The sequence below is a fragment of the Vicia villosa genome, unplaced genomic scaffold, assembly GCF_029867415.1.
Source record: "Vicia villosa cultivar HV-30 ecotype Madison, WI unplaced genomic scaffold, Vvil1.0 ctg.002220F_1_1, whole genome shotgun sequence".
Lineage (NCBI taxonomy): Eukaryota > Viridiplantae > Streptophyta > Magnoliopsida > Fabales > Fabaceae > Vicia > Vicia villosa.
Window position 1 is genome coordinate 178,143 of NW_026705867.1, and position 72,089 is coordinate 250,231.

At 35.6% G+C, this 72,089-nt stretch overlaps 4 protein-coding genes, 1 long non-coding RNA gene and 2 other non-coding genes across 9 annotated transcripts; 3 read left to right on the top strand and 4 right to left on the bottom strand.

The window, feature by feature from the left end:
- Positions 1 to 17,060: 17,060 nt before the first annotated feature.
- Positions 17,061 to 19,239, bottom strand: LOC131638211 (uncharacterized). The gene is made up of 6 exons (XM_058908760.1): positions 18,868 to 19,239; positions 18,297 to 18,476; positions 18,134 to 18,215; positions 17,864 to 17,971; positions 17,597 to 17,755; positions 17,061 to 17,404 (listed from the first exon to the last, which is right to left on the bottom strand). The coding sequence occupies exons 1-6, from the start codon at positions 19,117 to 19,119 to the stop codon at positions 17,208 to 17,210; spliced, it is 978 nt and encodes a 325-aa protein (XP_058764743.1). The 5' UTR covers positions 19,120 to 19,239; the 3' UTR covers positions 17,061 to 17,207.
- Positions 19,240 to 23,928: 4,689 nt separating this feature from the next.
- Positions 23,929 to 24,012, bottom strand: LOC131638214 (small nucleolar RNA R38). The gene has a single exon (XR_009294613.1). It is a non-coding gene; the product is annotated as a small nucleolar RNA R38 (small nucleolar RNA).
- Positions 24,013 to 24,326: 314 nt separating this feature from the next.
- Positions 24,327 to 24,409, bottom strand: LOC131638215 (small nucleolar RNA R38). The gene has a single exon (XR_009294614.1). It is a non-coding gene; the product is annotated as a small nucleolar RNA R38 (small nucleolar RNA).
- Positions 24,410 to 25,121: 712 nt separating this feature from the next.
- On the bottom strand, positions 25,122 to 25,773 carry LOC131638207 (large ribosomal subunit protein uL24y-like). Its single transcript, XM_058908758.1, has one exon. The coding sequence runs from the start codon at positions 25,707 to 25,709 to the stop codon at positions 25,269 to 25,271; it is 441 nt and encodes a 146-aa protein (XP_058764741.1). The 5' UTR covers positions 25,710 to 25,773; the 3' UTR covers positions 25,122 to 25,268.
- A 1,790-nt stretch (positions 25,774 to 27,563) lies between these two features.
- Positions 27,564 to 29,467, top strand: LOC131638198 (endonuclease 1-like). The gene is made up of 9 exons (XM_058908743.1): positions 27,564 to 27,720; positions 27,807 to 27,987; positions 28,083 to 28,175; positions 28,261 to 28,316; positions 28,397 to 28,480; positions 28,608 to 28,703; positions 28,794 to 28,858; positions 28,954 to 29,027; positions 29,167 to 29,467. Exons 1-9 carry the CDS (start codon positions 27,610 to 27,612, stop codon positions 29,289 to 29,291), a joined length of 885 nt encoding a protein of 294 aa, XP_058764726.1. The 5' UTR covers positions 27,564 to 27,609; the 3' UTR covers positions 29,292 to 29,467.
- Positions 29,468 to 33,426: 3,959 nt separating this feature from the next.
- LOC131638202 (lysine histidine transporter-like 8) lies at positions 33,427 to 36,931 on the top strand. The gene is made up of 5 exons (XM_058908754.1): positions 33,427 to 34,219; positions 35,077 to 35,210; positions 35,326 to 35,768; positions 35,857 to 35,988; positions 36,089 to 36,931. The coding sequence occupies exons 1-5, from the start codon at positions 33,837 to 33,839 to the stop codon at positions 36,578 to 36,580; spliced, it is 1,584 nt and encodes a 527-aa protein (XP_058764737.1). The 5' UTR covers positions 33,427 to 33,836; the 3' UTR covers positions 36,581 to 36,931.
- A 27,361-nt stretch (positions 36,932 to 64,292) lies between these two features.
- Positions 64,293 to 68,057, top strand: LOC131638200 (uncharacterized). Of its 3 annotated transcripts, XR_009294605.1 has the most exons (9): positions 64,293 to 64,544; positions 64,670 to 64,723; positions 64,895 to 65,234; positions 65,586 to 65,690; positions 65,791 to 65,848; positions 65,922 to 66,002; positions 66,661 to 67,104; positions 67,182 to 67,557; positions 67,828 to 68,057. It is a non-coding gene; the product is annotated as an uncharacterized LOC131638200 (long non-coding RNA). The 3 variants fall into 3 exon arrangements; XR_009294604.1 differs by lacking the exon at positions 64,670 to 64,723 and having other exon boundaries at positions 64,295 to 64,544; XR_009294606.1 differs by lacking the exons at positions 64,670 to 64,723; positions 65,791 to 65,848 and having other exon boundaries at positions 64,295 to 64,544.
- The last annotated feature ends 4,032 nt before the right edge of the window (positions 68,058 to 72,089 follow it).

A 72,089-nucleotide genomic window follows, 5' to 3' on the forward strand; every position in this document is an offset into this window, starting at 1 on the left:
CAGAGCCTCTTATCAGCAGTGTGAGGCTGAATCTTCCTTACATAAGACCTCAAGTGTAGTTTAGGACAAGAGACTCCATCATACTTAGCAAAGGCGGGAGTTTTGAATTTTGGAGGAATAACGACCCCAGGCACAAGTCCAAGTTCCTCAAAATCCAGCCCAGGTACCTTCTGAATTTCCACACTTCTCAGACGCTCTTCTAACATCTTGTATTTGTCAACGGGATGTTCGCCCTCATGGTAATAATCCCCTTCTTCTTCAGAGAGTTCGGCAGAATCGTGGTTACTTTTTGCATCGGTTTTGATACTAGCATCATCATCTTGCTCATCCTCATCACTGTCTTCAGAGGTTTCGGCATCCCTGAGTTGCAAGATTGGTCTAAGCTTTTTCACTCGAGTCTTCTTACCCTCTTTGGGAGCTTCAGCTTCTTCAACCTTTTTGAGAGGGCCTTTGAACCTTCTTCCCAGATTGAGAACACCTTTAGGTTTCTTGGTCTTCTTTTCCTTCTTAGTCAGAAGGGATTTCAGCTCATCTTGCCCCTTGGACAAATTCAGAATCAAGGCTTGGAACTCAGTGTTTTGAGCTTGGAGATCCTTAACTGATTGTTCGAGATTCATGATGCTGAAATAAACAGCGAGGAAGGATGAGAGACCTATTGTAAGAAACCTGTTATGCGATGTTATGAATGTAAATGCAATGCTTTCGAGGATCTATAGGAAATTTAGTTTGCAACGTTTAGACATTGAATCAAACACAGCTATGTCTAGAGAATTCTGGCTTTCGTCTTTGGACGTCCTTCTTTGAGAATCAAGCTCACCATATCGAGTGGGTCATCGCCTCTGATTCGGGATACTTATGAATTTAAAGGTACATGGCTAGAGGAAAATAAATCCTCTTGCCCCTTGATAGGTATCGAGTCTCTGAATTGGAAGCCACATGGCCAGAGGAAAATAAATCCTCTTGCCCCTAGATAGGAATTCAGTCCTTGATAAGAGCACCTGAAATTGTGCGCCCTAAATTCCTAAGATCCTTGAAAGGGTTAGTTGATCATGTTATGCTTATGATGTCATGATGTCATGATGTTATGCGAATGCAGTTCATTAGTCATAGTGTGAGATAGTAAGGACAAACAAGTCCTTTCAACAAAACCTGCGAGAAAATGAAGGTTAGTAGCAAACACAAACAAGTCACACAAGTCAGGCAAGTCACACAAGTCACACAATTTTGCCTCATGGTTAGGCTTGCACGTGGTTCACAGGTACGTACCCTCCCCCTGAAGTTTAGTTGGTTCAACCTGTCCTATATAAAGATCGGGTTCTAGGGAGCTCATATCATTGACCTTTCTCGAAGGCGCTTATCTCAGTTCGGCAATCGAATCACCAACCGAGAAGGTCCTGAAAGTCCAGTCCATATGAGTGTAGCTTCGAGTATCAACCAACTTCAGTCGGAACCAAAGCCAGCCATCTCGCTACTTTCTAATAGGCCAAGGTCAAGTTCGACTAAGGTTCTAAGGGCGAATTAGTGCTTAATGACACCACGCGGCAGCCAAGCATTTCCTCAGGTCGGATCCCAAGGAACACCAGGACAAACCAATGTGTCACACTAACGATGGCCATCAAGTCAACCACATCAGTATACGCTGTGCAGTCTCATTGATCTCATGCCATTTACCTAAGGTACTCAGATCCGGGTTAGGATCTTTCACACAACAGAATACCCAAAACAGCCCTGCAAAAGTAAAGCAAACAAAGCAAACAATAGAAAACATTTAAGTGATTCCTAAACTTTTAAGGTAACCCCTCTTTTATCGAAATTTTTTTCCCCAGCAGAGTCGCCAGTTCTGTAATACGGTGAACTGACTTTTTTATTCGAAATGTCGCGGTTAAGCAAGAGTCGCCACCGACTTTTATTTTATCCAAACAAATTCGGAAAGGCAAAAAGAAACAGAAAAAAACCTTCTTAAAGAAATCTAAGTTCGGGGGTAATTTATGCAAAGGGAAGGTGTAAGGCACCCTTTGCATCCATGGTTTGCCATGGGCTCTTAATTGCTTTGCTTGCTCGTTTTCAGAAAATGTAGATGAAAGAGGAAAAATGGACTTTAGCTCGTAGATGAGCGTAGCCAGTTTTTTTTGAAGAATTTTGAGAAAGAATATAGAAAATTGAGCATTGCAAGGCAATTAGGGGCAATTACCTTAAACTCAGATGAAAGGTCTCTTTTTAGCCTTTCAGAATGAAAGGGTCTATCCTTGCCATAAGAGGGCAGGAAGCCTTTCGATTGGAGGTTGAAGGGTCGTCGAAGCATCCTTTGCCATGAGACTGTCCCATGCCATAGAAGGGCAGGTAGTCTAAGGCAAGAATCAGAATAAGCCATTTTCGTTAGGCAACCAGAAGATACCTCAGCCTTTTTCCGTAGGCAACTTCCGAGGGTCGAAGTCATTTGTGTATCGAAGGCAGCATCATTTAGGGTCGTGACCTTTTTATCGAGGCAACATGGCTGAGGTATCCTCGTATTCGAGGGACTTGGCTTATTCTGCAAAAAACACAAGGCAACAGGCAACAAGGCAACAAACAACAAGGCAACAGAGAGGTTACCCAAAAGCGTGCGTGTGTGCACCAATCACGTGATTATATTCAATTATATTATCTTGTAAATTAGCGATTCTAAATTCAATTCATGGTTGCCACTCCCTATTTTACTAACCACGCAGGTAATATAAGGCAAGAAACAGTAATATGGGGGAGGGAAATTGTAACCAGCGGATCCCTTAATAGGGTTTGACACAAGTAATAATTAAACAGAAAAATAAAAGGTTAGGGTTTAGGGTTACCAAACTCGTGGCTTTGGCAATTTGACAAACCCTGGAAAAGGCAAACAAAATAGGGTGAGTGCATTTATCGGTTCGAAAGCGAACACAGTCAACCCTAAAAATAAGGATATAATGTATTTAAAATAAAATAAACAAAAGTACTTAGCTTGATTTGATCTGATATGGTTAGCGGGAAGCCTCGGAGGTAACCCTAAAAAATGGCAAAGGCAGACAATAGGTGAATGTATGCATAGTTCAAGAAATATAAGGGCAAACCTTAAAATCAAAAGGAGACCAAATAGGCTTTTAAAATAAAATAAATTAAATACTTAGCTTTGATTGGAAGGTTGATAATCGAGGGTTGTCTGAAGCATTGACTCTGACCCTCTGAGGATTGATAGAAAAATAACAGGAAGTAGTGAGTGTATGGCTAATTCAATGGCAATTAAATTTAACCCTAATTTGACAAAAAAACAAAATTAAAATAGAATGATTATTTAAAATAAATATGAAATATGACTTAGCTTTTAATTTGATTTGATATGATTCGTAGTCGGAGGTAGCCTTGAGGTTAACCCTGAAAAGGCACAAAGAAAGAAAGAAAAATTCTCAGTGTGGGAAGGATCCTTGTAAATCCTGATTAGGGCGTAAATTAAATAAGATAACAAATTGATTTAATTAATTATTGGTTTTCAGCCTAATTAATTAAATCGGCAAGAATAAAAAAAATTAATTATCAAACCCATTTATCTAAACCAATTTTAAATCAAATTTAACAATAATAATAATAATAAAAAAACTAATTACCAAATTTTATATGAAAAACATAGAACACTAATTTACAAACCTAAATTACATTTAGTTATAATAAAAACAATTTAAAAGTAATTATGTAAAAAAACAAATAAGAGTAATAAAAATTAAAAAATAAAATCAAGAACTCAGCTTTGCTTATGTGTGGTTGAATGCTGATGGAACATGATGGACTTGCGCCCTCCTGGTCGTCAGATCTGAAGTAGGTGTTGATCCAACGGTGGATATGTGAGGAGTACCGTGTGCGCTGATCAATGAGGAGCGTTGGATCTTCGAGTCATGCCCTTGATAGAAAAATAATACCAGGGAACGTGAAGACTGGGGATCGAACCCGTTCCCTTAAGGTTGCTAGCGCTTCCCACTTGCCATCAAGCCAGATGCGTTTCGTTGCTTAACATGTACTTCGCAAATATTATAATGAAACAATCAAATTAAAACAACAATAAAAAAAATGAACTCGCGCGCAGTAGCCAAGGAGTCATCTTCTTCATGGCCTTTTTTCTGCAAAACGTGGATGCTTATACCCACGGTTTTCATGACTAACTAAAAACCTGCAATCATCAAACTCGCCATATATTCCAGATAAATTCCAATTGAACACATAAATCGAGTAGAAACTACCTCCTGAACATGATGAGGCTATTAATTTTTGCTAATTTTGTCCCTATTTACGGTTCCCAAATCAAAGGTCATGAACCCTAATAATGGCGAATCACTCTAATCGCAACAAGAATCAAATTAAACACAAAGACACGATCTAAACATTAACCTGAACATAAACACATAACCAGAATTCGTTTATGATGCATAAAAGACCGTAATCGAAAAATTATAAAAATTGCAAACCGTGAGGGTTGAATGAGTCAATCCGGAAAGCTCTGACCGTTGATATTGATCCGGTTGGCTTCAGAAAACGCCCAAGAATCTTGTTTGATGCTTGGAACGATTTGACTCGGCTTGGAATTCAGTATGCAAATTGCTTTTTCTTCACGTTTTTTTTCTTGTTTTTCACAGAGTTCTGCCACCAAAATCCTCTGTAAATTCGTCCTCTGTTACGGTTATATATTGGAGTCCATTAGGTTAACTATTCTTGGTCCAAATCCTTGCAATTATGGAGATTGAAAATATGATTGAAAGAGATTTTAACATTTTATCAAAATTTTCTGATTTTGTATCCAATTATCCCAATCAGCTCCAATCATCTTCTTTGGCCTTTTAAAATAAATATTTGATTAAATAAATATTTGATTAAATAAATCAAATCATGCGCCTCTCTCCCTCTTTAATGGATATTTATTTGATTTATTTATTTTTTATTTAATTTGTATTTAAACAAATAAAATCCAAAACAAATAAAATAAATAATGTAGCTATTGCAAGGTGGGTTTAGAGGTCATGGGCCTGGATCAATTTAGGTTTAATGGACTTCATTTCTATTTGCACGCTTAAAAAAATCTGGAGGGCAATTTTTGGGGTATGACAGGAACCATTGTATTTCTTTATTTCTTTGTTTTTCTTTTGAATGCTAACAGGCATTCTTCGTGCAGAGAGGCACTGTGCAGAGAGGCACTAATAATCTTGGTAGGTTTGATTCCCGCTTTTGTGTACGAATGGAACCTACGGGTAGAGACTTGTGATGGTGTACGGGCCATGTGAAGTGACGATTCATGGGGAAAGGCTCATGAATCCGAATCCATTTCGTATGTCAAGATTTTCCAAAGGATCCATGACTCGTGCCACCTCCTAGACGTAGAAGGGGACGGGAATATAGGGATGCCTTGGTATTGGTTTCCGATTAGTAATCTTGTGTTGAGTTGTTGAACTCTAAGTATGATTCCATATAATGTTAGTGTGAGAACTCAAGGTCTAGTTTCTTTTATGACTTGAGACTTATAGGTTAGAACCTTGTAAAGCCGAGAGGATCCATAGGATAGGGAACTCACTGAGATTTTGTATCTCACCCCATTATATATTGATTTCAGGTACTACAGGTTCCGCGAAGGGTAAGGAGAAAGCAGTTTGATTTCCTTATTCCTTATGCTTATTTTGGACATGGCGAAGCTTCCGTTGTGGATTTTCTTTTGTGATCATTGTTGATCTAGTTCTTAGTATTTTGTTTTGAACATCTTGTATGTATTATGCCGTTGTTAGAACTTTGTATTTAGGGCATTAATATGTATAATGTGTTGACTAGGAACTTATAAGTATTTTCAGTACCAAATACTTGGATTCATGTATATGTATATGCTTTGATGTATGTATTTATATATGGGTGTTACAATAAAACCCTTAAAAATCATAAGATATATTCACTTTTAGCTCAAAAGGTAGTTAATGTAACACATGAAAATACCATTAATTCACTCCTAACAAACTCTCCCCAACTTAGAGTTTTGTTTGTCCCTAAACAAAATTACTTACCTCAACAAAACAACAAAAACATACCAACAATCATGCCACAAATTTTTCAAAAAGGTTATTTCAAATGGCTCAAATCAGCAGCCAAATCAGATATTCCTCATCTCTCTGCAAACTCAGAACACATACATGAAACAGATTTTGAAAGAAAATTACCTCCAGAAGTTCAAAACACATCACAATTGCAATTGATTCAGCACTAATCACTCTCATCAAAAAGTATGATTAATAATAGAGGGGTTAAACACTCATCCAAACAATTAAATCAACAAAAATCCATATCATACGTTCACCATATTGTTAGCATCAAGTCCTGTGGAATCTGAGAATCAGAAGGTCTTTCCAGGGTTGTAGTGTGGTTTAAAATTCAAAGAAAAGAAGACAAACGAGGGTTGTTCCTATTCTAGGGAAGCATCCGAATCATAACTCCTTTCCTTTTTCTTTATTCCTTCAACTTTTTCACCCCTTCTTCTTTTTCGTTCGTAGCTTGACATTTCTCTTTTTTATTTTCAACAATTGTTTTCTTTCAAACATTGTTTTTTTTTTCAAGCTACGAATCTCTTTCGTTCTTTGCAAATTACCACCTACAGACTTACTCTTCTTTTGATTATGACTCTCCCCAACTTGGAGATCAACCTGTATTTAGATTATATGAATGCTCCCCTACTTTCTATGAAGATCAAAGAGAAAACACATCACCAAATTTTTTGGTTGATGGTCCACAACAAAAAAATTTATTGAGATCAAAACTCACCAGGTTTTTCCTTGGTGCATATGATGAAATTTACCTTGACCTCAGGCTCAAATAATGGTTAACAAAGGATCACACTCTCACAAAAGAAAATAAGTTTTAAGATGGAATCGGCTCAAAGAAACTCTCGGATTCAAACAAATTCCTAAATCACTTCCACAGACTTCCACAAACGATGCGACAATTGGTTAAGCATGATACAAACAAGTTGAAATAATCGATGGTCTCCTGCATATATAGTAAACAATGGAAAGTTTTCCTCACAATGGTTAAGGCTAAGCCGATCCAACAAAAATAGTGTACCATAAAGAACTTCTGCCAAGTATTTATTAACAACCTATGTTTCATGCACACACTAGGAGTTTGAGTTTGAAAATTCATACCTGACTTGTCACTTATTGAAAAAGAAAGTGAAAACTTAAATTTTTTTTTTTCAAAAAATTTCACTCACTACCACTTTCACGCATGTTGCTCCATTGTTGGTACTTTGCTGAGATTTTCATTATGCTGTAGAGACTACTCATTCTAAATTGAGTATAAAACAAACAAATAATAAACAGAAAATTGAAAAATGCAAAAGAGTAAATCCACCCCCAAACTTGAACTAAACATTGACCTCAATGTTTCAGAACAAGCCCGAGAGGGTTGACTCACAAAGGGTATTGCCATATCAATTGCTTCTTCCTAGCTTTCACCGGAAAGCTCCCCTTATTATTTCCTGAAATAAAAATAAGCAAAACAAAATAAAACATTAGCAGTGTGGGTTACCTCCCACGAAGTGCCTCGTTTAACGTCGCATGGCTTGACGGATCATGGTTCAATCATCAACCATTGTCTCTTTTTCTTGGTACTTTTCTTACCAATGTGAAACCCCAAAAGTATTTAAAGTTTGCTTGTTTGGTTTCTTCATCCTTAATTCTTACCACTTCAATTCGCGATCTTTCTTCCTTCATTTGTTTTTTCCTCTCCTCAAGAGAGATAACCTCCTTATCCGTTAATTTCTTCGTCGGTGAGAACTTATCCTTGATGAATTTGACAAATTTTGGCTTTAACTTTAAACCTTCTAAAGATGGGATGGTGATTTGCAAACGGCTAAACATTTCCATTGGCCGAAAGTAGTGACTCTCATTCCCTTCTTTATTAGGAACTTGTAGAGGGAGTAATTCCAATGAGAGTTTATGCTCCTTTGCATTACTACTCTTCTTCAACTCTAAGTCCATCATATTCTCTTTTGAAAAAGTTTCAACTTTTGAAGTTTCTAACTCATTCATGACTTCTTTGATTATATCCTCCTTTTTTGTTCCTTCGACTAACACATCATCTACTTTTTTAGGAGGTCTTGGATAAGGTAGCTTCATTGAAGGCTCATACTCGCTTTCTATATTTTTCTTGATGTTTATATGCTCTATATTATCCTTTTCAGCAACATCTTCCTTGTCATCATCATTGTTTTCAACTTCCTCATCAATCACTTTTACACTCCTTATAGAAGTAGCATTGCAGGTTTCTACACAAGTCATAGGGTTTTGAAAAGTTGAGACTTGACTTACGTTTTGCTCGGTGAAGAATTTGGTAAGTTGAACATCTTGCGTTTCCCGGTTTTGTTGAATGGCTAAAGAGAATTGTGTAACACCCTTCTAAACCCCGCGGCAATTAAACAATCAAATCAGAGTTACATGCACAAGGGCGTCACAATTAATAATAAAATAAAACAACATTTGTCATAGTCATGCATTCACTGAAGGAAAACGTCTTAACATAACTCATAAATCAAATAACTCATGTTTACACAGCGGAATAATCATCGACTAGCATCACATCATTAATGCTTCCAATCCTCAAAATAAATTAAACAAAACAGAGTTAATGTCATAAACTTAAAAACAACGTTCCCCAGTGTTACACCTATCAGAGCATGACCCGACGCTAACCGACACATTGACTCATGAGCTAATCCTCACCGAGTCGAAGCCGCTATCCTCAATCTGAAAAATATAGTGTAAGGGTGAGTCTCATTCGCAATTAACAAATATTATTGCATTATAAATAACAGTACATTAACAGTTATATTATTCACCCAACTCATCTATATCCAGATCGTCCATCAGCATACACACACATACCATCAAAACCATACAAGAGTATACATATAGTCATGTTATCAAATCCATGCGAATGAATGCAACTGACTCTATGCATGTGGTACCAATCATCCTCAATGGGAATCACCCACCGACCGATCTATCATCATCCAGATACGGCCCTGCCAGCACAAATTCCACACATGGGAATTCTGCCATTCACTGAATCCTCTCATCATCTAGGATTCAGCCCTCTTCAATGCTTATGAATGCATGCAAACATATATATAACATACTTTCATCATCTCCACTCTATGAGTAGCATCATCTATACTCATTTCATCATCATCATCATTACTAAGCATGTTCATATATACATTAACATCATTCAATACAATCAATCATCAGTAAACCACAGAATCACATCACAAGGTTTACACAGCCTCAAACAGCACACAAAACAGGTCTACAGATCGAAAGTTACACATCATTGAACTTTCCAGAAAAATCACAAAACAGAATTTTACACATGCAGCGACCATACGCGTATCATAAGGCCCATACGCATCCATACGCGTATCACCTTTCCCCGTACGCGTATCATACGCATTTCATCAGAATCCAAAATGGCCTAAAAACCAACCCATACGCGTATCAGCCTTGCCATACGCGTATCACCAGGACCAGTTTTCCCCTTTCAAAATTTCCATACGCGTATGAGCATCCTCATACGCTCCTTATACGCAAATCATCAGCACAGGGTATTTGGGACAGGGCACATGCGTATCATACGCGTATAGTCCCTTGGGAGTGTCCCTCATACGCGTATGACTTCATCCCATACGCGTATGACACTGTTCCATACGCGAAACACCAGAAAAATGTCCAGGACCTGCAATTTCGTAACAGTCCAAAACCCACTCGTTTCTACTCATACCAGTCCACGATTTTGAGTCTAAAACAGTCCAATTTCACGTTTTCATTCACAGGATTCATTCATACAAACTAATATATCATCATATATCAATCAACACATCCAAATCCCGAAATCTAACCCAATTCTTAGAACCCCAAAACCTAACTCTGACATACAAACAGAATTGACTCAACAACACAACTATTCATACACTATTCATCTATAATCACGATAAGAGATGATAATTGGAAGAGTCCCCCCTTACCTTAGCCAAATTCTTGCTCTTTGGTCTCTTCCTCTTTGTTCCTCTTCTACGTTCTTCGTGTTCCAACTTCTCTCTTTTCACGTTCTGTTCTTTCTTTCCCAATTCTAATTATTTTATGAAAAATAATATTAAATTAGTAAGGGCTTTACTACACCACCCCCCTCTTCTTACTAATCTCACACATGGCCCAAATGCCATCAACCATCATTTTTCCATTATTTTCATAAAATCCATAATAATAATTATTATTAATCTAATATTCAAATTAAATTAAGATTAAAATTATACGGGTGTTACAAATTGCATGAATTGATTCATGGTTTCCTCTAACTCAGTGGGTCCTCTTTGATAGGGGTGCTCGCGGTGCGGTTTGGGCGGTTTTGACGAAAAAAATCATCCGAACCGCAAGAGAAAAAATAGTGCGGTTTGGTTTGGTTCGGTTGGCTTTTAAAAAAAATCCGAACCAAACCAAACCAAACTAATGCGGTTTGGTTCGGTTCGGTTGGTTCGGTTTTTTACAAATATTTTATTGAGCCATACATACACATATAGATGATAACATAATTTTGTATTTATACATTCATACACTATCAAATAACAACAAAACTCGTCATATTTTGACAACAATTTTCCTTTTAATATGTAAAAATTAAATTAGACAAAAGTGGAATATTAAACATAAAATAATAGCATAAAACAATATAAAAATTATTATAATGAAACAAAAAAATAGAAGAGACGAAAGATTAGTGAAAGTGAAAAAGAAAAAAAGTGTTGAGAGATTAGAGAAGAAGATATGCGATAAAAATGAAACAGAAATACGGAACATTTACATAAAAATGAGAAGGTGAAAAAGAAATAATATAAGAGAGTAGAGATTATAGAAGAAGAGAGAAGATGTATGTGGCAAAGAAGGTGCGATAATGTTATTAGAGATTTTAGAAGATCGGGACTGAAATTATATGTGTAAGGATGAGAAAATTGTTCGTAATCATAATGCTAATGTATAATAAGTTTAAGTTTGGGTTGGATGTGAGTTAGTAAAATTTAGGTTGTAACATAGTGCGGCTTAATTCGGTTTGGTTCGGTTTACAAAATACAAACCGCAAACCGAACCGTGCGGTTTTGTAAAAACTGACCCAAACTAATCCGAACCAAATGCGGTTTTTTGCGGTTTCGGTTTGGTTTGGTTTGGTTTGCGGTTTTCTATTGGGTTGGTTTGGTTTTGATCACCCCTACTCTTTGATAACCTTGATTATAGTGTGAAAGCCCTTGTTGTTGGTATTCATGGTTACCCATATGATACCCCATCGCATCTTCCGGTGTGCACCATCCAATATCATGAAACTCATTAACTTGAGGTGTGAACTGTGACACACTTTGAAGGAGATACTCCATTTGTTGAAATAGGATCTTGTTTTGAGCATGAATCGCAGCATTTATATTTGGATCGAACATGCCAACAAACAAAATTCTACAAAACTAGCAAACAAGTGAAATAACAGGATAAAAAAATAATAATAATAAAAAAAATAACAATTAAAAGACTATTGCACCAATCCCCGGCAACGGCGCCAATTTGTTGAAAGTATTTTTGGGTAAATATTTTCGGTATATATCGTATCCACAGAGATTGGTTTAATATTACTGCCGTTCTATAGTTGTTTATTTTGAATGAGAAAAATAGTTGAGTTTGTTTGTTTATTTTTAAATTGCATCTAACAGAATAATAATTGACTGATAAAAAGCTTAAAGATGATTAACAATGGTAAACGAATATGTTGAGTTCTAGGGTTCATCAACCTATTCCTATACAATTTATTAATTAATCCTTATTCGAACAATCATTTGACTTATTATCTTCACTTATCCTCAAATATGATTCCATGTCTGCAAATCAAATTAGATAAACTTTTACCGGTATGAGATTCGATCTCTCCAAATATCAATATCGATAATAGTAATAAAGAACGATAATTATGAAAACCCAATCACAATTCCATCTCTGCAAATTGAGATTGAATCAATATAGTAACCTAGGGCAAAAGTTAGAATCCTTTCTTTCGATCAAAGACTCCACGATGATTTAAGATAAAAACAAGGTTTCTTATTGATAATAAATTCAAACAATTGTTCATAAGAATTAATCAATGGTATTGTATATTCATAAGTTAACTACTACCTTAAACTCAACAAGAAGAATTTAGTTCTCCATAGACATGAAGAACAAATAAGGTTTCATGGATGGATTCATCTTCATCAAGGGAATGTCTTCAATTGATGTTGAATTCTCCGTCGGATGTTGTTTGGTGTTCTGGATTAGGATTGCTCTCTGAATTTCGCTCACAAAAAGTCTCTCTTCCAAAAGTTTTTGGTTTATGAGGATTAGGGCTTGTATTTATAGCCTTTTCCTTTATAACGCAGTCACCGCGGCGCGACACGGGCTGGCGCGGCGCGACCCCAAGACAGAAGGTTTCGCGCGTCTCGCCTTTGATTGGCGCGGCTTGCCACTTGCTTTAGCTCAAATCTTTGTGATTCCTCTTCTTCAGAGCTTCTCCGCTTGCGTGTTCCTTCGTCTTTGCTTCTTAACTTCAATATCTGCACAAATAACACCCAAAGTGACGCAAGTCGTTCTACACTTAACATCAAACCTCGAAAATTCAATTCTAACTATAAAACCCTTAAAAATCATGAGATATATTCACTTTTAGCTCAAAAGGTAGTTAATGTAACACATGAAAATACCATTAATTCACTCCTAACAGTTGCCTCTGGTATTGCAAGGCACAGAACTACTGCAGGTACTCCACAGCAAAATGGTTTGGCTGAAAGGTTTAATCAAACTATTTTGGAGAGAGTCAGATGCATGTTGACTAGTGCGGAGTTAAAGAAGGTGTTCTGGGCTGAGGCTGTTTCGACAGCAACATATCTGATAAACAGATGTCCTTCGACAGCATTAGATATGAAAACACTTGAAGAAGTTTGGTTGGGACATCCACCAGATCTCGACAAATTGAGAGTATTTGGCTGCGTAGCCTATGCTCACATTAGGCAAGACAAGGTCGAAACCTAGAGCTCTGAAATGCATGTTCATGGGATACCCTGAAGGAGTCAAAGCTTATATGCTATGGTGCCTAGAGCCATGTCACAGGAGGTGTATCACCAGTCGAAATGTTGTTTTCAATGAAGCTGAGATAGCTTTTAAGAAAACTGATGATGATGATGATGATGGTCGAAGTGTAGAAGAGCTGGAACAGGTAGAGATTCCTGTTGAGGTGGAGCAAGTTGATGCTGAATTGCATATTCCAAATGAAGTCGAAGAAGAAGCAGAAGATGCTGGGGAAGTTGAGGAAACTGTCGATGACTACCTATTGTCGAGAGATAGGTCGAGAAGAGTCATCAAGCCACCTCAGAGACTTGGGTATGCAGATCTTATAGCTTATACATTAATCTCTGCCAGTGAGGTTCTTGATGATGAACCTAGAGACTATAAGGAAGTTATGAGGAGTCGAAATAAGACTGAATGGCTGAAGGCCATGGATGATGAGATGAATTCTCTTCATGATAATCACACCTGGGAATTGATCAAGAAACCTGTTGGGGCAAGGTTAGTCAACTGTAAATGGATTTTCAAAGTTAAGGAAGGAATTGAAGGAGTGACGTCGAAAAGATACAAGGCAAGGTTGGTCGCAAGGGGTTTCACTCAGAAAGACGGTTTCAACTTCAATGATGTGCTTTCTCCTGTTGTGAAGCATAGGTCCATTCGAATGTTGCTTGCCATGGTGGCACAGTTCGACCTTGAACTGGAACAGATGGATGTGAAGACTGCATTCTTTTATGGTGATTTAGATGAAACAATCCTGATGAGGAAACCTGAAGGGTATGTCGAAAAGGGGAAGGAAGATTATGTGTGCAAGCTAAATAGATCTTTGTATGGACTGAAACAATCTCCTCGACAGTGGAATAGGAGATTCGACAAGTTCATGGCACGCATAAGTTTCATTAGAAGTCAGTTCGACCACTGTGTTTACTTCAGATTTCGACCTGGTAATTCATTTGTTATTTTGTTGCTTTATGTGGATGATATTCTCATAGAAAGTAACAAAGTCGAAGACGTGATGAGGGTAAAGGCTGAACTCAATAAGGAGTTTGATATGAAGGATTTGGGAGCTGCTTCCAGGATTCTTGGAATTGACATTCGAAGAGATAGAAAGAAGTCGAAGTTATGCTTGTCTCAAGAGGCATATCTACGAAAGATTCTCGAAAAGTTTGGTATGTAGAATTCGAAGTCAGTTGTGACTCCAACAAACCCTCCATTCAAGCTGAGTATTGATCAGTGTCCCAGTACTGATGATGAAAGAGCCTATATGAATAGCATCCCATATGCTAATATAGTTGGTTCTTTGATGTATGCTATGGTCTGTACTAGACCCGATATAGCATATGCAGTAAGTCTTGTAAGCAGGTACATGGCGAATCCTAAAAAGGCTCACTGAAAAGCATTGAAGTGGAATTTAAGGTACATAAATGGGTCTCTAAACAGGGTCCTAATTTATGGTGGAGCCTTGGGTGAAGATAGTAAAGCAGTAATCGAAGGATATGTCGACTCTGATTATGCAGGTTGTATGGATTCTAGAAAGTCTATTTCTGGATATGTTTTCATCATGTTTGGCACGACAATTAGTTGGAAAGTAACACTTCAGAAGGTTGTTGCTCTATCAACAACTGAAGCGGAGTATATTGCCCTAACTGAAGTTGTGAAAGAAGCATTGTGGCTTTAAGGTTTTGCTAAGGAGCTGAAACTTCAAGGTAAAGATATCACTGTTAAATGTGATAGTAAAAGTACAATACATCTGCCGAAGAACTCATCCTATCATGAGCGAACTAAGCACATTGATTTGAGGCTGCATTTCGTTAGAGAAGTAATCGAGCATGGAGAAGTCCAAGTGCTGAAGGTTTCGACTGAGGACAATGCTGCTGATATGATCACCAAGTCATTGTCGAGTTGCAAGTTTTTCCACTGTATACAGTTGATAAAGCTGCATGAAGAAAGCTAGTTTGTTCTCTTGACGTTATAGAGTTTGGTCCAAGGTGGAGATTTGTCAGATATTGGATCGAACTCTAGTATGGTCGAAGGGTAGCTTCTTGGTTCGACAGGATTAAGCATGAAGTCGAAGGTTGTTCACATGCTTGTGTCGAAGATGTTAGGGTTGTTAGCATGTTAAATTAAGTTTAGTGTTTAAACCCTAATTTGTTAAGTTAGCTTGTTTATTAAGTTGGCTTGTGTAATTGGCCTTGTGGAAAAAGCCCATTAGTTAGTATGTTAGGTTTTATTATAAATAGCATCCTAGTCTCTCATCATTGAAAGCTGCAAATCCTAATTTAGGGTGAGAGAGGTTATTTGTTATTCTTGTAATCTTGTTTTAAGAGAAAGTAAAAGAATAGCAGTTATAACCAATTCCTTGTGTTCTTCTTATCTTCCCTAATTCCCTATTATATTTTGTTATTGACATCGTTTTTCACAACAAAACCAATTGTTCATGACTTCTTTTCTCAATCACACTAGAAAGAGACTTCCTTGCCTAAACCAATTGTTCAGGACTTCCTTGATCGATCACACTAGAAATAGACTTTTTTGCCTAAATCATCTGTTCAGGACTTCCTTACTCAAACACTCAGTATGAGAGTCTTACAAATTCTAAACAAAGTGTTTAGGATTACAAAAAGATGTGTGTAATACACAATCAGAGGTAAAAATAATACAACACACACAAAGACCTTGGTTCTTGAGATTTCTAAGATATACAAGTGTAAGAAACCCCCAAGACTATGTGAAGCCACAACAACTATGTACATAAGTTAAGAGAGCGAAATATTTCTTATTCTTGTTGTGTTTACTTGTTGTATATTCTTGTTTCTTCTTTTGAATCTTCAACTCCTTGTATAGAGTGAACAAAAGAGACGTTGGAAGCTTGCTTGCACAAGTGTCTTTGTTGAAGAAGCAAATTTCAAGAGAGAGATGTTGGAGTTAGTACGATGAGGATCTTCATCTTCTAAATAATCTATTTATTCAATGTGTATTTCTCAAGTAAGGCACTCATAAGCATGTTGCAATAGAATGAAGAAGCCATGTCAACCTGCCATGAGCCTTGTGCTAAAATCTCTAGTTGGCTTTGTCCATGATTCTAGCAGTTTGATAAGATGGAGTTGCTTTTGACAAAGTACGAACAAGTGAATGTTTGTACTGTCTTTCCAGCAAGGCACTTGAAGCTCCATTTGAATATCAGAGGCTGAGCCAACATTACACTGAAGTTTTATTAGAACATTAGAGGCTGGGATAACTTTGGCGTTGAGGTTCTATTCAAAAGTCATAGTTTGCTTAAAGAAAATATAAATTGTTTCTTCTTTATAATCAATTTAATTTGGTCAGAACCTAATTAAATTTCAGCTTTATGATCCTACACACTTAAGCAAATGTTAGTGAATTCTATTGTTCTTTAAATACTTTATCATCATTTAAATCCAAAGAGTGTGAACAGATTTTGTTCCAACACAATATACTTTCATTAAGTCATAATGGAGAGAAGAAGAAACTCTATAATACCAATTCAAATAAGTCGAAGAGGAAGAGGAAGAGTATTAGACGTTGAAGGAGTAACAAATGAAGTGATCAAAGTTTTGGAGGGAAGATTCCAATAACCATTCAAAGTTAGGCAAGCTTTGGAGGGGTTAGATATTAGGAAAATAGGTCAAGACCGTAAGAAGAGTTCACAAGTGAGGAAATAAGAAAACCAGTTTGGGAAACTAAAGATGAAAAAAGCCCCAAACCAGATGGACTGAACTTCAAATTCTTTCGAGAATGTTGAAGCTTCTTGGAAGAGGACTTAGTAAAATTTGTGAATCAGTTTTATGAGGTCATGAAGAGCTTGCTGTAATTGTTCCAATTTTGCTATCAAAGCATTCAAGTAAGCAGTGAAAGATAGATAAAAAAAACTAATAGAAACCAAAATAGAAGAAGTTAAAATATTATCCTCTTAGTTCACAAATTAACTTACACATTTCAATGTAATTGTAAACCACAACTTTATTTAACACAATGGTCTAAACTCAAATGATCCAAAAGTATTTTGTGTCGCGTGCATCTGACGAGTGTTTTTCATGGCAGGAGCAATATCTTTCCAATATGCTGACTGCTTTCCATAAGCCGGTGCGCCTCAGCAGCTTCAGAAAGAGGGAAAGTTTTGTAGATCACAGGCTTAACCTTTCCTTCTGCAATTGCTGGCCAAACATTCTTCTCCACCTCACTAATGATCACAGCTTTATTTTCAGGACTTCTACTCCGCAAACCAGCCCCTGCACATAATCCACCATACGATATTCATGAATTATCGATATGCATATACCATTACCACTTAAATGATTTATGTTACATATGACTTGAATTGAATGTAAAGTGATTTATGTTCAAATATATTTACGCAAAAGTGAATTGAGCAATGAGAGGAGTATCTATTAGTATAGGGCATATATCAGAATCTGTAATACCTTGTACAGTGAGACGCTTGCCAAGTATAGCACGTAGATCGGCCTGTGTAGTAACACCCCCTTGAAAGCCGATAATAAAAAGCCTTCCATCGAAATTTAAGCTATCAAGATTTCTTTGAAAGTAGGATGCTCCCATACAATCAAGAATAACATCGACACCTGCCACCACACCACATCAAAGATAATATTAGGATGCAAGTGGTACAATATCACATAATGTTGAGGAATGCTTGGAATTTAACGTCACGCTTCCTAGACGTAAAATACCTTGACCGCCAGTTTCTTCCTTCACCCTTGCAACAAAGTCCTCGGTTTTGTAATTGATACCGACATCAGCTCCAATACTCTTGCAAAAAGCTAGCTTCTCTTCACTACCTGCTAAGCAATTTCTAGAATAAAATTTCTGCAAACATCGCTTGGAATTTCAATATGACAATATACGCGAAGGGGTTTTCAAATGAGGTAGACAAGTAATCTCAATGCCTAAACCTACGAAAAGTAACTAAAAGTTTAAAAACATGAAAAAATTTACTGAACCTGCAGTAACAAATACTTTCGCTCCTATGTACTTAGCTATCTGAATTGCGAATGTACCGATTCCACTTGAACCTCCATGAATCTGAGAACGAACAAAGTTAACAGTTTAACTATTAGGCAACACTAATTAGCATATAATCAAATAGCCATTACAAGAACTTACCAACAAGGTTTCCCCTTTAGATAACCGGCTCATCATAAAAATAGTCGACCACACAGTACACGCAACCTCGGGAAAACTAGTTGCATCCTTGAGAGAAATCCCAGACGGAATCGGAAGAACTTGTCCTTCAGGAACAGCTACTTTCTCAGCATATCCACCACCAGATAAAAGAGCACATACCTGTAAAGTGAAACCAGCCACACCTCATAATATCCATCCATAATCACATGAAAACATACTCACATAGAACTGTTTGGATTGACTTATTTAAGCTAATTTACCAACTTAAGCACTTATGAGACAAAAATGAGCTTATAAAAGCTATGATATTTCTATGACTATAAGCTATTTTTAGCTTATGAAAATAAGCTCTCCAGGATATCTAGCTTATTTTAAAACAGATTGATTCAAGTTGTATCCAATAATCCAAACAAGACCTAATAATTCTGATAATAAAGATTGTAACTTTCCTAACCTATAACAATCAAGCTTAAAACTTTTTACAGACCCAGAATTTAATTTTGAATATAAAGAAAAACCCATCTCAGAAATTATCAAAAAAGCTATATACCTGATCGCCAATTTTCCAGTTGGAAACGTTTTTACCAACGGATTCAACAATTCCCGAACATTCAAGACCTGGGTAAGGACTAGCACCTTGAGGGGGAGGGTAGCCACCTTTCCTCTGAAGGGTATCAGCTCTGTTAAGGGCAGTAGCATGGACTTTGATGAGGACTTCATCGTCTTTGATTTGAGGGTCTTGAACCTCTTGGAGTTGAAGAACTTCAGGTCCACCTGGTGAGGTTATTACAATGGCCTTCATTGCAGTGTTGATGATTGATTGTTCCACGCAAATTTTCTTCTATTCTGTAATCTCTCTCTGAAGAAGAAAACAAGAATGTGAAGGGAGAGAAGTTATTTCAAGCTGTATTTTTTTTTGACGAATTTAATTGATTTGGTATTCAAGAAAAAAAATCTAATTAAGAAAATTTGATTTGAGTTGATATTTTAAAAAGCTTCTTGTTCATTAACCAATAAATTTTAATTCTGATTTTTGTTTTTAATAAATATGGAATTTGTTTAATTCAAAATAATATGACATCAAAGAAGTATAATTTGAAAAGATTAATAGTTATGCAATTTGTCAGTTTAAAATATTTTACACGGTTAATGAATGACAATCATTCATAAATAATATTTTATCGTCTACCACAACTTAACGGGTATGATTCATTGACGATGTAAAATATTATTTATGTATTTCAATTAAATCCTAATTTAAATATGTTGATATACTAGCATTCACAACTATGTGGAACGCCAAGTGAGTTTTTTTAATTCCACTTAGACCAACTAATATCATGTTATGTTTATGTTATTGTAATTTTTTTTTTTGCACCAAGTATAATTAATAATGATAAATTAAATTTTTATGTTAGTCCTCCCAATTTTCCTTGAGAAAAAAATTTTATGACACCTCCATGGACGACATAACCATCGAAGAAGAATGCGGATTGCAAAAGCGCTGTAGGAAGTCTGAACCATTGATCGAATAGTTTCATTCATACAAGAAATTTGATCGAAGGTATATTGTATTTCTTGCATTTTCACATTTTTAGTTTGGTGTAGTAGGTAACACAAGTGTTGCATGTTTATTTAAAATAGAGAATGAGTTTGTTCAATATTGTATTTCATCACAAAGGAGAGTTTGCTACACACAAGGACATGTTTTATAAAGGTAGTATTCAAACTATTGTTTACAATCAAGATTCTCAAAGTTAAGGTGTCTCTGAAATTAATAATTTGGTGATGGGTTAAGGATAGTGAGAAACACCTTTAAGGTTAGCTCAAATTAGAAGGGATGGATGAATCATTGGTTCAAATTAATATGGATGATTGTGTTGCAGATGTTGCAAGAAAATCGTGATGAAAATATATCACAATTTTCTTTAATTTAATTCTTACAAAGGATTGTGATTAGATATCAAATAGTTACATCTTATGGCAATTAAAAATTGATACAAAGTTGGAAACAATCACGAGCGTTGAATGAACAACGACACCTCTACTTAGTATAAACGAACCAAGTATATTTAATCACGGTGCTAGATGTTATGGATGAGAGAGAGAGAGAGAGAGAGAGAGAGAGAGAGAGAGAGAGAGAGAGAGAGAGAGAGAGAGAGAGAGAGAGAGAGAGAGAGAGAGAGAGAGAGAGAGAGAGAGAGAGAGAGAGAGAGAGAGAGAGAGAGAGGAGAGAGAGAGAGAGAGAGAGAGAGAGAGAGAGAGGAGAGGAGAGAGAGAGAGAGAGAGAGAGAGAGAGAGAGAGAGAGAGAGAGAGAGAGAGAGGTATGGCTAGGATTTTACAAACTCAATTTGATCAAACATCAAATACTTCAACACAAAGCCTCTATTTATTGAACTACTTGTGTGGGCTGAAAGCAAAATAAGTCCATTAAATACATCGTATGTATTATATTTAACTTAAGTACATTGTATCTTACTATGTTATGAATTTTACTTAAGTATATTTTACTTATGGTGTTTCTTATTTGACTAAAGTACACCGTACTTTACACTATTTCATATTACACTTAAGTACATTGTATCTTACAATATTCCATATTGCACATAAGTACATCGTATCTTACGGTGTACTGTGTTTCTCTAATTAGCATTAATGCATTGCAAGTTCACACAATCAAATTGGCTTCGCTTATGTATTTTTTCCATCAATATATTCTTGTGCGAGTGACCCTATAGGCTCTCGTGATGTTGACAATTATATCAAATCACACATTTAATATGATAAATTGTGGGCGGTATGTAGCCACCCTTATTTAGTTCAATATTTAATCTTATACATTTAACCTAGTATCCTAGATGGAAAAATCTATTATGAAATATACATCAATAATCTTTTTGGTCATCTATTATGGATAATGTTTGATCGACAATAAAGTGTTCAACTCTAAATTTAGGATTCCTATTTGTTTCAGGTCGAAAGATGGCATACACCACTATCACCTTGAAAATAACAAATAAAACTTGCATAATATTATATGTAGAATTCTAATAATGGATCAATCATGTATAAATATTACCCCTAATATTTATACACATCTAAAGACTTTACAACTCTTTATTCATGATCTGCGAGATGTGATTATGAGTTTTTTCACATAATAGTCTCAATATTTTAATATTATTTCACTTCAAGCTTTACTAAATCTACTTTAAAAATAATGTCCTTGTATTTTATGCGGTCTCGCAATTAACTCACACTTGATGTTTATTTAACCAATCTCTTATTATCATTATAGCCAATTAGAAATATACCTAATACATATAGATCTAGTATAACCATCATGCTTCAACTCCACAAAAGGTTTTCTTAATGAATTACCAGTATTGTCAAGTGTTGGTATTCTGCATATCTTCACATCTCTTCTATTTATTATCTCTCAAATGATATGATAACTACGAGTTGCAAAACGGGACTGATCCGTTCGGCCTGCACACTAGTGCGAGGCGAGACAAGGATTTAAGACCTCACCTTAAAATGTGTCCGCGCCATTGTTTTTGCAGGCATGAACATTAACACAATTTTATACATTTTTAAACTTAAAAGGTGTAGTCTTTGCGGGCCCGGCCAACTCGCACTTTTATGCGGGGGGAGAAAAAAATTGACTCACACCCTCGACTATGTCCGTCCCCACCCTTTTTTTTGCAAACTTTTACGAGGCAGACTTAAACAGGACGGACATGTCTGTTTGCTATCCCTAGTAATAACACCTCGATATGTATAAGCATTAGTTTGGAACAAATCCGTCCCTTTAAAGGTAGCAGTTATAGTCTGGCGATTATTCAAAAACAGAATTTCGTCTAAGGATAACCTTCACAGGAGAGGGCTGCTGAACGGTTCCCAAACAAAATGTTCATTTGGCTGCAGGTCTATTGAAAGTGTCTTTGTCATATTTTCTTTAGTGTGATTTAAACTTGCAGGTGTGGGTGGCGATCACCCGATGATTAAACATTTCTACTGTGTTACACAATCCAGTTATTCCAATCTTTGAACAATTCAACGGGCTGGGCGGAACGGGCTGAATCAAGACAAAAAAATCCATTGTTATCTAATATGTTTGTATCTAGGTAATTTAGAAAGGGCGTATTGAGAAATTTTATAGAGAAAAAGATAGATCGACTGAGCATATAGTTGAAGAAGCTAAAATTCTATTATGGAAATAGTTGAAGAGCAAAGTGACGGGGTTCAATTACTCTCTCGGGCAGTTGTTGTGTAGTCCATGGCAGTGCTTGGAACTCGTCGGATGAAATTTAAGTCCAGTTCATGTCAGAGCTATGGTTGTCGACCTCCAAATTCGATGAATGTAGTTCTCTTCACCTAATTTCAAGAGGATTATTGTTGCCTCTATCGCTGCTGGTGCTATTGTTTCATCAGAGGAGGATAAGAATAAGCCAAAATGTCTAAGAAAGTACCTAGATTAACAAGAAAATCAACACAATGGTTGCCAAGAGTGCGAGTAATTTTGAAATCATATTCTCCCATAGCCTTGGCATCTTAAGTTAATATGACTTATGGTACTTATAGGTATGACTCTAGATACAATATGATACTTATGGTACTTATAGGTATGACTCTAGATACAATATGGACAGTTTCTATAAAAAAAAAACAAAATAATGACTTTTAATTTTAACAAGTTTTTAATAATATACTAACAAATAATAATTGTTAAAATGTGGTCTAAGACTCAACAACACTTCGCCGTGTCAGTATTGTTACAAGTCTTGCTAACAACATAGTTATAATTCTTGCTAAATTGTCCATATTATTATGAGTCTTGCGCCCAAAAAGAGTTAGGGATACTAAGTAAAGAAAACTTAATTTGCTAAAGTCAAGTTACCATTTCATAAAATTAATTGCCCGCATGTATATTTCTACATATTGTTTTATAACTTTTGACTTAGCGCACATGAAACCAATAACCATTATGTTACCATTAGGGTTATTATAATATCAACATCACTTAGAACTTGAATTTTATTAAATCAGTGATACTTTTTGCTACTTGTTATAAATTAATCAATAGCTGAACTGGAATCTTATTACTACTTGTTACAGATTAATTAATAGCTGAACTTGAATCTTATTGCTACTTGTTACAGATTAATTAATAGTTGAACTTGAAACTAATTCTTAATGCTTTAAGGTACTGAGTTAGGTTTACTATAAACTAAAATTGATTTGTTTAGAAAACCTACAATAAAATGTAGTTCACATTTAGCCACTTTAAACAAGTTATATACATTACATATAACATAATAAAAAGTTTCTAGAAAAACAATCAAAGATAAATTACACTCATCATATGATTAACAGGTATTGGTAGTTAAAACTAATAAAGCAATCAATTGTACCCAATACAAATAAAGCATCAGATTTATCAGACATGGATATTTCAAAAATTCAACATACATGGCAGTTGAACTTAAAAACAACATAGATGAAATTAAAAATTTATCCTATATAAAACATGTAATGCTAATTAAGTCAAGAAAAGAAACTTTAACCATAACATAGCATGGAAGTATGCGCAATAAAATTGGCAGCATAGTGCAAGTCAGAAAATACAATTTCAGCATCAGGTTTATCAGACAGGGATAACTGTAAAATTGTTAATCTCATCATCCATAGCACTTAGCATACAAAGAAAACTTAATAGTTGGAATAACAGCAATTATGAAAAAATTAATGAGGTTTGAAATTAATAATGGAGAACTTAACATTCAATTTGTATGAGTGAAAATACCAGAAGTAAAAACTTTCATGTGTAACAAGAATCATACAAAACTGAATTATAGATGGAAAAAAGAAAAAACTAGTCACACATTTGTCATTTGTGTGTCAAAACCTCAGTATGGAAACGAAAACATTTAAATCTCCAATTATACTTTTCAGCATTCAAGTACAACAAATATCAGTTACTGTGCACAATATATTGGATCATAAGGGTGTATGTCAGAGAACACAATATCAGCATCATCTTTCTCAGACAGGGATAACTGTAAAATTGTTGATCTCATCTTCCATAGCACTAACCACAAGAGAAACACCAGAAACAAAAATAATAGAAAGGACAGTTAAAAAGGAACACCAGAAACAAAGTTGTTGTAGCAGAGTATTCAGAAAATCTATTCTGTGGTCTATTTAGAATAAAACATTGAGAAACAAGAGATTGGCAAATACAACTACATAATTCATTGGTGTAGTTAAAACAAAGAAAATAAAAAGACATCCTTCAAGCATGAATTCTTCAGCTAAGAAAACCCTTGTACGTAAAACTTCGCCTAAACTTGATTATTCAAGTACAGCATAATTAAACATAAACTAGTTATAGAGCACCACAAATTGAATCAATAATTCAAACTTCAGAACCAAAAATCAAATTATCAGACTACACTAAGAGTTTATACAAAGGAGGGTAAAGGTTCCATGTATTTTACTCTAAACATTAAGCAACAATTCAAACCATGAAATTCAATCAAGAATGACATAATATGCAACAAAAAACAAATAAGTTTAACTAAATTCAACTTAAAAAAACTGGAATAAGCCTACCAGAACATGTCAAAATAGTATAAAAGCATGATAGCTCTTCATGGTGGGTTGAAAAAAACCCATAATTGACACAAACTCATAACCTTAAACATAAAACTTTAAACACTTTCAAATTAAACAACCAACTATTTAACAATGAATAGCAAATTTCAACCAATAAAACATGAATAATCACAACAATTAAACACTGGATTAATAAAAAGCTAATAAATATAGCAAAAAGTTTGATTATCATGACAAAATTAAACCGAACAAATTCTCAAAGTTTGATATAATAATTTTCAACTAACAAAATCAAAATAACAGAATTACTCAGAATTACTCAAAAGAGAAGACTAATCAATAGTCTGCATAATATCCTCCGTCGCAAACTTAGTCCCCTTCTCCTTATCAGCAGCAGCACGCCCCTTCGCCTTCCTATCAAGCAGCGATTTCCTATCCTTATCAAGTCTCAGCTTCGTGATAACAACCTTCGAAGGGTTAACCCCAACGTTCACAGTAGATCCATTCACCTTCTCCCTTGTGATGCGCTCGATGTGAATCACCCATTTGCGCCTGTACACCTGCGTCACCTTACCTTCACGGCCTTTGAAGGTACCGCGGACGACCTGGACCTCGTCGTCTTTCCTCACCGGCATGGAGCGGACGTTGTACTTGGCGCGGAGGTCGGCGGAGAGAGGCGCGCTCATGAGGACACGGCGGAGGCTGGATGGCGCCGTGAAATGAGCCTTGCGGCTCTTGCGGCGGCTGCTCGATACTCGTGGATTGAACTTCATTTTTGGATTCTCTGAGAAATGAAGGTGCCGCTGATGCTAGGGTTCGCTAGGGTTTTTACTGGTTTCTGGCTTCAATATATTGTGTTAAGGTTACACTGATTAGGGTTTGGGTTTTTGTGGGCTTATTGGGCTTTTTATTGGGCTAGAACTATGGAGGCCCGTGAGAGAGGAACTATTCAAAACTTATTGGCTTCAATATTTAATATTTGTTTGGTTTTATGGAAAAATAAATTGATTTTTGAGTAAATTAAATATGTAAGGTTAAGTTGAATAAATAATAATTTTTTTGAACACGTTTAAGTAAAGTTAAGTTGAATAAGAAATAATATTTTTTTTAGACACGTTTATGTAAAAATAAATTAAATAATAAATATAACTCTACAAATTAATTTCAAAAGCCAAACATTTTAATTTCTAACTTTTATAGTTAACTTTTAAAACTAAATAAGTTTTACTAGAGAATACCGAGTCAACTCAATTAAAATTTTCAGAAATTAAATTTGGTTTGGGGAATTCCATCCGCTTAAGTTCTCTTCTCAAAGTCCTTGAAAATTAAGTTGAGGGGGATCAGACATAAAAAAAGATACGAGTATAAAATTTTGATTCGTCCCATAAATAATAGGGTGAGACGGATCAAGTATGTAGTCACCGCATCTTTTAAATATAAAAATACAAATTTATATGTTAATATCCTCACTCGCAAAAATCTGTAAAAAAAATGGAGCATACACATCAAAACATGCAGGTCCAAAACCTTGTTTTATTTTACAAAAATGTGTGAGTAAATCGAATATCTTCAGCGAAGCCGAACCCATTTAACCTTAAATTTTTTTCCTTTAACTAAACATTTTGTTACTCTTTTATTGAATAAACATTTTCCTACAGAAAAATAATCGAATAAAAATATGAAATTAGCATAATTTTCACTCAATTGAAGAAATAACTCCATTGATGTGATAACAGTGGAGTGAAATGAACTTTATTAAACCTAACTTCATCATATTAAAAAAATTCAAAACTCATGTCTCATTTATAGTTCATCAAAAAATTATTTTTAAATTTAAAATTAATCTTTTCAAAGTTTAATTGATTTATTAATCTATTAGCAACTTATTTTATTTGAATATATAAATAATAATTTAACTAATGTTAGACTAATAAATTAAAAAAAATAGTGAAAATAAATATGTATTTGTATTAATTTAAGCTAATTTACCTAATAATACAAGTTTTATAAAACTATTTGTTTTTAGATTATTTTTATAAATTCTTCGAGATAACTAAATTTTTTTTATTTTAATTTAAAATATAATATATAATATAAGAATGGTAGTAAATTTATTTATATTCATTTAAATAGCCCGTCTAATTGATTAACAAAAAATTTTATTCTAGATTTAGGTTTGGCTCAATTTATTCTAATCTAACAATCTCATTTATTTTTCAGCGTTCCTCCTTTTAAGCCATTGTAATCATAGAAGCAAAAACTAATGCTACCAAAGTCTTTGTTCCCACTACAATTGCATCATTGAGTCATACATCATGACCACAAACACGTTGCTTCCAATTGCATGTAGCTACCTAACAGTGTACCATAAGCAAAGAACTCCAATTTCTCAAACCTCAAATCATGTTTCCTTTTACTCAACACCCAATTCACAACACCATTTCACATGTCTCAATTATTCACATATCATATAATGTCTCTACTACCTTTGCATATACCAGAATATGCCATTTCAATAGTAGTTAACTTAAACACATAGGTGTTGCAATCTTGTACTCAATAACATCCCTTAACGTGTCCTTTAAAGCTAATTTTCCTATAAATTCAACTATAAATATATATATGTAATGTAATGTACCCTTCACAAGGAAAACAAATTAAAACATATAAGATATGGCTATATTGAAAGGCTTGATAGTATTGTTATGTTCTTCTTTTATAATACTACCTGGTGTCATTGGATGGAGCAAAGAGGGTCATGAGATGACATGTCTAATAGCGCAGGTAACAAACATATTAAAAATCGGTTGAACGTTAAGGTAAAATAATTTATGTTTAAATACGATTTTTAATTTTTTATGAATTTATAGGCACTTTTAAAACCCGAGGCATCCGAAGCAATTCATCATTTGTTACCTCCCTCGGTGAATGGTAATTTATCAGCATTATGTGTATGGCCTGACCAAATTCGACACTGGTACAAATATAAATGGACTAGTCCGCTTCATTTCATCGACACGCCGGATAAAAAATGTGGTTTTCAGTATTCAAGTAAGCATTGTTTATATGTACTAATGTTCATGCTTTAATTAAATCACAAAGTATTTATTATTAATGCGAGAACTTGTTGATGTTAACAAATATAGGGGACTGTCATGAAGATATGTGTGTGGCAGGAGCTGTCAAAAATTTTACTTCTCAACTTTCACATTACAAAGAAGGAACATCTGATCGGAGATGTAAGTGTCTCGTGTTGATGATTTTTTTCTCTTTCGAAAATTTTATACTTATTTTACTTTATATTGATTATTTGAGTTATTTCAGATAATATGACTGAGGCATTATTGTTCTTGTCACACTTCATGGGCGATATTCATCAGGTTTGTATTGTGATTATATTTATCGTAATAGTGAATACACCGGATGAAACTAATTTAATAAAATTATTATTCTCTTTCAGCCAATGCATGTCGGATTCACCTCGGACAAAGGTGGAAACTCGATAGATCTGCGCTGGTATAGGCACAAATCTAATCTGCATCATGTAAGTAGAAAATATGTTACTAACAGACTTGGTAACAAAACAATTTCACGTAGCGAATTCAAGATTCTTGGAGCCAAAGGAAACTGACTTTTTGTTTTTATGCTGTCTATAAATCTATGATTATAAGGTGTGGGACAGAGAAATTATTCTCACTGCATTAGCAGATTATTATGACAAAGATGTGACACTCCTCCTCCAAGACATTGAGAAAAACTATACCAATGTAAGAATATATAATCAAACTTTTTTGTCATGCATGGATTTTTTGATTGATTCCAAATAAAACCAACAAGTTATGATTTCTTGTATGCAGGGAATCTGGTCAGAAGATGTTTCTTCTTGGGAGCATTGTAATGACTTATCTCTTTGTGTGAATAAGTGAGAACTTTTTCTCTTTTGTTATGAATTCAATCAATCTATTTGGCTCTTTGTTGTTAATGTTTCTTATATGTTTTGGACTAATAATCATGTAGTTGGGCTAAAGAGAGCATACAAATTGCTTGCAAATGGGGTTACGAAGGAGTTAAATCCGGAACAACTCTTGCAGGTAATTCAAAGTCACAAATCATACCGATGAGACCTCTGAGTCATGATTCAATTGGTTTTGTTAGTTTAACTACGGTTAGCACGAGTTTAGCATATTGATTACATGTTAATGGATTTTGTTGCGTGTGTGGTTTTTGCAGAAGAGTACTTCGACTCGAGGATGCCATTTGTAATGAAACGAATTGCTCAAGGTGGAATTCGATTAGCCATGATCCTGAACGAAGTGTTTGGAGATTCCCATGAAGGATTTGTAGCTGCTACTTAAGCAGACTCATCCAAAATGTGACTAAAATGTTAGTTGTTTGAATTTGTTAATGACCATTGTTCATAGGGTCTAACTTCATTTCTTCTTAATTGTTAAAACATGTATATAAATATGTTATTATCAATTACATTTATGACTATGACCAGCTTTTGGTTATAAGTAATTACAGCATTGGAGACATATGATTGATGAAGTCAATAATTCATGTTATATATGCATATATTATCAAATTTTAATTAAATTAGTTGTTACAATCGTGTTATTTTCACTATTTGAAATCAACCACTTTATCACGGGACTGGCCCTATGAAATCTACAGAGTTCTCCGTCTCAAGTAGTAACTAGCTCTTTGATCGATGTGTTAACCACCTGCATGCACCCTTCCATAAGGCGGTCCTTGTGAATGAGCTCGGGAGGCACTTTCTTTGAATGTGAAAGCATGTTGTTAATCTCACCATTTCCTCCTGAGTACATGTAGGACTTGTGTGTCGGCAAACAAGTCCTACAAACATGCGTAGCAAACGACTACCCATTTCGAAACTTTGGACATTTGGATTTAGACATTAATAATTTTTATAATGTTATATATTTTTGTTTTAGAAAAGTTCAAAAAAATTCTTTTATAAAAATTCTGTTATATAATTTTTATAATGTTATATATTTATTTTAAAATTCGGAATCGGAGGAGCTTATTAAGGAATTCTCAGAAGAAGAGATACGTATAGCTATATGGGACTGTGACAACACAAAAAGTCCTGGCCCGGATGGTGTGAACTTAGGATTCGTGAAAGAATTTTGGACTGACATTAAAGTTGATTTCATTAGAATGATGGAGGAGTTCCACAGATTTGGTAGAATGGTCAAAGGGGCAAATTCCTCCTTCATCGTATGGATCCCTAAGAAAATCAACTCGACGAAATTTTCAGATTTTAGACCAATATCACTTATTGGGTGCATATATAAGGTTATTTCCAAGGTGTTGGCAAATAGATTGAGAAGAGTGATCAGTTCGATCATCTCAGACACACAGTCAGCGTTTATCGCAGGGAGACAAATTCTAGACGGTATTCTAATCGCAAATGAAATTGTGGATGAAGCCAAAAGAAGGAAGAAGGAAGTGTTCTTGTTCAAGGTTGGTTTTGAGAAGGCATACGATACGGTGGATTGGGATTTTTTTAAACATCGTGATGACTAGGATGGGATTCCATGAGAAGTGGAGAAAATAGATTTCGAAGTGCTTGAAATCATCGAGGGTCTCGGTATTGGTGAACGACAGTTCTACTCAGGAGTTTGGTGTGAGTAGAGGGCTTAGACAAGGGGACCCGTTGTCCTTTTTCCTATTCCTCTTAGTAGCTGAAGGTTTCAACCTCCTCATGAAAAAAGAAGTAGAGTCGGCCAACTATTTCGGTTACAAATTCAATAATGGAAATCACAGCTTCTCGCACCTTCAGTATGCGGATGATACACTAATCATTGGAGAAAAAAAGTGGAGCAACATTAGGAGCCTAAAGGCAAACCTGATGTTATTTGAGATGATATCGGGTTTAAAAGTTAACTTCCACAAAATATGTCTCATGGGGGTCAATATCTGTCAATGCTGGATTCGTGACGCGGCAAGAATTCTGAATTGCAAAGTTGGCGAAATTCCTTTCTCCTATCTCGGAATCCCAATTGGCGCTAACCCGAGATCTAAGAAAACTTGGCAACCAGTGATTGATAAGGCCAGATCCAGAGTGTCAAAGTGGAAACAGAAACATTTATCCATTGGAGGTCGTGTGGTAATTTTAAAATCTCTTCTGTCTGCAATTCCGGTCTACTTCCTCTCCTTCTTCAGAGCACCTTCAAGTATCATTTCTAAACTCGAGTCTTTATTCAAACAGTTCTTATGGGGGGATGCGAGGAGAAACAAAAAATTCATTGGGTAAAATGGGATAAAATTTGCAATCCGATCAATGAGGGAGGGTTGGGTCTAAATAACTTGAGTGTTTTTAATAAGGCCCTATTAGGTAAGTGGGTCTGAAAAATGAGTAAAGAGAGGTATGGACTTTGGTTCAAAGCTCTGAGCGATAGGTACAGGGGGATCGAGGGTAATACTATGACTCACGCCACTAAAAATTTAGATTGGTGAAGAGTCATTAGTAGCATAGACATAGGCGACATGGTGAATTCGGAAGATTATTCAGTGAAGGAGAGTTACAAGGCGATTAGGTTAGAGAACAGGTTCGAGTGTACAAAGAAGTGGTATGCAATTTGGTACAAATTGATACCGTCAAAAGTATCGTGTCTAGGTTGGGGATTGTTCCATAATAGATTGCCAACTAAGGACAATCTAATAAAGAGATGTGGCATTTGTCAAGATAATGTTCGGTGTGTTGGCGGTTGCGGTGAGATAGAGTCGGCTTCTCACCTATTCTTTGAGTCTCCTATTTTCGCAGGTGTTTGGGCACAAGTGATCAAGTGGTTCGGATTGTTGTTGGTGCTGCCAAAAGAGTGCACAGAACACCTATATCAATTCGAAGCTCTATTCGGTAGTGGAGGAAATACAGCTAGCAGTATCAGAGTCGTTTGGTTCGCATGCATCTGGTGCATCTGGAAAGCGAGGAATTTGAAGATTTTTAAAAACAAGGACGAATCGGTAACTCGGATTTTTGAAGTTGTCCAAAGGAATTCGTGGAACTGGTTGAGTAGAAGTCCTAAAATCCAAAACTGTGAGTTGATGCATTGGTACGTCAACCCCATTCTAATCCAAAACTGTGTCTTCATCAACGATTGTTGGGTAGTTGACATCACTCTCGCTTGAGAGTTGTCACCAAAGACTTCGAACGCCATTTGACATAATGCATTCTCATTATCAAAATCAATTGTCGTTTGAGATAAGATATTGTCATTTTCACATCTAACAAGATCATCCAATAATTACAGACAATTGTACCTATAGACACATAAATTTATATAAATAACATGTAAAATAGAATGGCACACCTATTAAAAAAATAGATACATCATCATTTAAATGAGAAAAGAGACTAAAATTATTTAAAAAATAAAATAAGAAAATTTAATTTGTTAATTAACACAACTAAAAGATTCAGTATCGTTAAGTTAACTCAATTGATAACTAATCAAGAACATCCAATGCATAAGTCCTGTGAAGATTCGAATCCGCAATATTCTATTTATTCACTTTTAAAGAGTGAGTTTTAACTATTAAACAATTTGATAAAAAAAAAACAAATTTATAATTTAATTTTTTATTTTAATATGCATCACAAATAAATTTCAATATTTTAATATTTTAAAATATGATAACTCCAAAAATATAATTTTACCCACTAGGTAAATATCTAATTCTAAGTTCTAACGGTTTGTAATAGAGTAATTAAACATAAAACATCATGATAACATCAGTTTCATGCTCAAAGAAATCAATTGAAATGAAGGAACACAATAATATCTATGTACTCATGAACACAAGATCATGCTTATATGGTCAAATGGTCAACGGGAATCACATGCGAACTGCAGCAAAGACAGAAAGACACGTGGTGGTGGGGTTGTCTGTAATTTCTGACAGAATTTTCATGTTTTTACGCTCCTACTTTCACATCTATTACAAGGTTTTTGTTTTTGGTCACACTTTTTCAAGGTTTAACAATTCCCTCCACTTCAAACAAAATTTACTATACCAAACATGTCCGATTTGGTCGCACTATTTTGCAGGGTGGTTTAAGATCTTAGACTCGTATTCTTTAATGCGTTTGTTCGTCCTCCTGCTCTGTTTTTTTAAGATTGTTTAGACACTAACATTAACATGAAATTTTGTAATTTTTAGCTTGTTTATGGTCCCGTTCCGCTCTAAACTCATTTTTTTTAGAGTAGGACAAAGTTTTAAACCAATATTGTCAATACAGTCCACTCAATCCGTCCCATTTTTTTTTAAAACGAGTCTAAACGTGACGCGCATACTTATTTGTCACCCTAATAAGTATTATTATCATTAAAATGAATAGTGCTCTAAGTCAAATTCATTATGAATGGACCCAACCAATTTTGGAACATCTTGATTAAACATTCCATTTTGATGTATCATGACAAGTCTCATCATTGTTTAAATTAACCACACTACTCATTGTCCACTCCCTCTCTCACATAACTCAACAACACCAACTCTCTCTCATTTTTCAATCACAACTCAATCACCATCATTCATTCCATCGTCACACCATTCATCAACGGTCACAAACCATCTTCCTCCTTTCGGTCACAAACACACTCACTCAACATGTCTCTGCAACCCTCAAAGCAATGAAACTGAGTGAGACAGAGACACACTATTTTCCCACTTTTCCTTTTTCTCCTCAAACAAAGTAAACAAAGTCATACATATCATCATGGTTTCTCGTACCCACAAATCATTTTATATTCCCACTCTCATAGACCAAACACTTGAAAACAACACCAAAAAAACATATTCCAACGTTAAATACCATTAACAAATGTTCTAACCTCATTTCACAACCTCTCTACTCTAAGGTGATTTATGTGATGGAGGAGAGACCAGAAACTGAACTGATATCAATACCAGCTACACCAAGAGTGTCAACACCTGAGATACTGACACCATCAGGACAAAGGTCACCAAGACAAGGATCAAAGGAAGCTAAATCATCGAATGCATGGACACCAACATCTTTCATTTCTCCGAGGTTTTTGAGTCCTATAGGGACACCAATGAAGAGGGTTCTTATAAACATGAAGGGCTATTTGGAGGAAGTTGGTCATTTGACAAAGCTTAACCCTCAAGATGCTTGGCTTCCAATCACTGAGTCTCGTAATGGAAATGCTCATTACTCTACTTTTCATAACCTCAATGCTGGTGTTGGTTTTCAAGCCCTTGTTTTGCCTGTTGCTTTTGCTTATCTTGGCTGGTAATAATAACTTTGTTGCATTTTCTCTTTTCTATGCTATACCCTTTTCACTATGAATGATTCATGTGTTTTAAGTATTTTGGACATGTTTGGATTCACTTGTTTGAACTAATTTCTTTGCTATAGCTCAAGAAGTATGAGATGAGTCTATTTTCTCTCTCTATGACTTTGTGGCAGAAACTTTACTTTCATTTTCTAGGATAAAAAAAGAGGTTCACTATCTTCAATATGTTGTCCTTTTACTAGACATAAAAAGAAGGGTTTTTGAAATGTGGGGCAAGCCTTTCACAAGCATGCTTCAATGGAAAGAGATAGGGGAAAAGGCTTGTTAAATTTGTCCCTTTATCTTTTGAGTTTCTTAAAGCTAAATTAGCTCCTTGCTTTAAGCAACTTTTTGAATTATGTCCATATTCTCTCTTTGTGTTGGCCATCAAAATTGCTTAATGGTTTCTAGTTATATGCAAGTTCTTTTTGACTAGTTGTTTGGATTTATTTGAATTTATCTATTGACATAAGCACTTCTGTCTTCTGAGACTATTTGATTTTGAGAAAGCTTATGGAAACATCTTATGACAACATGTCCAAAAATTGGTTTCAACTTATTTTCACAGGTTTTGCATGGGAGCTTATAAAAATAGCTTATAGCTTATAAAAATGACTTATAGCTTATTTAAAAGCAATTTGATTTGATATTATCTGTTGTTATATAAGTAGTTTTTACATAAGGACTTATACATAGAACGTAGAATTTGTCGAATTGAGCTGACTAAAAAAGTTAGTATGGACTGATATGGTGTTAGAAAAACATTTCAGTCTCATCATCGTACTAACAAATGTTGTAACCAAATATTTTGCAGGAGTTGGGGAATTATTTCCCTAACCGTGGCGTATTGTTGGCAACTTTACACCTTATGGATTTTGGTTCAGTTGCATGAAGCAGTTCCAGGTAAAAGGTACAACAGATATGTGGAGCTAGCACAAGCAGCATTTGGTAAGTTTGTTCGCGATTTTTGTATTCGTTTACTTTTGAACCAGAGTTGTTATTCGAGTGCTATCATCGCGGTTTAGTAATGGTCGGTTTATGATTTTTCTACCTTTCATTGCAGGGGAAAGATTAGGAGTATGGCTTGCACTTTTTCCGACTGTTTATTTATCAGCCGGAACTGCAACTGCATTGATTCTTGTTGGAGGGGAAACCATGAAACTGTTTTTCCAAATAGTTTGTGGTCCAACATGCACCTCAAATCCTTTAACCACAGTGGAGTGGTACCTTGTTTTCACTTCTCTATCTATTGTTCTTTCTCAGCTTCCGAATCTCAATTCAATCGCAGGACTTTCACTAATAGGGGCTGTTACAGCCATTACTTACTCGACCATGGTTTGGGTTCTTTCCGTGAGCCAACAAAGGCCACCCTCTATCTCTTACGAACCTCTAGCGCTGACATCTCCAGCGCTGACATCTCCCTCTTCTTCGTTATTTCTTGCCTTGAATGCACTTGGAATCGTGGCATTTTCTTTCAGAGGACACAATTTGGTTCTAGAAATTCAGGTAAATATGAATTCGCTATAAACTTTTATAGTTTTTACTTCGAATTTATAATAAGTATTTGACGATATGCACTTTTGTTTTTGTTTAGGCTACAATGCCTTCAACGTTTAAGCACCCGGCTCGCGTGCCTATGTGGAAAGGAGCCAAGGTTGCTTATTTCTTCATTGCAATGTGCCTATTCCCTATGGCGATTGGAGGCTTTTGGGCTTATGGGAATCAAGTAAGTAAACTGAATCGAGATTGTAATGTAAACAACTTCTGAACATATTACGATGTTGGTTTGCAGTGTTCTTAATTTCCGTAATATGATTTTGTAACAGATGCCGAATGGAGGGATTGGGATTCTTACAGCTCTATATGCATTTCACAGTCATGACATTTCAAGAGGAATTCTAGCCTTAACATTCCTTCTTGTAGTGTTCAGCTGTTTGAGCAGTTTTCAGATATACTCGATGCCTGCTTTTGACAGTTTTGAAGCCGGATACACCAGTCGAACGAACCGTCCTTGTTCGATATGGGTTCGGTCAGGTTTTAGAGTTTTCTTCGGATTCGTGTCCTTTTTCATAGGAGTGGCACTTCCTTTCCTCTCAAGTCTTGCTGGTTTGTTAGGAGGACTCACTCTACCGGTCACTTTTGCATATCCTTGTTTCATGTGGGTTCTTATTAAGCAGCCGACGAAATATAGCTTCAGTTGGTATTTCAATTGGATTCTCGGTTGGTTAGGAGTTGCTTTCAGCTTGGCCTTTTCGATTGGAGGTATTTGGAGCATGGTTAATGATGGACTCAAGTTGAAATTCTTCAAGCCCAATTAAGTGTATGTTTGAAATTAGCAATGAGATTGTCAGAATCACGGAATCACGGTGGTGCTGTGGTTATTTCGAACTTACTTCCTATCCAAGCATTCATTAAGTTTTGATTATGTCACGCAAATGTATCAGATGATGGTTAGATGCGCTATATTATGCTCGGGATGAATGGTCTGAAAGTTAGAGCATGGTTTATTTTAAGTGATATCTAGCTTTGAAGCTTGTTATGTTTATGTTTAGAATGTAAAATAATGATTGTGTATTCATATTTGTTGAGACCTTTAAAAGAAAAACACTGGTCTAATGTTTCAATTTGTAAGCTATGTGAGTTTCAGAAATGTGAATCAGTTACAAGAAGTAACCATATTACTTTGCTTCCTTTTAGCTTAAATACTGCATGAAATTTCTCCCTGCTCGTCTGGAGAGCTCATGATGACATCTGGAACATTCAAATAAATGTTATGCTCGCCCGGAAGGCCATTGTCCTTTGTCGAATGGAGCAATCAGGGGTGGAATGTTGGATGAGCTAGGCCCCCTTCGACGGGCTCGAGGCGAGCCAAGTGGCTGGAACATTCAAAACAGACTAAAATTTTCTGATTAAAGAGACATTGAGCGGAGACATTCAAATACTTGAAACATTTCTAGAATTCGAACTACATGTAATATCATAGCTAAATTTATTAAAGATCAAATAACTTCTTATGAAAAATCTCAAAAAATCACACCCTCAGAATTTTGAAAGCATCTCACTCAACACAATAATCTCAAATGGAGTGGTTGTAACCTCTATTTATGGTGGTCTAAGCAGGCATTTTTCGCTCAGCGAGGTAGGTCTGTATATCGCTTGCCTATCTTTACCATTAAGTCATGCTTGGCGCGCCGCCCATTCTCACTTAGCGAGTAAACATTTCATTCACTATGAAGTAACTTAGTCAAGAAGCATTGAACCGCCATTCCTCGCCTAGTCAGGTTGCCACTTTTCTTAGTGAGTGTCTTGCTTAATTTTGAAGTAACTTGACTCTCAAGAAATCCTGTGTCACCATTGCTCTCTTAGCGCGACACTGTCTTCGCTCAACGAGAATATTTTCTAGAAACTGCTTTGTTTTTGCTTGGCGAGATCTTGGATTGTTGTTTTTGTGTTTTCTTGGTTCTTTTTATCTGTACTATGTGAATACACAGTTAAAAAATTTCATACAGATGTTTTATCTCGTTTTAATGATGAATTGGGATTTTTTCATTGATTACTTGTGAATTAAGTTAATAAGTGCTTTGTGAGATATTGGATCGAACTCTAGTATGGTCGAAGAGTAGCTTCTTGGTTCAACAATTCGACAAGTTCATAGCATGACGTCGAAGTCTGTTCTCATGTTGTAGTCAAAGTATGCTAAGATTGTTAGCATGTCGAATTGGACTTGTTTGTTATGCCCAATTACTTAAGTTAGCTTATTCTCTAAGTTAGCTTGTGTAATGGGTCTGTGTGAAAAAGCTCATTAGTTTAGTATGTTAGTTTTTTTATAAATAAGATATTAGTCTCTCATCATTGCATAGTGAAAATCCTAATTAGGGTGAGAGAGGTTATTTGTTATTCTGAAATACTTATAATCTTGTTTCAAATAGAACGTAAAAATAAAAGTTTATAACCAATTCATTGTGTTCTTATTGCTTCCTTCTTTTCTACCCTTGTGTGTTTCTTGCCGATAAAGAAACCGATTATGTTTTATTATTTCGACATCGTTTTCACAACAAAATAGTGCAGTGAGCGTGGAGAAGATGCCGTCAACGAAGTATGAGATTAAAAAGTTCACCAGAGTGAACGATTTCAATTTATGGCGCTTGAAGATGAAAGTCCTACTAGTTCAGCAGGGTTGGTTAGAAGTGTTGAAGGGAATCGCAACCATGGACGCTGTGTTAACAAAGAAGGAGAAAATGACTATGATAAAGAAAGCCCACAACGCCATCTTATTTAGCCTTGGTGATATGGTTCTCCGTCAGGTTTCGAAAAAGACGACGATGTCGTGCCTATGGGTGAAACTCGAAATTTTGTACATGACCAAATCGTTGATCAATCGCCTCTACCTGAAACAAGCTATGTATTCATTCAAGATGAGTGAAGACAAAGTTCTGGATGCGCATTTGGATATGTTCAACAAGATAATTTTTTATCTTGAAAATATCAATATCAAGATCGAGGATGAAGATCAAGCAATGTTGTTGTTGTGTGCTTTGCCCAGATCACATGCTCACTTCAAAGAAACTCTATTGTATGGAAGAGAGTCTCTGACCTTTGAAGAAGTTCAATCAACCTTGTATTATAAGGATTTGAACAAACAAAAGGACCACAAGCCATCTTCGGCTGGTGAAGGCCGTCTGTTAAGGCGCAATTCACAAAGAGAGATGACAATTTCAACACGAAGAAGGGTAAAAGTTAGTAGAAGTCTTATATTTGTGATGCATCTGGTATTCGATGTTATCACTATAAGAAAGAGGGTCAAGATGATTTCAACTCATTTGATGTTCTTGTGGTTTCAAGCAGCAACTCGAGTAAGGAGTGGATTATGGATGCAGGTTGCACTTGGCACATGACTCCAAACAAAGACTTGTTCGAGGATCTATGTGATCAAGATGGTGGATATGTATTACTAGGAAACAACAAAGCTTGCAAGATTGCATGTGTTGGATCTGTGAGATTCAAGCTCCATGATGAGTTAATAAAGTTGTTGAATGAAGTCAAGTATGTACCTAATTTAAAGATAAATTTGATTTCTCTTAGTGAACTCGACAAGAAAGGATATGTTTTTCAAGGAGAAAAAAGTATCCTAAGAGTCATGAAGGGGTCGAAGGAAGTCTAGAGAGGCGTGAAAAACAAGACTTGTATTCCTTTGAGACTGAAGTTATAATTGGTTATGCAGATGTTATATCTACGAAACCCTTGTCGAAGACAGAAATTGACACATGAGATTGGGCCATGTCAACGAAAGGGTTCTAGTCGAATTGGGGAAACAAAATTTGCTTGGTGGAAACAAAGTTGAAAAGCTGAAGTTTTGTGAACCTAGTGTACTTGAAAAATCTTGCAGAGTGAAGTTCAATAAAGGAAAACAAAGAACGCATAGATCCCTTGATTACATCCATGCTGATCTTTGGGGACCTGAAAGGTGTCCATCACATTCAGGAGTAAGGTATTTTCTATCCATAGTTGATGATTATTCTAGAAAGTTATGGGTATTCATTCAAAAGACTAAGGATGAAACTTTTGAGAATTTCAAAAGTTGGAAGACTCTAGTCGAAAATGAGACTGGTAAAAAGGTCAAGAGGTTGACAACCGATAATAGCCTTGAATTTTGCAATGAAACATTCGACAATTTTTATGCAGCCTGTAGTATTGCAAGACAGATAACTACTACAGGTACTCCTCATCAACATGGTTTGGCTGAAAGGTTTTATTGAATAAATTTGGAAAGAGTTATATGCATGTTAACGAGTGTTGGGTTAACGAAGGTTTTTGGGCATAGGGTGTTTCGACAAGAACATATCTGATAAATAGATATCCTTCGATTGCGTTATACATGAAGACACCTAAAGAAGTTTGGTCGGGACATCCACTAGATCTTTACAAACTTAGAGTATTTGGCTGCGTAGCCTATGCTAACATTAGGTAAGACAAGGTCGAACCTAGAGCTCTGAGATGCATGTTCATGGGATATCCTGAAGGAGTCAAAGCTTATAGGCTATAATGCCTAGAGCTAGTTCATAGAAGGAGTATTTTATTTTTTACGCGTATTATTTTTTAATCTTATGAAAAAATATTTCATCACGATTTTTAAATCTAACTGTGATTATAGAAATTGGGTGACAAGATTCGAATCTCCATATCAACATTTTTTTTTTTAAATAAAAATAATCGCGTGACTCAATATTTTTTGTTATTTAAAAATTAAAAGTATAACAACCACGGTTTTTCATTCAATCGTGTATTTGTTTGATATTTCATTACAATTGTTTCTTGCGTGAAATTCTTTTCACTTACACATAACAAGCAATTGATTTCATTCATCACACACAAGGGTGCCCTAGCGAACAAGATGACGATAACAAATTTTTTACCATCTTCATTCATTTCTGAAACGAATTTATGAAATTTTCACCTTGTTTGTTGTTCATGTCTCGTTCTCTCTCTCTCTCTCTCTCTCTCTCTCTCTCTCTCTCTCTCTCTCTCTCTCTCTCTCTCTCTCTCTCTCTCTCTCTCTCTCTCTGAGGTAATTGTACTTCTTTCTAAAAGTTTATGTTCATCGCTATGGTTTCTTTTTTAACATAATGACATTGTGATGTGTATTGTTCATGTTTTATTCAAATTTTGTGACAATAACTTTGTGTAGTTACAAACTCATTATTGGGTTGTTGATATGCCTTTTGTTTTAGTGTTGTTAAAGGAAGTAAATAGCAACACACACTAAGAGAAGGAAATTCTTTTATTCATTAAGAAGTTATTATATTTTAGATCCTCAGCATATGTGTCTACATTAGATAATTTTATTCTTCATTCCTCTCTTCTTCTACTTTGGAGGCCCTAGCAAATGTGCATACTCCTTCAAACTTTTGAACCTTTGAAGCTTCCTTAGACTTCTCCTTCTCTTCCTTTGCTTATTTCTTCATTAGTTTGATAATTTCCTTCTTAAAATCCCTCCTTTTAGCCTTATAATGTTTATATTTATCCATTTTAGCTGTAATATGATCTGCATGTTTACGTTTATCCATATTTATAAAAGAAATCCGCCTTGAAGACTATGCATCGGGAATCTAACTTTGACTTTGACTATCTTGAAGACTACACTTAGATTCTCTCTGTTTCTGTTTCTGCAAACATCCGTTTATGTTTTATCACAATGACCGCGTAATCATAATGAAAAGCATCGTACATATAATCAAACCTTACCTCACAACGGTTGGTCAGTCGATGTGGTAAGACTTTTTCAACCGTTGTGGTATCACTTTTCCATAGTAGTGTTCATTTCTAATATGGTACCAGAAGTTCTTAAAGATCCTAAACACACTTCCCTAATTTTTCAACTACCTTTGTCTTCTTCAAACTGTAATGTACAACATTAATGGCATTCTCAACTTCATCTATCCAGGCCTCTTCTGCATATATGACAACTCCAAAAATTGAGAACTCGTTTACCATAAATTCAAATTAATCCCAAGGTAATTCATCTAGCTTCACTTCATCAAACTTGATCAATTCAGTTGGATATGAAACTTCCAATCCAGCCTCAAGAAGACAATTACCTACTATGAAATCAATAGGTGGATCGAATTGGTTGCTATTATTGATATTGGTGCTACTCATTCGTTTATTTTTCTTGATAGTGCTACTATGTTAGGGTTGCAATTGTCTTATATGGATGGTAGTATGGTAATAGATACTCCTGCTAGTGGTTTTGTTACTACTACTTTTGTTTGTAAGGGGTGTCCTTTGACTATCTTTGATAAGAGTTTTGTGATGGATTTTGTGTGTCTACACCTGTACCAAATCAATGTGATTCTTGGAATGAACTGGTTGGAGTTAAACTACGTTCATATTAAGTGCTATAATAAGATATTGAGGTTTCTGAAGTTTGGTGATGGTGGAGAACTGATGTCGTTGACTACTAAGAAAGTGAGTGAATGCCTTAGAGATGAAGCTGTGATGTTTGTAATGTTTGCATTGTTGTAGAGTGGCCGTGAGGCTACAAGTGTCGAGCTTCCTATTGTGTGTGAATTTCTGGAGGTGTTTCCAGATGAAGTAAGTGATTTGCCTCCAGAACTTGAAGTAAAGTTTTCTATAGAACTGGTGTTGGATACAAGTCCAGTGTCGATGGCTCCTTATAGAATGTCGGCTTCAGAGCTAAATGAATTGAAGAAGCAATTGGAAGAGATGCTCGAAAAGAAGTTTGTTCGACCGAGTGTTTCTCCGTGGGGTGCGTCTGTGCTGTTGGTTAAGAAGAACGATGGAAGTATGAGGTTGTGTATAGACTACATGAAGTTGAATAAAGTGACCATCAAGAATAAGTATTCACTTCCAAGAATTGATGATTTGATGGATCAGTTGGTGGGTGCTAATGTTTTTAGTAAGATTGATTTGAGGTCGGGTTATCATCAGATTCAAGTTAAATTAGATGATATTCTGAAGATGGATTTACAAACGAGGTATGATCATTATGAGTATACTGTGATGCCATTCGATGTGTCGAGTTTTCCATGTGTTTTTATGGAAAATATGAATAGAACTTTCCACTCCTATTTGGATAAGTTTGTGGTGGTGTTTATTAATGATATTTTTATTTATTCCAAATCGGAAGAGGAACATGCCGAGCATTTGCGTGTGGTGTTTCAAGTGTTACAAGAGAAGGAGTTGTATGCAAAGCTATCGAAGTGTGAGTTTTGGTTGAAGGAAGTGAGTTTTCTTGGCCATGTGATTTCTAATGGTGGAATTGTTGTATATCCTTCTAAAGTTGATGTTGTGCTACAATGAGAGACTCTCAAGTCTGCGACTGAGATTCGAAGCTTTCTTGGTTTGGCGGGTTACTACCGAAGGTTCATTGAAGTTAGCATTACAACTAACTCAATTGACTCGAAAAGATTAGGCTTATGTATGGGATATTGCGTGTGAAGAAAGTTTCGTGGAATTAAACAAGAAGTTGACGACCGCTCCGGTATTAATTTTGCCTAATCCGAGCGAGTCTTTTGTGGTGAATTGTGATGCGTCAAAGATGGAACTTGGTGGTGTATTGATGCAAAATGGACAATTTGTTGCCTATGCTTAAAGGCAACTTAAAGTTCATGAGAGGAATTATCCTACGTATGATTTAGAGTTGGCCGATGTGGTGTTTGTTTTGAAAATTTGGAGACATTATCTTTTTGGCTCTAAATTTGAAGTGTTTAGTGATCACAAGAGTTCCCTTGGACGTGTTCCTTAACCTAGGAAGACCTATAATAATGGATACAATATATTGGTGTTTCCCTTTACGGTCTTCTTCTTCTTCAAGACTACTATCCTTCTTCTCTTTGCCACAACCTATAGCCTCTACAGTGTCTTAGAGGACCCATTTTCCCGACAGAAGGACCATTTCTTGCTTTCTTTCTTACTCGGTCATCTTTTTTATCATAATTCTAGGTGTACTATGTGAGTCCCATTTTCTTGATCACATCCTTCAAATGGACACATTTATTGGTGTTATGGTCATGACTTTTATGAAAATGATAATGCCTTATTTTGTCAGTTCGAGTAGATTCTTTGACCATGTAAGGGTTTCTTATCTCGGTTTCATTGAATTTGATATTTGCCCAATCCTTTAGAGTTTTATTCCATGAAGTTCTCAAAGGAGTATATGATGAGAACGTGACTCGAGGTCCCTGATTCATATCGTCTTAGTGGCGGTTTTTTTCTCTCTTCGATCCCCAACCATTTTACAAGTATCTTTCCCCGACCCTTTTCTATCCATATGGCCAAGAATTCTTCCTCATAATCAACGTGGGCTTAGTCCCTAATTAAAATATTGTTTAAGCTACATGCAACCCTAATTTTTCTCAATACATATAGTTTGATCTCAGTCCCTTTTTAAATATCCAAAACTTTAATCTCTCATTTTTCTTCCCACTTCTATTGTTAACTTAGTGAATCGATCGATGTTCTTCCGTTGGGTCTCCTTCTTCTTATGCTAAATTCCATTAAAGTTGACAATCATAGTGGGCTTCCACTTTTGAATAGTGATAAGTGCGACAAAGGAGTCACAAATTTCCCTCTATGAGTTTATACTTTCGTTTGGAAGGACTTTGAACAATTTCATTGTGGCTCTTTTGAGGGTTAATGTGAATATTTGCAATTCAGGATCCCAAATTTCCCTCTATGAGTTTATACTTTCGTTTGGGAGGACTTTGAACAATTTCATTGTGGCTCCTTTGAGAGTTAATGTGAATAATTTGCAATTCAGGATCCCTTGGGAGTGATAGTAGTCCAGTTTAGTGTCCATGTGCTCGATATGCTTGTTTGGATCTCCCGACTCGTCATAACTGTCTAACTTGGGAGGTTTCTCAAGGACATGCTTCGAGAAAATATTCCTCTTTTTTCGAGGAAGCCTACATTTCAAAGTCGTGCCTTTCATCTCTTCGGAGTGGTGTGACAACGATTGGTGGGAGTGACATATCTCTAGAGAGTGTGACTGCTTCATCTTCCACCAAGCTCGCCTGGTGATATGTGGTGTTCTCGATTTTGAGGTTGATTTGGGGATCTAGGGACTGTTATGCATGGAGATATGGTGTTAATAAAGATCGAATTTGACTCGACCCTTTGATTGTCGTATGAGGCCGTCTTTCGTACTAAATGGTATTGGGGAGGAGCATATTATAAATTTTCTTTGATTCAGAGTATTCTTTCGTGGAAATCAAATGTTGATTTCCACGTACTTTGTCACTTTTTTGTTCATGAACCGTAAATAGTTGATGATAGGATGAAATATGACTTAGATGCGGTGGAGTCTATTTTCGGTACTGCGGAATAGACAGGACCTGCAAGGTTAAGATCTAATGATGACAAATTGGTTAGAGGTTAAAGTTGTGTGCTCGGAGTTTGAGCGAGATTGTACTTATTCCAATATGTTTTTCTTGGTAGCGTTTGTTTTTGGATATTGACATGAGAACCTTAACCGTGACCCAAAACAAATATCAATTAAATATCATTCTTCTTTATTTTCATTATTTTGGCATACTTCTTTTGGCAGAAATTTAAACTTTAACTCTTACTATTTTTTTTTTTTTTGTAAAATTAGCTCCTCTGGTTAGACTCAAATTCCACAGTTGATTTTTCTTTATGTAAAAAAGAAATAGTTAATTATAATGAATATAAAGTGAAATTCAAAAGATTATAATGATATTTATGAGAGAAAGACCGCACATAATGAATTAAGCATTGTAGAAGCCCCCTGATACAGGCGCAAACAACCAAGATAGATGAATCTAATTAACATTCACTCCATTGATACTAGTAACTCAAAATTAAAGGATAAAAAAATTTCCAAAGATGAACACAGTTAATTTCTTATATAAAACTGCGTTTCAAGAGTTTCTCTAACATTGAATGGTATATATACAACATTTTAGAACACCATTCGTTCTATATTAAACTAAAAGCTGAACCGGAGTAGGTGCAGTGATACATGATGGCGTGAACATGTAAACAACTGAGTTGGCAAATCCCAACACGATTCCAAGCATTACCTGACCTCTCTTTGGAGTCGGCTGGTCACAGATGATTCTTCCTCCATCGTTGATATTCATTGCAGTTTCTGTTGTATCACTCTCACCCTGCATCTTATCTTTCTTCTGCTCTCCGTTTTTTCCTCTGCTATGGTGAACAGAAAGATGCTTTGAATTTGTTAATGTGTGTGTGCTTGTTTGTTTTCTGGTTCTACTCTATATATAGTATTGTAGCTGCCACATTTAGATATTATTTTTTATTTTGGAATCGTGTTACTAAACTACCCTGCCATGTGATGCCACTTGTTTCCACTTTGGACTCTTGTTTGATATTTATGAAAATTAATTAATTAAGTCGTTTTAGTGGTGCCACATGTGGATTCATTCAAATCTAGTAGTACTATCCAATTTATTAGACACGTGGAAATAGCAAGGAGATGCATAAACTATGTCGGTACATGTTTAGGAGAAGATATGATAGTGACTAAATAAAGACAATCTTTTGATTAAAAGAAATTATGTATTTATGTGACTCTTGAAGATAGGAAGGCTTTTAATTTTAGCATATAGTGGTGTGTTCTACTTTATAAAATAATATTACAGCAACTATTAAAATAATATATGCATTTATATGCATTAAAAAGTATCTGCAAATGCATAAATATTTTTACCCGAAAAGAGCATTGCTAGAGTTTTGGATCGCATGAAACAGTTCATTGAAGAATTATTTTGTGTTAGTTAATATTTTTAGGGTTTAGTGTTTACAATGAATTAATTATTCTATATTGTGATTTATTATGGAGGAGATTTTGTAGATCAACAATGTTCTAAATACGAAATATCATATTTTAGATGTGATCCTTATAGATAGAGCAGTTTTGAGATGTTAGGTATTTTGAAAGATCTTGGATATAAATAAATGAACATTATCTAGTATTATCTAATATAAGGATCTAACTTTTGGTTTGATTATGTTGATAGGTGTTGATTATATGGTTTATTAATTAAAGGTTCGTTTGAGTGTGGAAACATTTGTGCGACATATGATATTGCAACTTTATAAGTTTGTTGAGAGACCTATTGTGGTTGAAATAGTGGATAAAATTAATATGAAAATTTCTTTGGCCACCTCCTTACTTTCTAGTCCACCTCTGATGAAAAACTCAGAATACCCTTGACTTCGGAAATGCATTTCCGAAATGCAAGAAAAAGGTGTTTTCGGAGATGCATCTCCAAAAGCGCCTTTTTTTTAAAAAAATTTGACTTATTTCGGAAATGCACTTCCGAAAATAGAATTTCGGAAGTTCATTTCCGAAATACTGCGCGTTTTGCAGATTAAGCAAAACAGCCCCCTCCCCCTAATCATTTACCCTAATCTTCTTCCAAACTCACACCCCAAGAGATTTTTGTGCAAACCAGTTCCAAGCTACCTCAAAGGCTCCATCTACTTGCTCTATTACATTCAAAAGTCCTCCAATCCATTCAATCGGTAAGCATTTTGATTTTAAGATCTATGATTAAAATGTATATTAGGGTGTTTGCAAATAGCAAAAAAAGTATTAGGTTAGGTTTATACTGATATTTAGGATGTTTAGAATGTGTAGACATAGGTTTGATGTTTGGTTTAGGGGTCTGCCATGGAAGTTGCAGAAAACTTCCTCGCAGGGGTGTTTCGGAAGTTCATTTCCGAAAACACCTCCATCCCAGTTTTCGGAAATGAACTTCCGAACTATATCAGAATTTCAATTATTTTTGTTTCTTCTTTTTGTCTCGCATATTAATCGATTTCAATTGTTTACAGGAACATGTCAGGCAACCAACCAGCACGCATAAGACAGGGTAGGGAGACCCAGAATGCGTCGGCTAGACGCGAGCGGGCGGCGGCGCAGCTGGCGTCGACCCAGGGACGGGGGCATGGTCGGGGACGCCGTGTGCGAGTTCCCGTGGGCGAGGGAGAGGGTACATCTGGTTCAGGATCTAGAAGTCGGCTGGCTCGGGCATCTTCTTCCCGCCAGCGAGAGGAGGAGGAGGAGGTGGCGGCAGTGACTTACCACGAGCCGGAGGGGGTACCGGATGTTGACCCTCCAGCCGGAGAGGAAGATGAGCAGGAGGACGGCTATCCGGGAGGGTCCTTTGACACTTCCGTGCTGATTCACTACCACGATCACGTCGCTCGGCGGATCTGGGAGGGAGAGGTATTTTTTTTAATTTAACCGTTTATTTGTAACCATTTTTTATAATTTAACCGTTTATTTGTCGCTTATTTAATATATGTCGCTTATTTGTTTTTTTTTGTAACAGGAGAGAGAGCCGCTGAAAATGGTGAACCACGCCCGCAAGATTTTCAGTCTGTTTAAACCAGCAGCTGAGTGGTTTAACGACCATGTGCGAGGTTCAGGGCTCAGCGGGCTCTGCATGACGGGGTACACCACCATCAGCACCGGCATGCAGGGGGCATTTGTGGAGCGCTGGCACAAGGAGACGTCCTCTTTCCACTTGCCGGTTGGGGAGATGACGATCACTTTGCATGACGTGCAGTGTCTTCTCCACCTGCCGATTAGGGGGCCGCTGTTGACCCACTCCAAGATCCAGAGGGTGGAGGCCATTGAGTGGATGATGCTCTACTTGGGCATGGAGCACGAGGTTGCTCACTTTGAGTGCGTCACGACTTCTGGGCCTCATGTCCGGTTCACCAGACTGAGCACTTATTTTGACCACCATCTGGACGCGGCTGCCGAGGCTGAGGGTGTGGGTAACGAGCTGTTCACAGAGTATCACCGCGGCTGCGCTCTCCGGTGCTGGTACATGCATGTGGTAGGCGCTGCATGCTTTGTGGACAAGAGTGCCAGGTACGTCGATGTGACCTACCTCCGCTACTTCATGGACCTGGATACCGTTCACTAGTGGAACTGGGGGGCAGCTACTCGGGCATACCTCTACTAGAAGCTGAATGAGGCCTCCAACTGGAGGACGAGGCAGTTGGTCGGATCCTGCACACTACTTACGGTACGTTTTATTTTAACACATTATCGTATTTATTTATTTATTTATGTTTCGTATTTATTTTTAATACATTATCGTGTTTGTGTTTCAGAGCTGGATCATCTCCTACTTCTCCCACATCCACGGCTTCCACATCGATCCTGCGTACGTTGACACCATGCCCAGGGCCGCCAGATACGCTCTCCAGAGGGGGAACGATGCGGTGGGACCATACCGTTTGTACTTAGACCGCACGATGCACGACGACGTCACCTGGAGGCCGTTCGCCGACTACGCCCAGATTGTCCCCTTTGACGGCATTGCTCTATATTCAGGCTGGTTGGCATGCGGACCAGCATCATGGTCCGGTATCTCCCTGAGCGGTGCATGCGTCAGTTCGGATTCGTGCAGCGGATACCCAGGTCACCCTTTGAGGCAGCTCCCGACATAGTGACCCGAGTGCAGCTCACTGCCATATGGGAGGACTGGCAGCATCATGTGGTACCGCAGGAGTACCGTCTCACTCGGGTCACACAGGACTGGCACAGTGAGGAGGGGTACGTTACATGGTTCTACCGGGTGTCCCATCCTCTACTGAGACCCGACGTTCCCGGCGCTCCTAGGCCAGCACATGAGGAGATCCTGGAGAACTAGCAGGCCGAGGATGACCACGCCATTGATCTCCTGCCGATCTGCCAGCGGATAGCGATGCTTGGGCAGGACGCCTTGGATCGGGGTGTCGTTCTTCAGGGCGGTCCAGATGCAGTCGCCGTGATGGAGACGATCCTCACTGATACGGGCCGTGCGGCGGGGTACAGGCGGCAGAGGAGGGCTTAGGGTGAGAGGGTTATGCACACCCAGTAGTGGTCGGGTTTATTTAGTTTTTGTTTTCGGATTGTATCTTGCGCACACTATTTACTATTTGGTTCGGCTTGTATATATTATTTGGATTTTATTTATCGTATTAGTATTTTCTGTTTATATGTCGCTTATTTTATTTGGCGTTTGCGTTTAATTAAAATGCGAGACTGTTTAAGAAAAAACATAAAAAAAAAAAACACAGTTTCTGCATAATTCGGAAATGAACTTCCGAATTCACCCCCCATGAGGTGTTTTCAGAAGTTCATCTCCGAAGACATGTTTTCGAAAGTTCATCTCCGAAAACACCCCCCATGAGGTGTTTTCGGAGATGCACTTCCGAATTATGGAATTTTTTTTAAAAAAAAAAGCGCTTCGGAAGTTCATTTCCGAAGCAGGGGTATTTTGGGATTTTCGCTGGGGGTGACCCCCATAGGGAGGTGGCTAAAAAAATTCTCAATTAATATTGAAAAAGACGATAATTGTTCTGCTCTAGAATTGCTTAGTGATCGGAGATGAGTGATCAGAGAGAGAGATGAATTCATGCTTTGTTGCGGTGGTTCAAGACTTTTAATGCGGTGGAGATGAGACTGACCTACAAGGTTACCACAACAATGCTCAAGTCACTAAGAGAGTGAAAAGTGGTATTTGAATGAGACTTATTCAAATACTTGAAAAGTGGCGAGTTTTCCTTTTAAAATAAGGGAGATGGTTGGTAACTAACTGCATGCCCATTGATTTGAGAAATTGACATGGTATCATAGTGATGGGTACTCTATGACGCATATGGAAAAGAGTGCACATACTCTTCATGTTGTAGCTTCTTACTTCGCTACTAGGATCCCTTTTCTCGGGCCTTGCGGCCGACCCAAAACAATTGCCCTCCTTTTAAGCCATTGTCTTTGTTTTCTAGGGCGAGGGTTTGTGACATACGTTGTTATCCGACCATGAGATTCGTGAACATGGATGTCCTTAATGGGACATTGTTGTTGTGGGAAATGGGTGCATTAAGTGCTACTCTTGGAAGTTGTAATGCAACACTAGGAGAGACTGACACGTCTTTACTAATTAGCAGTGATGTTACTCCTCCTTCAGAGTACCCGAGTGCTTCTGGGCTAATCATCAGAAGGTTCCCCCGTTGGTAATGCATTTTTGATCGCATTACCTTAAGTGCTTGAATGTAGTATAAATGATTTCTCGAAGTATTCTTTTGCCTTTTTTGTATGAGTTATCTGTAAAGATAGTGTTTTATTGTTCTATTATTATTTCTTGAGAGCATTTTGTTCTACCATTGACTTGAACTTAGATGATCGTGTTCTTTGATATTGATTTTGCATGTTGGATTGATCCTTCTTCTGAGCTCGAAGTTCACACTTCCCTTCATATTGAAGTCTTTCATTAAGGCATTGAGATCGCTCAAGCTTGTTTACTTTTATGCAACTACATCAGTTATATTTACAACATATTTCAAACATGGCAACAATGTAAATTTCAACCAAGAATGTTGGTAAGTACATTTTAGGTAATTGGGTGGATCCCATCATATTAGGAACTGGTTCATCCTTCGCCCGTGAAGGTGCATTTGACCAAACTTTGACAAACGTAGGTCATGTGACCAATTAAGGGGTATTTCATCTGAATGAAGATAAGAGAATTTGAAGTTGATATGGGGAATGTGATATCCCTTTCCGTGAATGCTTATTTTCCATCATAGGCTATCGTCTTCCATTTAACGAATTCGAAATCATTGTGATGAATCATTTATCGATCTCCCTATCATAGTTACATGCGTTGAGCTAGGCATTCGTTTAAGTCTTTCAATGTTGGTGCGACTATAAGGGAGATAAGTCGACTATGACGTTGTTTTTCCATCTTTTTAAGATGAAAACCCTAACTATGCAACTGTTTCTGGTTTTCTCTCCTTAAGGCAACATATCTAGTACTTTGAAGTTTTCTTTGAAAACATGAAAGATTTTGACGACTGTTTCTATCTGGTTACTCCTCTAACCTAGGAGGCGCATGCAAAGGTCTGTCGTCAGGAACCTAACCCTACATTTACTTATTTGGACACATTCTATAAGTATTTAACTTAAAGCCATTACTTGACAGAGGTTGGTTCGTATACTTCTAAGGAAGAAGACTTCTCTATGGAGAAATTATATTTCAAAAGCCAACAACTAGCCTTCTTCAATAAGCTTAATTGTGCTTGTGGTACATTGTGCAATCAATAGTTTGGTTTTGATGATGACAACACCTAATATCCAATGATATACATTGAACCCCATATCTTTTAAAAACAATTCAAGTGGTCAAATATGCTCTCAGTACCAAGATGTTTTATCAAGTATCCTTCTTAAGATGCTCTTGTTCAGATGCCTAGAGGACTTACCTTAAGCATCAAGTCATCTCTTTGAAATCAACTTTGTCATCCAACGATATTCAACTGAAGACTTTTGTTTCAAGATTCTTTAGTGATTTAGTCTCTCAACTCTCTAATGATGGAAAAACAAATTGAAGGCATCTCAAGCCTCATCAAAATAGAAGATTCAAGTTTCTTTCCAGATAATTACGCCAAGGATTGAAGCTTCAGAATTGTGAAACAAGTGTGAAAGCTCACATGGTTGTGTATCTCTAAGTGATCGAAGTCTTGTAATGGCACACATGTATTTTGGAATTACTAAAGAAAAATCACAAACACTCTTAAAACCTCTAAGAATCCTCTCTTAATTTGTTAAAACCACCTAAAAATATTTTTAAGACCTAGCTAATTGATTAGGAAACTAATCAATCAATTAGAAACACTTTTTTTACAAAGAATAATGAATTAGCCTTAATCCTATAATAGATTATTTCAATTTGTAACACATATAATTGATTGGAGCAATCTGTTAATGGCTGACGTATTGGAGCAGTTCAATAATCGAATAACCTAACCGATTATGACGCCTATTTGGCCGATGGATTGTTTCCTGATTTGAACCATAATTTTTCCTATAAATAGAAAGCTCATCTACCATTAAAAATCTCTTTTCTCACTTAAATTTTGTCTTAGGGCTTTAAGAGTGTTCTTGTGCTTAATGAGGATTTTGTTATGAGTGAAGGACATATTTATAATTTACCCAATAGTGTATTATCTCTTGAGTAAAGTATCTTTGTAAGAAGTTGTTTGGTTACGAGATAAACCATTAAAAAATCTTGTTTGGTTTGGGAATTGTCTTTGGAAGCCACTATTTGGTTCGTGAGTTCCGCCTGTTGCAAAAGCTCTCGTTTGGTTCATGAAGATCAACAAACGAAATCTCCATAAAGATTCTTGAGCTCAGCATGTGTAAAAGCTCTATTCGGTTCTGATTTCAGCCCATGTAAAAGCTTTGTTCGGTTCTGATCTTAGCCCATGTAAAAGCTCTATTCGATTCTGAGATACCCGTATAAAATCCCGTGCAAGGTTCTTTGGCGTAGCGCGTATACAAGCTCTAATAGGTTATGAGATTAGCCTGTACAAAATCTCAAACAAATTTTCATAGATTATCCCGTATGAAACCTTAATGAAAGATTCAGAGATTAGCCCCTATAAAATATCAAGGAAAGGTTCAGAGATTTGTGCGTATAAATTCTCAAGGAAAGGTTCAAAGATTAATCTGTATAAAATCTCAAGAAAAGGCTCAGATCGAGATTAATCTGATGTAAGAACTTCATTTGATTAGGTGATTAGTCTGTGTAAAACCCCATCTTAATTCAAATGTCAATCTATACAAAATCTCTATTTAATTCGGATGGTCATCCGTCATAATTCCAAGTTTATTTGTAAGAAAGTTAGTGAGTAAATCTATAAATCTCATACAAGACATGTTGAAAAAATGTAAGAATAAACATGCTAAGATCAAAGTGAAAAAACAATAAAAAACTGTATTTTGAAAGAAAGAAAAAAAAGCATTTAAACACTAATCTTCTACTAAGAAATTATATTTGTTTTTGTGAAGAACATTACATATATTTTACTTAGTTCTCATAATTTCATCGGCATTTCATTATGAATTCTAGAAATTATTTTGCTATAAGTAGTATCTTTTAATCAAATAAAAATGATAAGTTTTAACCGTTATTAAAGTTTAAACCTTGATGATTGATATTAGGATTCATAAAAAAAAAAAAAAATATATCAACTGAACATAACCACTTAAACAAACCAAATAAAAATTAAAATAATCGTGTTTTACGTGCTTAGTGAACAAAATATAATGCATAAACAATTATAGAATTAAATTGAAAATGAAAGATACTAAAAATAAGTTTTAAATTTTAAAAAAAAAATTAAAAATAGTTTACCGATTTATTCTTTAATAAATACTGTATTTTCGAAATTAACTTCTAACAGTGTTGGAATTTTTAAACGGTATACCAAATCAATAATCATAGTTCGATTTAGTTAGGAGTAATTTAAAACGGTTCGATTCAGTTTGAATGAATTTTTACTATAATTTGATTCGATTTAGTTCAGTTTTCTCGCCGAAACTATTACTATGACCAAGCCTAATTGATATGCTGGTGATAGAGAGTAAAATTGTAGTTAAGCAAATGAGTGAGACATAAATTAAGTTTGTTATTGGGCTTCTTTAGTATTTGGGCTTAGGTTTATTATCCGGTGTGACTCTTATATATGTTGTCTCTGTAAAATACCGATTGAAATCAAGAATCAAATGAAAAAGTCTTTTATACCTTTTATTTTATTTTGTCATTTTTAATGTTCTTCCCCTTTTAATTTATGAACCCTAGTTTTATAGTCCTGATAGGAGATGATGTGTTCTAAATATTTAAACAACTTTATATTTAGCCCAGTGTCTCATCCATTGAAGAAGCCACCCCCTAATACAAGCGCAAACAAGCCAAATGAGTCTAACTAACTTTAGTATCTCAAAATTAAAGGATCAGTAATTTTCCAAAGTTCAGCATAACAAGTTCCTTATATAGAATTGCAATTCAAGAGTTTCTCAAACATTAAAAGGTATATATACAACATTTTTGAGATTAAAGTAAAAGCTGAAGTGGAGTAGGTGCCGTAATACGTGATGGTGTGAACATGAAAACAACTGAGTTGGCCAATCCTAACATGATTCCAAGCATTACCTGACCTCTCTTTGGATTCGGCCGGTCCAGGGCCGGCCCAAGCCCTAGGCAAGCGAGGCTATCGCCTTAGGCCTCAAATTTTCGGGTCTTTTAATAGGCCTCAAATGCAGAAAAATTAGACCTCAATTTTTATATAATAAATAAGCGGTTTAAAAAAAAAAAAAGGAAACACAATGGCTTAGTGGTGAATGATTTTAACAATTATATTTTGGCACACGGGTTCAAATCTTATTGTGGCCTTTAAAACAAATTTTATAATTATTTATACAATAATATTAATAAATAATAATAATAGTTTAAATTTAATTAAATATTATTTTTAATATAATTTAAATCAAATTTCGCCTTAGGCCTCCAAACACGTTGACCCTAGGCCGGTCACAGATGATTCTTCCTCCACCGTTGATATTCATTGCAGTTTCTGTTGTACCACCCTGCATCTTCACTTTGTTCGGTTCTCTGTTATTTTTTCTTCTGCTATACTGAACTGAAAGATGCTTTGAATTTGTTAATGTGAGTGCTTGTTTGTTTTCTGCTTCTTGTCCATAAATATACATATTATTAAGATATTTTTTAGTATTTTAGGATCGTGTTATTACTAAACTACCCACCATGCCACTTGTTTGTTTCAACTTTGTACTCTTGTTTGATATTTATGGAAATCAATTAAGTCGTTTTTGTGGTGCCACGTGGGGACTAACTAAAATATCGTACTATCAAATATCAAATATTAGACACGAGGACAAAGCAAGGAGATACATCATAAACTGTGTTGTGTCCACATATATTACCATTCTCTTTGTGAGGACACTAGGCTCCCACGTAAACAGCTTTCATTCTTTTAGGCTACAAATGTGCTGTCTCTTTCATAAATTTAATCACAATAGGTCGGTACATGTTTAGGAGATGTTGATACTATTATTGATTAATGGTGTGTTTAGATCGAAGGAAGACATAATTGATTTTAATATAATTGAATTTGATATAATTGATTTAAGTTTAAATATATTCATATAAAAGTGAGTTGAACAATAAATTATAGTGTAAAAATTATTCAGAATTAATTTTAGAAAAAATAAATGTTATAAATTCTAGCTTTAAATAGAATCACACAGAATCAACTCTACTTTTGCATAATCATACATTTTAAAATCATTCAGAATCAATTCTATTACTCTAAAATTGTTTTGACCTTTTTAAAAGCAAAAGACACTAAATAAAGAGATCTTTTGATAAAAAAAATTATGTATTAGTGTGACAAAGCAAGTTGAGATCTGTTTGTTAGGCTGACTGATTGGTGTGACTCTTGATGACATCGTTAGGCTAAAATGTGCTTTTGTCTCAAATTAGTAATCCTTCTAGTCCGGTCTGGTCTAAGGCGTGGCCCAAAGCGATCCCTTCAAAAGTTTCGTGCTTAGCTTGGAGGTTATTCCAAAATAGGATAGCGACTAGAGATAATCTTGTTCGGCGAGGAGCTATTGGGCAAGGATCCACCCAATGTGTTGGAGAGTGTGGATATGAAGAAACGGTGTCTCATTTATTTTTCGAGTGCCCGATTTTTGCAGGGGTCTGGTATGCTATTGGTCGTTGGTTAAACATTTCTTCAGTTTTGCACAATGACGGTATTTCGCAGATGGAACAGTTTGGAGGTCTGCTTGGTGGAGGTAACAAGGTATCACATCAGGCGATAGTAATCTGGTTCGCGTGCGTAGCAAGGAACGAAAAAATATTCCAAAACAAAGACTTTGAGGTTGAATCTTTGATAGAGGACGTGAAAATGTATGCGTGGAATTGGCTGAAATTTAAAACAATGAGTATGGAGTATAGCATAACTCTATGATGCTTGAATCCGAGGGCCTGCCTTGGCGTCTTAGAGACGTAACTTGGCAGTTGCTAGTTTCTTCAAGTTTTGTAATTAGGTTGTAGGTGGCTGGTTGAATTCGTAGGCTTCGGAGCTCGTCTTCCATTGCTATGCAGTGTGGTTTGTTGGATTCCTGAATGTGGTGCTGTTTTTTTCTAGTGCTTCAAAAGAAATATTGTTAATGCTATTTATGACAACTCTCCATTTTTTGCTGAGAAGCTGGGTGTGATTAGAGATTGACATAAGGATTTTCTCTTTTTTTTTGTTAGATGCTTTAGTAGTCGGTATTTATAGCATTAGTCTAACTTTTCTCTAGTTGGTAATTATAGTTATTTTTTTGGCTGGTGGCATCTGTTATGCTGTTGGGTTTGTATTGTGAATGGGGTCTGGGGTTATAAATATTGGCTGCACTTTATTTTGTGCTTTGTACCATTTATGGGCATGTCTTATGCCGGTAAATATTGAATTTTATTTGACCTTTTCAAAAAAAAAAAATCAGAAAAGTTTAAGAATATAAATAAAGGATGAAAAGAATATTATGCTTTTTTTTAGTTAATAGTTTGCCACTTTACAATATAGCTCAAATAAGTGTGTTTAGTAGCCATTATTCTATTGAACACATTTAATTTAATTTAATTTAGATTGAATTTTTTTTTTAATCTCCATTTCATGTCCATATTAGCCACTTAATATAATTAAATTTCTTTCATATTGATATTTTGATTTTATTATGTTGTGTCACATTCATCATTTTCATCGATTGTGTTATTCAAGATAAGAACTCGTGTGCAACTTGTTGGTGCACAATGAATAAAGATGATGACAAAGAGAATAACGGCGCAAAGATTAATGAGAGAGAATAAAATTGTTGATCCTACTTGCGTTGTTGTTAATATATGATAGCTACTACAAGGCTATTTATACAAAGAAAATTCTTGCCACGTAGGCCCTAACAGACTAAACTTAGTGAACAAGCTTAAGGTACAAACAGTACAATACTAAGAAATACTAAAGTACCCTTACTATTAAACAACTAAGCTAATGGGACCCAGAAGATAACATCTTCTGGTCAACACTATCTTCTGAGTAACCATCAGAAGATCAGCCCACATCAGAACTTCTGATGTTCATCTTTTGAATATTGAATTACTCTTCAATACCATCCCTTAATTCATATTCTTCAATCAAAGCTGACAACACCAATTCCATCCCTTAAGAGCAGGAATTGATCCGTCTTGATCGCCTTCGTCAGAACATCAGCCATCTGCTTCTGGGTGCTGCAGTGCACAACTTCTAATGTTCCATTTTGGACTTGGCTTCTCAAGAAATGATACTTAGTCTCAATATGCTTGCTTCTTCCGTGTAGCACCGGATTCTTGGCAAGATTGATTGCAGACTTGTTATCAATCATCACCTTCAGAGGCTTCTTCACTTTAATCTTCAGATCTTTTAATAAGTTCAGAAGCCACACAACTTGACATGCACCTACAACGCCTGTGATGTACTCAGCTTCACAGGTTGATAGAGAAACAACAGGTTGCTTCTTGGAACTCCAAGAAATAGGACCTCCCAGAAACATGAACAAATATCCAGAAGTACTCCTTCTATCAACTCTGTCTCCACACCAATCAGAATCATAATAACTCAATAACTCCGATTCTTCCTTTCTCCCAGAAGGAAACAATATGCCAAACTTCAGAGTTCCCTTGACATACCTCAAGATTCTGACAGCAGCTTGGTAATGGGACCACTTAGGTTTACTCATAAACCTACTAACCAATCCAACTGCATAGCATATATCAGGCCTGGTATTACACAAATACCTTAGAGAACCAACCAGCTGTTTGAAGATCGTAGCATCAACATCTTCAACTTTAGAGTCAAAGTCCAACTTCTGATTCGTTTCTGACGGTGTAACAGCAGCTTTGCAATTCTCCAGCTTGAATTTCTTCAGAAGTTCTAACTCATACTTCAGCTGATGCAGAATGATACCATCTTTTGAGTACAGAATCTCCATCCCTAGAAAATATGACATTTTCCCAAGGTCTGTAATCTCAAACTCATTCATCAGCATCTTCTTGAACTTCATCAGATCTTCTGGACAACTCCCCGTAAGCAATATGTCATCAACATACAGACACAACAGAATCATATTGCTTCCAGAATGTTGCAAATAAACTCCATATTCCATCTCACACTTCTGGAACCCTTGCTTCTTGAAAAATGAATCAACTTTCAAATTCCAAGCTCTGGGTGCTTGCTTTAATCCATACAGAGCTTTATGTAATTTGTACATCATCCCTTCCTTATTCTTTTTCACAAAGCCAGGGGGTTGTGACACATATACCTCCTCTTGTAATGGACCGTTCATAAATGCAGACTTTACATCCAGATGCATCAAGGACCAACCTCTGTTCGCAGCTAACGCAATCACCAGTCTGATTGTTTCATGTCTGGCTACAGGAGCAAACACCTCAAAGTAATCTAGTTCAGGTTTCTGAAGAAAACCTCTAGCCACTAGCCTCGCTTTGTGTTTACCAACAGATCCATCTGGCTTTAGCTTTACTTTAAAAACCCATCTGACGCTGATGGCTTTCTTCTTCTTTGGAAGTTTTGTCAGCTTCCAAGTCTTGTTTCTTTCTACAGCCTCAAGTTCTTCTTTCATGGCATTCAGCCAGACTTTCTTCTTGAGCGCTTCTTCAATACTCACTGGTTCAGAATCTACTAATATGGCACACTGAATGAGATCTCCTTCTGAGTCAACTTCTATGTCTTGCAACATGTCAAAATCTGCAAACCTTCTAGGTATTGTTCTGACTCTTTGTGGTCGTTGAGCTACTTCAGAGTCAACTATTCCAGAGTCACCACCTCCAGAGTCTCCACCTTCATGATCATCTCCAGAAGCTTGTCCTCCAGACTCTACGTCTTCAGAGTTTTCCCTTCCAGAATCATGACTACCACCAGATTCTGGGTCATCATCAGAATCTGGATCAGAATCAGGTTCACCATCTGACTCATCTTCAGAAGATGCTTCATCTTCTGACTCTAACTCTTCTTCAAAAGTTATCTCTATCTCAGAAGTTGGTTGAGACTCTCTCCAATCCCAAACTTTTGATTCTTTCACAATGACATTTCTGCTGACTTCAACTCTATTAGTTTCTAGACAATAGAGCTTGTATGCACCTGTACTGTGGTACCCCACCAGTAACATCACTTTGCTCCTATCATCCAGCTTCCTTCTTCTAGCTTCTGGAACATGTTTGTAACACACCGAACCAAAAACCTTCAGATGACTAACACTTTACTTCTCTTTAGTCCACTTCTCTAAAGGAACAATTTCCTTCAGCCTCTTCGTTGGACACCTGTTGAGAACATATGCTGCAGTAGCAACAGCTTCTCCCCTATAGATTGTGAGGAAGCTTCTTCTCTTTTAGCATACTTCTCGTCATATGAAGCAAAGTACGATTTCTACGTTCAGCAAGACCATTGTGTTGAGGAGTATAAGGAGCAGTAACCTCATGCTCAATTCCATTATTATCACAGAACTTCTGGAATTCTGTAGAGTTATACTCACCTCCACCATCCGTTCTGAGAATCTTTATCTTCTGACCACTCTGCTTCTCAGCCTTCACCTTAAACTTCTGGAATTCTGTGAACACCTCAGTCTTAAACTTGATAAGTGTTACCCACGTCATTCTTGTGAACTCATCCACAAAAGACACAAAATAACTATTTCCTCCAAGTGAAGGTTCTAGAAATGGTCCACACACATCAGAGTGCACTACTCCCAGAGCATGCTTTGCTCTTTGGAATGCCAAGTACAAGCTTCTTAGAACTTAGATGCCCCAGGCTTCTATAGTTCAAGTGCCCCAACCTCTTGTTCCATAGCTTCCTATCACCTTCTGAGCCTTCAGCACTCAGACACTCTATTTTAGCTGTTTCTACATTCACCTTGAATGTTCTGTTGCTTCCCTGTTCAGATTGCATAATCAACTTCTGATTGGAATCATACAATTTCAAGAGGTTGTTCTTCATAACAACTGAGAAACCTTTTTAATGAGCTTACCCACACTCATCAGATTGCTTTTGATTCCAGGAACATACGAAACGTCTTTGATCAGAACATTCTTCCCATTCTTCACTTTGACTTTGACATTTCCCATACCTTCTGCATAAAGATACTTATCATCAGCACATCTGATTTTTGTCCTCCTTTCACAGTCAAAATCTATCAGCCATTGTTTATTTCCAGTCAAGTGATTTGAACACCCAGTGTCCATATACCACCACTCTGACGAACATCTTTCGTCAGATTCTGAAGCCATCAATAGCACAGGTTCATCATCTGAACCTCCTCTCGCTATATTTGCTTCTTCTGATCTCCTTCCTTTGTTTGCCAAACAGTCTCTAGCAAAATGGCCAAATTGTTTGCAACAGTAACATTGAACTTTCTTCTTATCCTTTCTCTTCTAATATCTCTTCTCATCAGAAGTTGAGGCTTCCTTCTGGAATCTATCACCACGTCTATGCTTCTGGTCCTTCTTGACAAAAGAAGCCTTCCGAGCTTGCTCAACTTCTCTCTCAGAAGTTCTCTCAGTCAGACACAACTCTTGTGCTTCTAAACTGCTTTGCAACTCTTCTATTCTCATGGTTTCCAGATCTTTAGAATGTTCAATAGATACAACAATATAATCAAATTGAGGAGTAAGAGACCTCAATATCTTCTCTATGATTACTTGTTCAGAAAGAGTTTCTCCACAAGCCTTCATCTCATTAATGATCACAATCACTCTAGAGATATACTCAGAGACTTTCTCATTGTTCTTCATGTTGAGATTCTCATATTGCTTTCTCAGGGATTGAAGTTTCACCTTCTTCACTGATACGTCACCACCGTAACACCTGACCAGTATATCCCACGCCTCCTTTGACATCATAGAATCATCAATCTTCTCAAACACATTCACATCCACACACTGATGGATGAAGAACAACGCCTTTTGATCTCTCTTCTTCGTCTCTCTCTGCGCTTCTCTTTGTTCTTCCGTTGCATCCGCTGCAACCGGAACATATCCTCCAGTGACAAGATCTAGAACATCTTGAGCACCAAATAATACACGCATTTGAATCATCTATCTATTCCAGTTTTTACCATCAAGAACTGGAAGTTTGGTATTCAAGTTGCTTCCACTCATCTTTAAACTTGTGCAGAAAAATTAGATTTCACTCACACTCACACAGTGTTTCCCAACCCACAAACAACCAAGACAAATGTGATTCAACACAATTTTGTTTCCCAGAAACAAAATCAATCACTCAGTCACACAAACTCACGTTCACTCGTGTTTCCCTGTGTTTGGAACCGGAGCTCTAGATACCAATTGTTGGTGCACAATGAATAAAGATGATGACAAAGAGAATAACAGCGCAAAGATTAATGAGAGAGAATAAAGTTGTTGATCCTACTTGCGTTGTTGTTAATAAATGATAGCTACTACAAGGTTATTTATACAAAGAAAATTCTTGCCACGTAGGCCCTAACAGACTAAACTTAGTGAACAAGATTAAGGTACAAACAGTACAATACTAAGAAATACTAAAGTACCCTTACTATTAAACAGCTAAGCTAATGGGACCCAGAAGATAACATCTTCTGGTCAACACTATCTTCTGAGTAACTATCAGAAGATCAGCCCACATCAGAACTTCTGATGTTCATCTTCTGAATATTAAATTACTCTTCAATATAACTGAACCTAACTTGACGATTAAATACAAAAGAGAAAACAATGAATACAAAAAGACCACAAAACACAAATGCTCTATTGAAGAAACTTATAACAGCTCATTAAAAAATAAATGTTTTGTATTATAGTTATTATTTTCATTTCATCGTAAAATTGAGTGGTTGTATATTACAATTAAAGTAAATTTTTTTTTTTTCATTTTTAGGGGTTTGAAGTTAGAATTAAGGTTTTGAATCAGTTTGTGTTTGAAAACTAGAGCATATTACTTTTTTAAAATGGGTTTTTAAATGATGCATCTTGAATCGGTTTATAAATTAATTATTTCATATTGTGATTTATTATGCAGGGGAATTCGTAAACATGCTGGAAAGATATAAATTAGTGGGTAAAGATATAAATCTCATACAAGACATGTTGGAAATATGTAAGAATAAATATGTAGTGAAACAAACATGTTAAGATCGAAGTTCAAAAACAATAGAAAACTGTATTTTGAAAGGGAAAAAAAAAACATTCAAACACTAACACTGTGTTTGGTTCAATGGAAGGATAGGAAGAGGGAAAGAAAATGAGTGGATAGATCCACTTTCTATGGTTTGGCAACACTACAAAAGAGAGGGGAAAGAAAATTTTACATGGGACCCACTTACCTTTCCTTTCCTCGCTGATATGGACGGAAACATGACTTTATCACCAATTTTTTTTTGTAAAGACAAAAGTGACCTATTTGATATGAAAAATTTAAAACTTATAAATAAACATTGCTAAAACTAAAATATGTTGATTCACTTGCTCTCTTTTTTTTATTTAGATCATAAAAAATAAAATAACTATTAATAAATATTCTCATCATTTTATTTAATTTTAAGTTATTGATACAAAAATTGTAATTATTTAATTTTCATAATATATTTTCATAGTTTTTATTTATAGTTTTTTTTGTTATTTTAGTATTTAAACCTAAAAAAATTTTTTTAATTGAAATAAAAAAGTTTTACATAAAATTTAAATAATTATATCTCGATAAATTAGTCTAGTTGATAATTGAGTAGAAACATTTAATATAAAAGTATGAGTTCGAGTCTTCGATATTTCACGTATCACCTTTATAATTTTTAAAGGGTGAAATTTTATCTATAATTTATTTAAAAAATGTTAATAATAAATTAAATAAGTTAATAAAAATTGATTGGGTTATTTTGGTCATTATGTAAATATAAATTCTTTCTATTCTTACTTTTTAACTTTCTTTCCTTTCACTTTCTCCCATACCAAACAACTACAAAAATCATTTCACTTTCCACTCTCTTTCTCTTCTTATACTTTCTTTCTTTTCACTTTCTTTCCTCTCATTTTCTTTTGTGATCCAAACATACCCTAATCTTCTACAAATAAATTATACTTATTTTAGCGACGAACATTACATATCTTTAGTAATTAGTTCTCATCATTTCATTGGCATTCCATCATGAATTCCAGAAATTATTATCAATGAAAGGCCAGAAGTAGTATCTTTTACTAAAATAAGATTGATGAGTTTTAACCATTATTAAAGTTGAAACCTTAAATTCATGATTGATATGATGGTATTTAAATAACTTTAGTATCTCAAAATTAAAGGATCAGTAATTTTCCAAAGATCAGCACAACTAATTCCTCATATAGAATTGTGTTTGAAGATTTTATCAAACATTGAAAGGTATATTTACAACTTTTGAACACCGATGATTCTATTTAAGTCAACTACCTGACTAAGATTGAAACATACCACCAAACTTCCTATATTACCCTTTAACTCAATTTTCATTTACACTAATTGATGCCCTAATTGACTAAAAACACATTTTTGTCCAATGAAACCTAAGCATTATGCCAAGTGGCAACTACATTCCATTTTCAATGTTTCCCTCTCTTTTTTTCAAAATTGATTCATTTTCTCTTTTTCTCCTCATTTCTCTCCCGTCTACCCATTTTCCATCACCACCTCCATCTTCTAAACCCTAGCCGCCGCAACATCGCCCATCCCTCTCTTCACTTGCCTCTCTCCACTTCAATCACATCCCTCTCTTCTCTTTCTTCTCTCCATTACTATCACTTTATTTGTTCTCTCCCCTCTCTTCTCTCTCCCATTCACATCTATCTTCATCTTCAACACTTCTTCTTAAGAGAAAAGGTAAGTTATGGAACTTCATCTCCTTATTTGTGTTTTTATTCCTTCTTGGTGTTTGTAAAATCTAAGAGTATAAATTTGTTCTATCTTCTTGGTGTTTGCATTTTCCATTGTATGTATACTTAAAGATACATCAGATCGCGCATCGTTTCAACGGGAAAATAGGTGAAGCTTGATTCAATGTAATAGTTTTCTAAGTTTCTGGTTTATGATTTTTCCGGTTTATGGTTTTCTGTTTATGGTTTTCTAAGTTTCTGATATTTGTTTTTTTTCCAGATTATATGCTTATATATTTGCAGAGTAATCTACATTTTATAAGTTTTGATTTGTTTTTTACCGGGCTCTGTTTTCAGGGCAATGTCAATACCCCCATTAGGGTTTCCAAAAAGAAAATGTTAAAGTTACAACACTCAGAGATCAAAGACATGGAGCAGTAGCACAAGCTAGAATATCATAGTGAAGGAGCATGGGGAAGAATCAGAGACATTTTCTTTTCTCTTTCTCTACCATTTTCCAATCTTCCCCTTTTAAGTTCTTCTGATTTTAATGAATTTTTCCTAACTTTATTTTGATTTTGTTCTATAAATAGGTTTCGAATCTTATATTGAGGAAGGTTTCTTGACTCAAGGGTATTGGATATCAAAGGTAGTATTAGTGGTATTGATTAGGGTTTTCATCAAGAAACAACTCAAGGTTAGTATCAAATACCATTTTGTTGTTGTATCACCCAATTTTAATTATTTTATTTAAGTACCAAATTTCATTGTGCTATTGTCTGAACATCTGCAAAAAAAAAGTGTTTTTGTTGAGGTGAAACTAGTTTTGAGTTAACAAATACTAATCGAAACAGTGTGTTTTACAAGGCATTTGGATGCTTGCGAGAAAACCTTGTATGCAATCTTTGGTGAAAATTGTCCTAAAAGAATCATAACTAAGAAAACTGTTTTGATACAGTTAAATTAAAAAAATAAATTAATGTTTTGGATATGTTGATGTGTAAAGTTAGGTGTGCTTTTTAATTCATTTGCAATTGTTTTGTTGTAGATCGATTTTGTAATTGATGATGCTGATGGTGTAGAAGAAGGAACATTTGTTACTATCATTGGACGGAGGAAGCAACAGAGTGAGGAATCCATAATACAGGAGAAGGTTAGTTGATATATATTTTTCTTTTGAATTTACTTGTGAAGATTGACTTTCATGCTTTGATGATGATTGATTTCCCTACCTTTTCTACTTTTGTTTTCAGTCCATACTGAATGCTGCCGATAAACTAGCGTTCATTATCGAAGAAAGCCAGTATAAAGGTGGTCTGGCATCTTATTTCATTGTTGTCGAAAACATTTTACCTTGAATCATCATTTTGTATTGCAACCGTAGGTACTGAAATCACTGACCAATATGAGAAATCTCAATTTACAAGGGAATCCTGTTGCTGCAATTGAGAAAGTTACAAGAAAGGTACTTCCCTGTTTTTTTGGACTCACAATGCTAATATATGCGTGATTTTTAAATTTCATCCTTAAACTACCATGGCTAATTGGCTATAATGTTATGAGGCTCCTAACCATTATGTTTTCCATTCAAGCTATATATTGACAGAGGCTTATATTTGAAGAAAGTTTTTAATAGAATTGAAGGATAAAAGCTATAAGAAATATATAGCATATTTAATGTGTTAGACCATTTATTACCTTATGGATTGACTGTTAGAACTTATGCTAATGCATTTATTTAATGTGAATGGAACTAAGTCAATTTTGAAACAGGTGAGGCACTCTAGAACTCCATAAGGATTTAGGTACATCCAGTATAAGGCCAATATAATTGAGTATGCGAAGTATGCTGACCATGTTTTTTATTTAACTCTATTTCACTACTAAGTCTATCAAGTTAAATTAAAAATGTACCTGCCTAATATTGAGCTTAGGTTTCTTGTCTATTTTACATAATTCAATCAAATATTCCTTAGTCTTTGAATGCCAATATTCTTATTTTAGTGTTCAATTTACATCTTACACTCTAATTATATTGGCCTTTTTAGGGATAATTAGATAACCTATTTATGGGGATTAAGCTTGTATCTTACATCATATAATGTATGATCTATTGCTTATAGGATCCCGCAACAAGACACGGGCGTTGATGAACAATTACAAAGGAAGATTTTTTCAGCAAAAAGAGCAAGATTGCGGAGATTCTGTATACTCAATCAGAATAAGAGAAAACGCGTGCGGCTTAATGACACGGTCATGACAACACCTAGCACAAGTCAGATTCCCCTATCAGATATCACACATTCAACTTCAAACCATAGGAGCCTCATAAACCAAATAGTTTCTGATGGAAAACTTATTAAAGCCTTTTTACAACAGACACAGCCGACATATTCATTATATTCTACCCATACTCCTCCAAAAATCTTTAATCTACATAATATGAAAACAAACCTTTTCGCAAGATTCTCCAATGTTGCTACACGTCAAGATGTTGAAAACTAAATGCCGCAAGTTCTTCCAAATCCCACAAGTTCAGCATGTCCAAGCTCTACTAAAACGGAATTGTAATGAATTAATGAAACCGTACATACTCCATTTGTAAAATTTATTGAATCTCACCATAATCCTTTATTTCTTACAGAACTGGCAACAATCTACACAAAGATGTTGCTGCTATGCCAATTAAGCAAAGTAGAGGTCGTCCAAAGAAACTTCCAGGAGTGCCAGTGATGCTTTTAACACACTCTAATGCTTGCTTCATGTCAATGTATTTGGACTTTTGGCTACTGTCTCTTACATTTTTTGAGTGCAGCAACAGGGCATGGAAGATTACACGGCAAGACAATCTTAAAAGCATTCCGCCTACCAATACTGTCTTACATAATTCTCCTGATATCATTGTCTTTACTCATTGTATTTTGTTAATCATACATATTTCTAACTCATTTAATGCTTTCAAATGTAGGTATATTGTAATGGCCCTCTCTTGACATTCTTCGTTTTTTTTGATCAATTTGGTACTTTTCTATTTTGATGCCGAGTTTCTTTTGGTGTTGGTGATTAAGTTTTTATTCTACTTGGATTCCAAATAAATTTTGTTTTGTCTGTATAATTTATTGGTGTAGCTGTTTAGCATCCTCACAAATATTGTTTTGAACAACTTTTTCACTATGACTGTTCTCAATTGGTGTATTCTAAATTTTACATTTATATTGTATACTTTCATTTCTTTTACATGTTACAATACAAAATTTATTTCTATTTATCCATTTTATTTCACCTTGTAGGTTACATATTATTCATTGAATTCCTATAGAAACGAAAGCAATTACCATGGAGCTACTACAATCCTCATGTGTGATCATTTAACTATCAAGATATTGGTTGCTCTATTTTTTTTTTTATTTCACTCATTTGCATATTATAGTTTCAAATATGTTGAGAAACTTTTTCTTTCAATTTGTAATCAGTTTAAGTGTTTTTGATTTTTCTGTAATCAAAATATATTATACATCATTTTATCTAAGTTACAAAATTTCTACTAGATTCAATGTCATTGTCCATACAATTATATGTTCCAATTCTATCAAACTTCTAACAATTAATTTATAGTCTAAATTGTATTATGCAATACAATTTATTATTTCATATTTTATAATTTCATTTAAATAAATTATATACCAATTAAAATTAAAAACTATTCATCTAATAAGTTTTTACGGGACACTCACCATAATACTTTTTATTTTAATTAATAAAACATTATAAATATTTATAATTAGCATAAACTCATTATTTTCACGGGACAATATGACCACAATAACTTTTACACTTAAATAATAAAATATTATAAACATTTATAATCATAAATTCAAGTTTTTCAATTTCTCCTATTACTTGAATAAAATATAAGATGTTTGAAACAATTTATAGCCTAAATTGTATTATACAATAAAATTTATTATTTCATATTTTATAATTGCATTTAAATAAATTATATACCAATTAAAATTGAAAACTATTCATCTAAGAAGTTTTCACGGGACACTATCACTACAATACGTTTTTTATTTTAATCAACAAAATATTATAAATATTTATAATTAGCATAAACTCATTATTTTTACGGGACATTATCACCGCAATACCTTTTTTACTTAAACAATAAAATATAATAAATATTTATAATCATCAGTGATATTTGTAAATATTTATAGTTATTAGTCATATATGTAAATATTTATATTTATTAGACATATTAAATTTATCATGTTGGTGATTTGATAAATATTTCTTTTTAAATATTTTTAGTTATTAGTGCTTTTATAATAACAATTGTATATCACTAACAACCCGGCCTTATCGAATTAACTAAGATGCGAATGACTATTGTATTTTCATGTTCTTTTTTTACATAGCTACTATATATAGTTTCAATACATCTATATTATGTTTTATGAATCTTAATTTAACATTTCTCATTCGAGTTTTTAAATTTTTTTATGCGTTTGTAATACATTATTCATCTTAAGATTTGCATTACCCGTGCGGACGCACGGGTCTTCTACTAGTTTACGGATTAAAGTAAAAGCTGAAGTGGAGTAGGTGCAGTGATACATGATGGTGTGAGCATGAAAACAACTGAGCTGGCAAATCCCAACACAATTCCATGCTTTACCTGACCTCTCTTTGGAACCGGTCGGTCACAGATGATTCTTCCTCCTCCACCGTTGCTTAAACTTGTACCACAATCACCCTGCATCTTCTCTTTACTCTGCTCTCTGTTTTTTTCTTCTCTGCTATGCTGAACCGAAAGATGCTATGAATTTGTTTATGTCCGTGCTTGTTTGTTTTTTGCTTCTACTCTATAGTATATATATTATTATTAAACTTCCTCGTTTAGATATTTTCTAGTATTTTTGAACTGTGTGTTAGAACAAGATTTGTTCTGATCAATATTCTTAGTTTTGATGATAACAAGGATATGAATTTTGTGTGAGATAATGTGGTACTCTAATACATTGCAATTTCCCTTTCAGGAAATATATAAAGAGTATGCACAAATCAACGCTCAAAAGCTTTGACTCAGAAGGTTCAGCATGCAACATCAGAACATGGTCTGGCAAGACATCAGAAGATGGTCAAGGCAGTATCAGAACATGGGTCTATGAAAGCATCAGAAGAACTTGAGATCAGAAGCAGAAGCACTGAAGTTCTCATGGTATCACGCTCAGAAGCACTTCAAGGTCTGTTGAAGCGGTAAAGCGGCAAGCAACAAAAGATTTGGAAATATTTATCCGGGAATTTATCGTGTCCACAGAGATTAGTGCTACTGAACTGCCGTTCGACGGATTCTTAGTTCTTGAGCTCGGGTTAAAATGAGTTTTAAGTAAACAAGGAAAACATAACATATGAACATAAAATAAATTCATTCTTGATAGAGAATAGCTTATCTGGTTTGAATCTAAACTACTCCTCATAAACTTAGATTTATCACTCCGCCGTACTCAATCTACAATACTCATCAGAATCACCACATATCCCTCACATCAATATCCATGTCTGCAACACCGACGGGAATTCAACTATATTGCTCTTTCGACGATGTCTCAACCGATCGAACAACACAGAGACATTAAACTCAGATATTATGTGGATGTTAACCCCAATCCTATGTCTAGAATCAAAAGCTAACAGATATCCCCCTAATCAAGATTTGTGATGTCTATTTCTACAACAACACAAATCCAAAACATTTAAGCAAAAAGATCAAGGAAACACCGATTAAGATTTGTAAAGCAAACTTTATACAACTAGTAAAAAGAGTAACAAACATCCATGGGTTTAGAGTATTTACATACAAACTCACCAAAAGAGAAATACAAAGAGAAGAGAAGAAGAGGAACCAAACATTTCTTGGTTTGTCAACACCAATCGATGAGAAATTCGACCTCCGATCATCAAGATGCATGCTCCATTGTTATTTTCAAGCTCTCCCTACTCAAAAATGGTTGTGATGACTTTGGGAACAAATACCCCAAAGCATAACCCTGAAAAATGTGATTTTTCCCTATTTAATGACTTTCCAAACCGCCCAGACCGCGCTTAGCGCGGTCAAGCCCGCTTAGCCCGCTCAACAGAAAATTGAAATATAGTTTTGGCCATATCTTGAGAACCGTAACTCCGATTTGCGCCCGGTTTGAAGCGTTGGAAAGCTTATTTCATGCTCTATCTAACAATGACAACATATCAACCAAATGGGCAATTTATTATTATTTGGTTTTGAGCTTTATTCGCCGAATGAATTGATTCCGCCGCTCAAAATCGAGCATTTGAAGCCGTGTCTTCGCCACGTTATTGCTCATGCTCCAAATACGCCTCAATACCTACAAAATGAATAGAAAACTATCAAAAAGTATAAAAGTATATGAATATACATCTATTCACAAAGTATACGTATTTATACACAAAACGGGGTATTATTCGAACGGTATTAACAAAAAGTCTCGATAAGTGCCAATATTTACATACACAAAATAACTACAATTTGGCACTTAACAAACTCTCCCCAACTTGAATTTGTTTGTCCTCAAACAAGGCCAAACACTCAAATCGCAAAAGTAAAAATCAAAGAATCAAGAATCTACAAGATTGGGAAAAACGAAACAATTGTACGGTTCAAACAAAAACGTACCAACAAAGTAAATACTTACCACAATCCTACAACGACAACATGAAAATGAAACGGATCCTAAGTACAAAAATCATACAAAACATTCTAAAACAAAACAAGCTCAATCATGAATCACGCCTAGCAAAAATTCATCGGTAGAGGAAAAACACCGAAAGGTGAGGACTTTGACACACACCCGACAAACTTGCAAACAAAAGACAAAATTATGCGTTCATCCAAAAATAGTATCGAAAAAGCAACGACACGAATCACAAGGGCTTTAAAGGTTGTAATGTGGCTCGGTTAACAAACAAGTGATAATTCCTAAAGCTAATCGAAACAAAAATTTGCCTAAACCTAAGGGAGTAATTACTTCCACAAAGTTTCAAACAATACAATTCCAATCCAACTTTCTTCTTCATCACACGTTTCACACCAAACACAATACTTATTAGCACACTCTTATTCCAAACTCTTTTTGTTCTTTTCTTTTTCAAACTTTTTCTCTTTTGTCTTTCTTTTTCTTTTCTTTCTTTTTCACATTTTTTTCTTTTTCTTTTCATAACCTCATACCACCCACATCATAAAGAGGCAAACATCGTCTCCCCAACTTGAATCCAACCATAACATAAAGTAAATACTCCCTACTTTCTAAGGTAAGGTAAAAATCCAACTAAACATCATAGATGAGGGTTCAAGAAAAACAATAATCAAAATCCATCAAAAAGGTGAACTATGTCTCAAGTTCAAAAACAAAATGGACAATGACAAAAAGGTGCAAAGGGGTTACGAATGGTCACACACTCACAAGGTGAATTGACATTTGACTATGGTAGTTGTGCTCAAAATCAAACAAGTGCCTTGATCACTTTCGTG

Excerpts from the sequence above, each read along its gene's own strand:
- LOC131638211 (XM_058908760.1), bottom strand. The coding sequence starts at position 19,119 with ATGAAGGCCATTGTAATAACCTCACCAGGTGGACCTGAAGTTCTTCAA. Across the intron at positions 18,216-18,296 it reads CTAAAGGGGAAACCTTGTTG|ATTCATGGAGGTTCAAGTGG; the intron begins GTAAGTTCTTGT and ends GTTCGTTCTCAG. Across the intron at positions 17,972-18,133 it reads GAAAGTATTTGTTACTGCAG|GTAGTGAAGAGAAGCTAGCT; the intron begins GTTCAGTAAATT and ends ATTGCTTAGCAG.
- LOC131638202 (XM_058908754.1), top strand. The coding sequence starts at position 33,837 with ATGGAGGAGAGACCAGAAACTGAACTGATATCAATACCAGCTACACCA. Across the intron at positions 35,211-35,325 it reads GCTAGCACAAGCAGCATTTG|GGGAAAGATTAGGAGTATGG; the intron begins GTAAGTTTGTTC and ends CTTTCATTGCAG. Across the intron at positions 35,989-36,088 it reads TTTGGGCTTATGGGAATCAA|ATGCCGAATGGAGGGATTGG; the intron begins GTAAGTAAACTG and ends ATTTTGTAACAG.
- LOC131638198 (XM_058908743.1), top strand. The coding sequence starts at position 27,610 with ATGGCTATATTGAAAGGCTTGATAGTATTGTTATGTTCTTCTTTTATA. Across the intron at positions 27,721-27,806 it reads TGACATGTCTAATAGCGCAG|GCACTTTTAAAACCCGAGGC; the intron begins GTAACAAACATA and ends ATGAATTTATAG. Across the intron at positions 28,176-28,260 it reads AGGAACATCTGATCGGAGAT|ATAATATGACTGAGGCATTA; the intron begins GTAAGTGTCTCG and ends GAGTTATTTCAG.
- LOC131638207 (XM_058908758.1), bottom strand. The coding sequence starts at position 25,709 with ATGAAGTTCAATCCACGAGTATCGAGCAGCCGCCGCAAGAGCCGCAAG.